At 39.8% G+C, this 54,169-nt stretch overlaps 2 protein-coding genes across 3 annotated transcripts; one reads left to right on the forward strand and one right to left on the reverse strand.

Annotated features, from left to right (window-relative positions):
- Positions 1 to 878: 878 nt before the first annotated feature.
- Positions 879 to 45,136, reverse strand: GKN1 (gastrokine-1). Of its 2 annotated transcripts, none has more exons than XM_063595071.1 (6): positions 45,041 to 45,136; positions 4,356 to 4,409; positions 4,130 to 4,267; positions 2,878 to 2,988; positions 1,799 to 1,946; positions 879 to 1,126 (listed from the first exon to the last, which is right to left on the reverse strand). In XM_063595071.1, exons 1-6 carry the CDS (start codon positions 45,044 to 45,046, stop codon positions 1,032 to 1,034), a joined length of 552 nt encoding a protein of 183 aa, XP_063451141.1. In that variant the 5' UTR covers positions 45,047 to 45,136; the 3' UTR covers positions 879 to 1,031. The 2 variants fall into 2 exon arrangements, with proteins under 2 accessions (XP_063451141.1, XP_003830972.1); XM_003830924.6 differs by lacking the exon at positions 45,041 to 45,136 and adding an exon at positions 7,204 to 7,257 and having other exon boundaries at positions 993 to 1,126.
- GKN2 (gastrokine 2) lies at positions 28,930 to 36,583 on the forward strand. Its single transcript, XM_057301370.1, has 6 exons — positions 28,930 to 28,973; positions 31,068 to 31,121; positions 31,560 to 31,697; positions 34,558 to 34,668; positions 35,355 to 35,511; positions 36,365 to 36,583. The coding sequence occupies exons 1-6, from the start codon at positions 28,962 to 28,964 to the stop codon at positions 36,445 to 36,447; spliced, it is 555 nt and encodes a 184-aa protein (XP_057157353.1). The 5' UTR covers positions 28,930 to 28,961; the 3' UTR covers positions 36,448 to 36,583.
- Positions 45,137 to 54,169: the final 9,033 nt, after the last annotated feature.

Here is a 54,169-nt window from a genome sequence, read left to right on the forward strand (position 1 = left end):
ATTAGCATTTTTCCAAATGGTGAGAATCAATGTCTTTAGTTTTATTTGTTAGGATTATTTGTGGCTATTTCACCTGAAGACATGGGAATGGATTAGATATTCCCCTATGGCACTGGGGATTAAAAAAAGATGTATGGGAGCAACTTTTAAAAATTAACAGTTTTATATTGTAATACACAATATTTAGAGTCTCTATTTTCTCTGAGACCTTTCACTTTCCTGGCCATCAGTGAATGGAAGTTGCTAACTTTGAGCCAAACAGGATCAAGGAAAATGGAATCAGGATTCAATATGAATTATTACCTCTTGAACTGGAAAGACATGTAAACACGAGAGATGAGGCTGAAAATTTGGTTCAGCCATTCTGTGCCATGAGCACAAAAAAATCCATCTGCAATATGCGAAAAAGAGGGAAGTAAAATTTAGAGAAGAAGAGAGAAGAGGTAACGCGTGGCTTCAGGGAGAGAAGCAGACTTGGGTCTTGGTGTCAGCAGAGTTCCTGGATGTAGTTTTTTTGATAACCAGCTGCTTTTCTTGCCCTCAGATTTTTTGAGATATTCTTATATCCTTGCAATAAACCACCCTTTCTTGCTTATGCGACTCTGAGTAAATTTCTGTCCTTGCTGATCTGAAACGTTACTGTGCACAACAACTATAGAGCAGCCTTCAGAGCAGTTGGAGAGTCTTGGAACCATTCCCAGGGTTGTGGTTAGTGGTGTCTGAAGCACCTGAAGGGGTTCTTTACAGGAGACAGGTCTTGAATATAGGCTAGCAGTTGAGTCTAATGCACTTCAACAACTTGCCACCACCACATTGCACTTTTGATCCTGTGCATTCCAAGTCATAAGAAATTGTAAGAAATGTGAGTATACACTGAATTCAATGCTAAATGATTTTATTGAAACTTAAAGAAAGCAAACATAACTAGTAGAGAAAAATTTCAGAATGACATGGTAAAAACCACTAGAGCCCATATTTTTTCTGCACAGCATATTCAGATGACTAAATCCATAGTGGCTTTAAAAAATTGTTTAGTTCTCCACCGTGTCTCCACAGAAGGAAATGTCCACAATCCATAGTATACTGGTCGTGTAGCATGTTCCTGAGTAAAAAAACAGGCTTGCCTCTAATAAAGAGAAAAGAAGAAGCCTATATTAATGTCTATTTAAGGACTCTTTTCTTGGAGGGGATTGGGGGAGTAGGGGTTTCCAAACTAGCTATGTGCTAATGTCAAGGTTTATCTACTTGTTGTGATGAAATCAATCAATTCAGAGATCTGGAAAATTGCCATTAAGTTAGGTCCCTAGGTAGACACTTTGTTTGTGTGCAGCTGTTCTTTGAATGTCCAGAAATTAAGTGATTGTCTGAGCTATAGATAGTTAATAGATTCTATTAGCATTCTTCTTTCATTTAGCCATTCATGCATTCTTTTGAATATGACTCGAGTCTACTCTTGATTCACACTTAAAAGGCAGTGTTCCATCACATTTAAGAGCACAGAATCCACAGCCAAAATGCTTGGAATTGACCCAGGCAAGGATTTTGTGACCTCTCTGTACCTCAGTTTCCTCATCCATAAAGTAGGATTAAAATAGAACCTATAAGATTGCTGTGAAGAACCAACTGAGTTAACGCACTTAAAGCACATAGAACAGTACCTGGCACAGAGCAAGCACTGCACAAATGTTGGCCTTGATGACCATCCCTGCATCACTGGTGCCCACTATGGACACGCGCGAGGATAGTCTGACAATCCTACCAGCACTAACTTGGGGTGCACAGTAGGGATGCTACTCACCTTGCATCTCCTCAGCCATGTATGTTGGAATCCCACGACACATGTTTGCAATGTTTTTTCCGAACTTGCTCAGGTCATCGACTTTGTTTGGGTTGACTGAGTACATCAGGCCCTTGGGAGGTGGTCCTCCTGGTCCCTTACCCTGAAGCTGAGTGTGGAAAAGAGAGGTAGAAAGGAAGAATGGGAGAGAATGAATGCCAAGCCCAGTGGTTTGTTGACCTGAGGGGTATACGAGGCCAACAGTGAGTGTTGCTCAGCTAAATTTTTCCATAATCAAGATGAAGAAGAGCCATTTCTAGCTTATTCTGTATATCTTAGCATTTCTAAGTGTCCTAAGGGATTTAGCTGGTTTGAAACCTCAGCTTCTCATAAACACAGAAGTCTGAGGCTTAATTTATTCTGCAACTTGGACCTCATTTGGTCATCATAGATTCCTTGGATTAGACTATGTAATAATCATCTTCTGAGAATGCAGTTTATTTATTTTCTCTACCTTGTCAATGAAAGGTACCCATTTATCAGTTATAGGAATATGAACTCAGGCAAATATTTTAAAACATTATGGATCTCTTCTTTCCACTCACCTGGATTAGTATGGCCAGACAAAATATACAATACCCAGTTACATTTGAATTTCAGATAAACAATGGATCTTTTTTTAGTATATCCCAAATATTGCATAGGATATATTATACTAAAAAGACCTGCTGCTTACCTAAAATTCAAACCTAACTGGATATCTTCTATTTTCATTTGCTAAATCTAATAACCCTAACTAACTCTTGCAGAAAAATGTCCTTGGCAAAGTACTGAGGCTCCTATTGGTGTGACCAGAGCTTTGCTCCTCTAACAGTCAAGGTTTCAAGTGCTTTGCTCAGTGGTTGTAGAGGTAGGTGTGAGCCACAGCATTTGATGTGGCAGTAGTTGCCTTCCCTCAGGCAATCACCAATAACTTCCCCCTTTGTGCTGCACACTACAAGATACTGTAGTCAAGAGGGAATGACTGTGATCTTCTCGTTATTTACTGAAGGACGTAAAACCTCTCCCCTCACCAAAAATAAAAAGCCTTTTATTTTTACCTTCTTTTCCTTGACCAGTGCATCAAGGGATTGAATGGAGGGCATGACTTCCTTGTTCATTTTGTGCACAATGCATGTCTTCTTTTGAAAGAGTCTGGTTGCAGCAAAGCCCTGTTAAAGTAGAAGGCAAATAGTGAGGCATGTGTTCTCCAAGGAGCTATTCTTATCAGAAGTCAGTTCCACCTGCAGAGAGAAATGGGAACTCCAAGATCGTGATGAGCTGGGATAAGAGCACTGGATGGGGCACTGCTTGGCAATCATATCTATTGCTGACATTTGTGAGGACAGACTGCAATTCTTCGAGGGCAGAGACTGAGCATCTAACTGGTTTGCTTTATTTTCAGGTTCCAGCATGATAAAAACCCCTCTATATAAGTCTGTTTTACTGAAATAGACTTTAAAAGCTATCATGTTTTAGTCTCCTTTGATCCTCACATTTCAAGAAGACAGATAAGACAAAAATTATTTTTCCAATTGACCAGATAAAATTGAAACAATAAAGAGTTTGCTATTTAAAAGTATAACGTTTGTTAAATATATAGCTGATAATTCCAGAGTTGGGTCTCCTAACTAGTGCTAAGTGTTCCTTTCTTTGCTCCTCTCTTTCTTTGCTCCTCTCTTTCTTTGCTTCTCTTTTCCTTTCCTTCTCTCTTTCTTTCCTTCTCTCTTTCTCTCTCTTTCTTTTTTCTTTCTTTCTTTCTTCTTTCTTTCTTTCTTTCTTTCCTTCCTTCCTTCCTTCCTTCCTTCCTTCCTTCCTTCCTTCCTTCTTTCTTTCCTTCCTTCTTTCTTTCTTTCTTCTTTCCTCTCTTACCAATTAATATTGTCATTTACATTTCCCGAGTTTTAGGTGAAATGTCAATTTCAATCTCTTTAGAAGGTCGTAAAACCTCCTTTGAAAACAAAGTGAGATAGTCTAAGCTTTGGAAGCAGTAATGTTGTATAAGTCTTTCAGCATTATTGAGGGTATCTGCAGGCAAGGCAAAAGGATGTTCATATTTGTTGTATATACCCACAATCCCTTGAACATAGTGTTTGTTGGTTTGAATTTTAACTGATCATGCAACACTTATTAACAGTAGTTATCTCTAGGGAACAAAATTGGATGAGCAAAATGGGCACCTTTACTTATAACTGTATGCTATGTGTAATTAGAATTTATTTTTAATTTATTTATGGTTAACATGCACATTTTTTGTTAAAAAGAAATCGTATTTTTAAACAATAAGGTGAAAATTGCACGTTGGCTACCTACATTTCCATAATCCCAGATGGAATTCCAGGAGTCCCAACCGTTGTTATTGTCAACATTGGCCACATTGTGTTCATTGTTGATACTCACTGACTGCTGCCCACTTCCAGCATTGTTGTTGTCATCATTGACGTTGATATTCTGAAGTTTATAAGAGATTGAGAGTGATTTAATACCACATTTCCTTGCAAATGCATCTTGGTAGCAAACTTGAAAAGGTGAGACTTACATAGTTAGCAAGGGCAGGAGCTAGAAAGACTCCAAGAAGTCCAGCAAAGACAATCTGAAATCACAAATAACATTGGTCTCCTGTTACATGGCAAAATGATGTCTTCTTTCTTCCTCTATCCAAGCTTATAAAAAGTATTCACTAATTTTACCAATGTGTTCAGTTCTAGTTCAATGTGTTTTTTTCTTCTCTTACCTTGCATTTTTTAACCATAAAGGTTTTAACGATAATGTGAAATTGCTGATTAATTATAAGTAATTATATTAATGTGATATATAGTTTTAGAATTTTTAGTGTAGGCCTTATGAAACGCTGGAAAAATTGATGAAGAAGGGAAGTTGAGAGCCAGGAAAGCTGCTTTCATCTCATTGCCATCCAGTACTGAGGAAGAAAATGTAATTTTCAAGTAGTGATAAATCAAATCCCTTTTAAAGTAAAACCCAGAATGTACCATCTTGTTTCTCTTCAGTTTAATAAGTGGTATCATAAAGATGACTTTGCTAAGATAATACTTCTGGAAATGTCAGAATAGAGTTTAAAATGTTTTAAGATTTGTCAAAATATTAACTTTATAATAAAACATATACTTGGCAAATGAATTTCCTATAAATTATCATTGGTCAGAATGCTGTTTTGTTGAATTATATTATGTAATATAAACCATAGGTGTTATTAGAAAGTAGAGAACTGCCTTTCTTATTTAGAGCTTTCAAGGACTTGCTATAAATGATTATTTTTTAAATGCTTTATAAATCTTCATGATTTTTCTATTTTGGATAAACTCAGCTATAGTTAATGACAGAGCATCCTACCTTGAGTAGATATTTGGATTACTTAAATCTAGTAAAAGAAGAAAGTTATACTTCTTCGAGCATTAAGAGACAGGAGTAAAGATTCACTTTTAAGTTATTGAAAATATGTGTATCCTCCTAAATATTAACAAAAATGATTTGGGATAACTGACATGGCTTGGTTATTCAGCTTAAATTTGTACTGTGGCTTATGTTACACAGGTTGTTGATGTTCACCTCTCACTCACTTGTTTCTAATTGTTTTATAAGGTTTAAAATTCTCTCTTTAGAGAAATTCAGAAAATTCACCTGGCATGTATTTTGACCTCCTAGGTAACATATTTGTATCAGTATTGAATTTTGGTCAGTGCTCCAATATAAGAAAGTTACTGTTTTAAAATAAAGCAAACTATCTTATTTTCCTTGGAAAAAAAAAGAAGTTTTACAATAAATAGCATAGTATAAATGAATACTATGGTTTGAAATGGCCATAAGTGCTAAAAATCACATCTGAAAATGATTTCAGTTAATTTTCCTATTTAACTTGGGATGTTTTCTTCCTAATAGAAATAATCTTTTTATTAAAAAAAACTTTCCAAAGCAATGGATTAGTAGGCAGTTTGGATGCCAATGATGAGAAAGCAAGGATAGAGTGTCTGGCTGGCAAGAGTGATCAGCAGAGGCGATGTCACTAGCAGTGTCCCAGGATACTTGGTTTAATTATTTATCACAGGGTCCCTGACATTGGTTTTCAGAGCACAGAGCTTTATGCAGGGTGCCTCATTCTGGGTACCTAGTCTCATTTCCTTTGCCTGGGACAAAATAGTTTTGAGAACTGCTCTAGAGATTCAAGGTAACTTTAAAAAAAAAATTAAATTTTTCTCCCAATAGCTTAAAAAGGAGTTAAAAATTAGTCTCCTAAAAAGTCAGAGGTAGAAGAAATTTTAGAGAACACCTAGTACAATGCAATCATTTTACAGATAAGGTAACTGAGCTTCAGGGGTTAAGTGAGTTGGCCAAACTTATACCTCTTGTTTACAGCAGAACTAGGAGAGAAATCAAATCTAACCTGTGTCTGGAGCTCCCTCTGACCCTTTTAAACTTTGCTGCTATTAAGAGGACCTAGTTCTAGGTAATCATTTTACATTTGCAGCCCCATTATAAAGTAGAGTCTGCCGTAACGTTTTCCAGTGTGTAGTATGTCGAAACATGAAAATAGTCATCTGATTCTAGCCTGTTTGCATCGTGTTGTGAGAAACCCGGCACTACTAGTTACTTTGGCAGGGTTTCTCGGTCCACCTCCTCCTAGACTCTCAGGCTTCTGTCTGGAACCACAGGAGAGATGCTGTGGTGGCTTCATCTTTCAGATGCTTTCTTAAATAAATGGCCATGCTAGAGCCCAAGGCAAATCTTTCTTTCTTGGAGACCCATTTTACTGTAACAAATGTGATAAGAAGTCTATCTCAGCCACTTATTTTGATAATAAGCTTTTCATCTTTCCTGAACATGCTCAGGAATTTTGGTAAATAAAAGGAGGAATTCAAGAATGAGGGATGATCGGCACTTTCTAGGGCGTAGGAACTGCTTACCCTGCATGGAGACCGGAATCAGGTGATGTGGAAAGTCATTTTGTTAAAAATAGGTCAGTGTGAGGTGCTCAGACAGCTGTCTAATCTCAGCACAATTATCCTTCTCTATAGAGATGCTTATAAATGCCATGATTATATAAATAGAAAAAAGATTTTTTTTCATTATTTCTTCTTCTAAAAAAAAGGGATACATGTGCAGAACGTGCAGGTTTGTTACACAGGTATATGTGTGCTATGGTGGTTTGCTGCCCCTATTGACCTGTCCTCTAAGTTCCCTCCCCTCACTCTCCACCCCCCAACAGGACCTGGTGTGTGTTGTTCCCCTCTCTGTGTCCATGTGTTTGAAGAGAGAATTTTTTTAAAACAAATTTTCCATGATGGGGCCATAAGAAGCAGACCTCCTAAATCTCAGAATATTGACAGTCTCCAACCATTTGGTGGTAAATTCAAAAGGAAAAATCTACTCACTGTGAACTTCATCTTGTCTTCACGAAAGCAGTGGACAGAGGAGTAGGCAAGCATGGACCTGAATGAGAAGACTTCTCATATTTGTACTTAACCAGGTTGACTCAAACTAGGTGTTATCAGGTGGGGTCAAAGACTTACCTTCCTCAATTTCTCCTGTCTGTGCCATGAGCCAGTGTACCAGGAAACCTTTCAGAATATCTGCGTGCTTAGCAAGGAACTTTCACATGGAGTTGACCTGACTCATCACTTGTTGAAGCTGAAGGTATCACAACAAACTCAATATGATTTATGATAACTTCTCACCCAGTCAAAGCTGTGGGTGTGAGTATTTTACACGCTAACATTGCTCAGATTCAGAAAAAGAATAATCCCTAAAATCAAACAAAATCACAGCTGAAAAGCCACGTGTATACTAGGCCTTCCAGATAGCAGCTCCTATAGGAATGTAGGAATGGTTTCCACTTCTTAACTTTTATCTGAGCCCATGGCAATGGTTTTGCTTAGACTAAACATGTTTTGTGAGCAACTCCCACCAAACCTATCCCTTTTCTGCAATGTTGAGCTCACTTAATGATAGCACCATATATCTGGTACAGCCCTTTCTTCTCAGTCTCACATCCAGTTAGTTACTGTCATTTTATCTCTGAAATGCCTCTCAACTCTGACCTTGCCCACAGCTCCCCTCACCTGGACTTTCACAACAGTCATGCAATTGATCACTCTGGTCACCAGTTTCTTATATTCCAATGCATTTTCTTCATTAACCCTGAGGTTGTCTTTCTGAAGTGCATAGATAGACATGACTCTATCATGCTTGGAAATTTCACTGGCAGCCTACAGAAAATGCAAAGTCATTGGAATGGCATCCAGGGTCCTACGTAATAAGATTTCCAAAGGCTTCCCATCTGCCACTTTATGCTATGTACCTACATTCTAGCTCCACCAGCGTTCCCACCATTCCTGGAAAAGTCAAGATGAGTATGTCTCCATGCCTTTGTACATGCTGTTGTTTTATCTTGGAGGGCCACCCGCTAGCCTCTCGCTTGGTAGACTCCTGTTCATTGTTCAAGGCTCAGCTCAAATATCACTGCCTCCATCACGTCTCCCCCATCTGCTAGATAGAACTTTCCTAGTGTTTGTTTTTTCCTTCTGGGAACTATAAAAGCAATATCTTTTCATTTGCTTCTAGATAATTTAGTTTTCAGAAGTTACATTAAAATAATAAAAAATACTTTCATCAAAAGCAGAGAGTAGAAACTATCAATTAGGCAGATAAGTAAAAGCTCAAAACAGGTTTGGAGGTGAGTTGGTTTTAATTTTTTTCCTGCTTTTTCCTATACAGTGAAGCTAGTAAATTAAATTTGCCAAAGAGGAAAACTGTATTTCATTAACTACCAATCTATAAATTTTCCCTTTGGAAACTTCGTGCCCACAATTTTCCTCCTGTGCATGGATTGAAATCATAAGATGGGATCACATGGTTATAAAGCTTGATTTGCTATCAACATCTCTTCAAAACTGTTGGTAGGAGTGGATTAGAACAGCTGCAGTATTACTGGATATTTTTTAATGTGTCCACTGATTTCTTTCAAACTCACTCTTTATCCACAGAAGGTAATAAGCCTGGAGTAAGGGGCAGACATGTGTGAAGAGGCCTTCATCTGCTTTAGGAAACTTCATGTCACTGAGAAGTCAATGAGTGGGTAGCATGGTCTCTACGTTTCAACTCAGCCACCAGTAGTCATCTTGGTACACAGGTGCAGTGCCAAGCACATATTTTGCATGTCATACCAAGGACAAGGGCCTGAGGTTCTGCAGTGGACCTGTGAAATGCTGGTCTGGAAGATGTTCCACGACAGACAGACAGACAGACAGACAGACAGATAGATACATACATACATACGTACATTCATACACACATATACACACATAGATACACACACATACATAGATACATAGGTAGAGTTCAGGGTCCAATAATCCCCCCTTTAGAGACTGACAATTCACATTCACACATGAAATGGGCTAAGAAATTTATAGGGGAAACATCTCTGTTTCATCCAGGTTCTTCTCATCTTAGTTGACTACAGAACCTGATCGTTTTCCCTTTTTCTTTTATTTATTTGTCCTAACATCTCATAACAACTCTGGGGACCCCTGCCTTAGTGAAAAAATTGTGCCACCTCTGAGGATGCGCTGTGGATTTGAAAACCCATTTGGGGAGCTACTGGATGAAGCTGGGAGCCAGGAGACCTAGATTCTATTTTCCCATCTTTCAATGAGTCATTTGTTTTTTTGCTTTAGGCCTTAGGTTTCTTGTGGGTAAAAGAGAAGAAATTCCTCCTTTATACAATATTTGTTACTTCAATGGCTCTACAACCAGAAAAACCTCTTTTTCTGTACTTTCTGTGGTGTGGGAGGTTGGGGGAGAGGGAGTGTGGGGGTCAAGGTGGGGATCAACCCTCACCTCAATCCTGGTCTCATCCAAGGCCAAAAGTCCTAATGAAGCACGAGCAAGACTTTTGCCCCGAGAACTGTGTTTTATGTTTCATTCTTCCCTTGAAGAAGAATGTCTTCCCAGGAAGACAGAACATACCAATGTTTTTGGTCACCTCCATAGAATCTAAAATATGCAGACACGTATATGGTGCTCAGTAGGCCCCTTGTAAAAATTTTACTTGCGTAAAGGAGATGTTAAGCTACAGGATAAAAAGTGCGTTATATTTAGTCATTTCTGGTTTTGGTGCCAGCCTGAGAGGGGCTGCCCTACACTGGCTGTGATGACACATTGAGGGAGTCTCAGTTGATGGTGTGACCTCTGTGGCTTGGGGTTAGTGTGGAACAAATCAGCCCATGGGTAAATAGAGCCTGCCCTGCCTACAGAGATTGATGCTGGGCCATGCCAAGAAACAAGCCTCTATCGTCATCTTATCTCACAATGCACACACACCCAAGGCTTCATTCTACTCCACACCCTGTGTTGTGCTCAGTGGAAACTCCCTCCGTGTGGAGCAGACGGGATGCATCCCATGTGCAATATGCTCCTGTGTGCAACTGGAGGGAGGCCTGCGAAGGACTAAACTGCTCATTTAAAGATGTCAATCAGATCCCAAATGGTTGGAACCAAAGTGCTTTCCCACAGAAATCAGACTTTTCACATTCCTTCTTGTTCTCTGAGTGGAAGGGAATGTTTGCCTATAGGGTACATTTTAATCATTGAATATTCTCATTCAAGATTCCGTCTCTGTACAGACCTGTTAATGGGCTGACCTAGTGGTTATTAATACCTATGAAGCCCTTAGTAACCTTGGCTTCCTTTTCATTCTTGCTCTCCATTTTCTGATAGTTAGGACTCAACTGGCCTTAGTCCATTTGCCTGCAAATGATAATTTATTTGTTTGAGTGTGGAAGTCCCTTCATGCAGACTTTATTTCAGTCTCCTTGCCTTTACTTTTGTCTTTCTGAGCAAACTGCACACCAGTCTGATGGTCCTTTTGATGGTCCCCAGTCAAGTGGTTCGTTATGAGGTCTGAATACATACACTTCGCTGTGGAGAAATTTCTGCCCCTCTCTGGTCTTGATTTCCCAGCCTGTAGCTAAGACTCTCATGATGGTTCCGGTGACTACAGCCTTGGTGCTTGCAGCAGTGACACACCCTTATCAAAGCCTCCATATGTACTTATGGCTAGGAATGACATGTCTAAAAAATAGCGATAGAAACATGTAAAATAACGTTTTAATAGTTATTGCTAGAGGAGCTTCAAGTTCCAGAAAATCCAAACTTAATACATAATTATTTTTATATAGGGGAGAAATTCTTTTCGAGTTACAGCAGAGTGGAGGGAGCACTTTGCATTACTGAGCAGATATTTTTGTTGTTTCCTCTGGGACCGTTGCCTTCCAAAATACATATAACTCTGGCTTTCTCTGGCTATTTGTATGTCTGTTCAATTGCGTTTGCCAAACCTTCTGGATCCCCTCAGGGGCAGGCAGTGATATATTATGCCTAAGATTAGTTGTTACCTTGAGTGATAGAGTAATATAAATGGGGTTTGGAAAAATCTTGCTAAAAGAAGATCTCCTGAGTAATTGCATCATGTGTATGAAATATATGAAAGTAGAAGTAGAGACAACGCTGACCAATAACTTCATGTTTATCATCGTGAAGGACAATCAAGCCTGGTTAAACAATTCGTTCTGAAAAAGATTTAAAGAAAGTATGCCCATATGAGGAATAGAAATCATAAAGTGATAGCAACATGTTGCTTTATAATTACGTCCTGGCTAATCCAGAAATAATAACACTATACTTTGTTCAGTGTTCATATTGAAGCGGTTTAGAGATAATGTTGTAAAAGCACTCATACTGATGGTGTGTTCATTAAATAACAGCAATCAGGCTGGGAAATGACTAAACTGCTTATTAAAAGATGAGAATAAGATCCCAAATGGTTGGAACCAAAGTGCTAGCGCTGGCAGAGCAGTGCCTAGAGCCAGGGCCTTGCGAGGACCCCAGGCCGCCACACCATGGCTTCCCTGGCAGAAGAGGCCAAAGTAAAGGACTTGCCCTAAGGCCAGTGAACAATGAAGCACAGTTTTGTAAATCATCAAGTTTTCTGTAGGGTGACTGGTCAGAATTGGTTTCCTTTTCTACGTCTTACATAGAACACAATACACACATATGCAATCTTTTCACTTCTGAAAGAACACATCTTCAGATGGTGACATTGGATCCTCAAGGGTGCCTCAGGGAATTTTGAGTTTCCATGTTTATTCAATTATGCTCTCTCCCTACCTACATTCCTAGTCTGTAATTCCTGGAAATGCTTAATAAAACGTATCCATCAGGATTCATTCTGGAGTGCGCTTTTCCTTCAGAGGTCCCACTGGATTTGAATAAAAACCTCTCATCCATGCCAGGAAAGTTCTATCATTTGCTTGCTCAGAAATGGGTCACTGGGCCTACAACCCCCTACTCATTTTCTCTTATTGAAAAATAGCCCGTTAATAGCAATGCATCATGCTGCAGCCAATGCCATGCCCCAATTAAGCACAAGTGCTACAGAAGATTTAAAGATGTAAAACAAACAATGTTCACACTCCAAGATCCTGAAATCTATACGAGAGGCAGGGCTGGCTTTATAGATGTGTGACTAGTGCAGTCGCAGAAGGCCCACACTTGGGTTTAGTGCTTTGCAGTTGCCACCTTGAAAATCCTCATACTTTTATTTTTGAATTTTTGTTTTCTAAGTGGAGTGAATGGGACAACGGAGCATTCCTTTCATCCTTTGCATTCTTCCTGCTTGGAGCTTTGGTTCACACGTCATCCTGCTATGCCCACCTCCCTGGATGGGCTCTTGATCACCACTCCTCTACTTCTCTCTACTGGTAGTACACGGCTAGAGGTACAGGAAGAGTTGAGGTCAGACACATATACCCAGATGCTGAGTTGCAGGGGCCACTTATGTTGCAAAAATCCCTATGCCCAAGGGAGTGTGTGACAATAAATAGCAAATCAAAAACACCATCACAAGTTGAGAGACAGAGATAACCTATGGATGAAAGGAAAAAGCTTTTTTTCCCTGCTATCTGAACAAGGAGTCCCACATTTTCATTTTGCATTGGGCATTGCAAATTGCATAGCTAGTCCTGATGGGAGGCAAGACACACACGTAGTATAGACACACCAAAGCAAGATGAGAGGAGGGTGAGGTTCTGAGAGGCTTTGACCTGTCCAAGGTTACATGGCAGGTAAGAATGGAGTGATTGCAGTCACATAACCCTGGAGCCTGTGCTCTTGCCTTTATGCCAAATAAGCAGTAGAGACAGACATTCAAAAGAATGTGCCATCTCTCAGCTGGAGTGGTTACAGAGGCTTCATGCAGCATATGGGCTTTTGCTGAGTCCTGTGGGATAGACTGACATAGACAAAGAGAGAGAGAGGGTCAGGCCACTCCAGCCTAGAGGAGCAGCAGAGCCAGGTGGTGTGAACTGGAGGTTCAGTAGTTGTGAGGAGACTGTTTTATGGCATTCTTAACACGCTCAGATTTGCTTTTAGGGTTGCTAAATATCTCATTTAATCACAGTAGATAGAGAAGAATTGACTCAGGATTATCTAACTTATCAAAAACCTACAATTTACTACACACTGAGATCAAGATATTACAGGGATTTAATCTTCACCAACTGACACTTGAAACTTCCCTTTCTCTTTGGCCCAGTACTTCCCTGCATGTCTGAAGGTTCTTTTCTCTTTTCCACACCCACACTTTTCAACAGCCTTGAGCTCCTCCCAGTAAATTAATATTTTAGGTAGCGGCCATGGGTGTTTCCCTAAAAACGTAGTCACTTAACTTTTTCATAATTGACACACCTTTCAATTTGATTTAGCTTTTTCATAAAGGACCATCAAGCACATATAAAGGAAAGTATATAAATAAGTATATACCTTTTAGAAATGTAAATACACTTTATTATTTAGAATTTCATGACTCACCTTGAAATAGAATGTGTATAGAGATGATATATGATGGAATCGCTGGATATCTATTAGGCTGTGATTTTCCTTCCTTCTTTCCCTCCTTCCTTCCTTCCTTCCTTCCTCTTTCTCTCTTTCTCTCTTTCTTTCGACAGAGTTTCACTCTTGTTGCCCAGGCTGGAGTGCAATGGCGCGATCTCGGCTCACTGCAACCTCGGCTTCCCGGGTTTAAACGATTCTCCTGCCTCAGCCTCCTGAGTAGCTGGGATAACAGGTGCCCACCGCAATGCCTGGCTAATTTTTTTGTATTTTTAGTAGAGACAGGGTTTCACCGTGTTGGCCAGGCTGGTCTCGAAATCCTGACCTCAGATGATCCACCCACCTTGGCCTCTCAGAGTGCTGGGCTGTGTAGTTTCTTGAGACAGAAACTGTTTTTCTGTCTCAAGAAACTCACACTACTTGTGTCCAGCACACTTCCTGCCCTCAAATGAAATTCTGATACAAAAAAGGTTGTACTAATGTTTGCCACTTTTCTCAAATCTGGAAGAGGCCAATTTCCCAGAAAACCCCTTTCTCTCTTCTTGGGTGGAAGCCAATATAGAAAAGAATTTAAACTTAAAACTGATTCCTCTTGGACCTATCATAGCATCAGTGGAGCTCAGCTTTTGTGACTTATCGCCAGCTTCTTCCCTCTTCCCTTCAGTGGCTGTTCAAATCCTTGCCAGATTATCCAAGTCCTCTCTATCACTCCGATCTTCAAGCTAACAGCCTATTGCATGGAGAAACTCAAAGGTATCAGGCTTCTTGAACTGTCATCCCTCCATCTTCCATCTTTGTCTTCACCCAAACTTCATTCCCTCTCATCTTGGAGGAATATGTTCTTAATACATCATTTCTAAGACCAACAGTTCTATCTCTGATTTTCATCTTTCTCCATCAAATAGCTGTCCTTTTTCTCAAACTTCAGTCTCTTCCTTTTTGATTTGCTCCCTCTTTTTGATTTGTATGGCCAAATTTTCTCAGTAGTAACAAAATAAAACAAAACATAAAAACTTTCCCTCAAGTCTATTTTCCTCACAAATGGAGACCTTATATCTCCCCTCCTCTTTAAATCCCTTAAAAGAATCACATACATTTTCTGATCCTATTTCCCCGCCTACCATCATGGCTCAACCCACGGCAATTGGGCTCCAGTATTCATGACACAAAAGTGAGGAAGACAAAGAGCCTAACTTCAAAATTGCTGACATGCCGCTATTTTTTCAGTACTTATCTAACTTCTTTGTACTTTTCGATCCTGCAATTCCTTTATTTTAAAAAATTATCTCCTTTCTTTACTTCTGTGACATTGCTTTCTCCCATTTGCACTTCAACTGCTCCTTCTACCATCTCAACATTTGCTTTCTTCTCTTTCATCTTTCCCTTCAATGTTGGCATTGGAGTCCATCCTTGGTCTTTTTTTCATCCTTCGCATTCTTCCTGTGTGACCTCCTCTATTCTAAATACTTGAGCCTCCCATATGAGATGGAAAAACAGGTCCAACCCTACTGAGCCTCAGGCTTTAGTTTGTTGCATACATTAGATGTATTTAATAATCATTTTTCAAAATCAGATAGACTCCAAACCAAATTATTTTCGTTACTTCTCAAACATGCTGTTTTTCTGTTATTTCTATTTATTTTAATGGCACTTTAATCTCTGAATCAATCAAAATAGATACCTCAGCTACTGTCAAATTGATTAACAATGGATAACTAGAGCCTTTAAATTCTTTTAAATATCTATTTTAAAAAACCATCTAAAACTCTTTTCTGAGCATAAAAGTAACTCATAAGAAATTGTGGAAAACATAAAAATAATCAAAGAATAATTCACACATATCATTCTACTACGCAGAAATAATCACTGTTAACTTTTTATCATATTTTAACAAAACTTATCTTGTGACTTCTTTGATTCATTTATTATTAGAAACGTGCTGTTCAGTCTTCAAATTTGGGAGGATTTTTCAATTATCTTCCTGTTATTGATTTGTAATATAAATTCATCATGATCTGAGAACACACTTTGTATGGTTTATATTCTTTTAAATTTGTTAATGTGGGTTTTGTGGCCTAGCATGTGATCTATCTCGGTAAGTGTTCCATGGAAGCTTGAGAAAAATGTATATTCTGCTGTTATTCAATGAAGTATTCTATAAATGTTGATTAGATACAATTTATTGATGATACTGTTTAGTTTAACAATACCCTTACTGCTTTTCTGCCTACTTGATTTATTAGTGCTTGGAAGAGGGGTATTGAAGTCTCCAGCTATAACAGTGGTTTGTCTATTTCTCTTTGCAGTTTTATCAGTTTTTAAAAAATAGACTTTAATTTTTAGAGCCATTTTAGGTTTATAGCAAAATTGATTGGAAGGTACAAAGATTTTCCAGCTCTATTAGTTTTCATCTCACGTATTTTGATGCTCTAGTGTTAGGTGCATACCCGTTAAGGATTGTTATATCTTCTGGGAGAACTAAATCCTTTATAATTATGTGATGCCTCTCTTTATCCCTGATAATTTTCTTTATTTTGAAGTTCACTTTGTCTAAAATTAATACAGGTGCTTCAGTTTTCTTTTGATTAGTGTTAGATGGTGTGTTTTCTCCGCTCATTTACTTTTAACCTCTCTGTGTCTTTATATTTAAAGTGAATTTCTTATAGACAACATATAGTTCGGTGTTATTTTTTATTTTATTATTATTATTTTTGAGATGGAGTTTTGCTCTTGTTGCCCAAGCTGGAGTGCAATGGCACGATCTTGGCTCACTGCAACCTCTGCCTCCTGGTTACAGACATGTGCCACCATGCCCAGCTAATTTTGTATTTTTTGTATTTTTAGTAGAGACAGGGTTGCTCCATGTTGGTGAGGCTGGTGCCGAACTCCTGACCTCAGGTGATCCACCCGCCTCGGCCTCCCAAAGTACTGGGATTACAGGCATGAGCCAGATTAACTCTGTCGCTTTCTATCTTTTACTTGGTGTATTTAGATCATTCACATCTAAAGTGATTCTTGATACAGTTGGATTACTATCTATCATGGCTGTAACTTCTCTGTTCATTCCATTTGTTTTTTGTTTCTGTTTTTCTTCCTCTCTTTTTTGCCTTCTCTGGTTTTAGCTAAGGATTTTATATGATTCCATTTTCTCTCCTCAATTATACCTTTTAAGAAGTTTCTTAGTGGTTGCTGATTTTGCAATGTGCATTCACAACTAATCTAGATCTACTTTCAAACATCACTATACTGCTTCATGGGTAGTACAGGTACCTTTTAACAGAGTACTTACAATTCCTCCCTCTTATCCTTTATAACATGCTGCCATTCATTTTACTTATTCATATGCTATAATCTCAAAATACAGTTACTGTTATTACTTTGAATAAATATTGATCAATTAGGAATAATAAAAATGAAAGATTTTATTTTACCTTCATGTATTTCTCCTCTGATGCTTTTTTTTCTTTATGCAGATCTGAGTTTCTTACCTATATCCTTTTCCTTCTGCCTAAAAAACTTCTTTTGATATTTCCTTAGAGGGCTGGTTTGCTGATGATAAATTTCTTCACTTTTTGCTTGTCTAAGAAAGTCTTTGTTTCTCCTTCATTTTTTTTTTTGCTGAATGTAAATTTTGCTGAATCAATCAGTGATTTTTTTCTTTTACCACTTTAAATATCTCACTCTAATGTCTCTGTGCTTGCATGATTTCTGAGACACATCCACTGTAATTTTATCCTTTTTCCTTTATTGGTATGGTGTTTTTTTGTTTTGTTTTTTGTTTTTGTTTTTGTTTTTTTCCTGGCTTCTTTCAAGATTCCTTTTTTGTCTTTGGGTTTTTTTTTTCCAGTTTGAATATGGTATGCCCAGGTGTAGATTTTTTTTAGTATTTATTCTGCTTAGTTTCATTAAACTTCCAGGATCTGTGGTTTGGTGTCTGTCATTGTATTTGGAATGTTCTTGGCTATTGTTAGTTAAATGGTTTCTTCTGCTCCTTTTTCTCTTTATTTCCCTTCTGCTATTTCAGTTATATATATTGTACACCTTTACAAAATGTCCCATAATTCTTAAATAACTGTTCATTTTTAAAATTTTTTCTTCTCTTTGTATTTCAATTTGAGAAGTTTCTATTGGCATACCTTCCAGTTCACTTATTCTTTCATCCTCCATGTCCAATCTATCAATGAACTCATCAAAGGCATTGTTCATTTCTGTTCCAGTGTTTTTGATTTCTGTTTTTTCCTTTGATTCTTTCTTAGAGTTGCCATCTCTCTGCTTACATTACCCATGTCCTCTTGCATGTTGTCTACTTTTTCCGTTCGTGCTCTTAGCATTGTAGTCATAGTTATTTTAAATTCCCTATTTGATAATTTCAACATCCTGCCATATATAAGTCTGGTTCTGTTGCTTGCTTTGTCTCTTCAGACAGTTTTTAAATTTTTTTGGCTTTTAGCATGACCTGTAATTTTTTATTGAAAGTTGGATATGACCTATCGGGTGATAGAAACTGAGGTGAATAGGCATTTTGCATGAGGTTTTATGTTAGTCTTGCTAGGAGTTGGATTGTGCTTACCATTGTGTATAGGTGACAAGAGCGTCACTCAGCATAATGCACTGAGATTCGTATGTGTCATGGCACATTTTAAAAATTGAGTTATTCCTTTTTTATTGTTAAGTAGTATCCTAATGTATAAATGTACCACAGTTCATTTGAAAGGCATTCGTGTTGTTTCCAGTTTTGGGTAATTACAGGGAAAGCCACTGAAAATATTCATGTACAGGCTCTAATGGGCCCATATATTTTCATTTCTCTTTGGTAAATACCTAAAAGTGGGATCGCTGGGTCATATGATAATTATATTTAATTTTATGATGAATTACCAAATTGTTTTCCAAAGTGGTTTACCATCTTGCATCCCCACCAGCAATGCATGATTATTCTAGTTGCTCTGCTCTTTGACAATGCTTGGACTTTTCAATTTTGTTTTGTTTTGTTTGCTTATTTGTTGTTTTAGTCATTCTAATTGGTGTATAGTGGCATCACATCATGGTTTTAGTTTGCATTTCCCTAATTACCAGTGATGCTGAGCATCTTTTTACGCACCTATTTCCCATCTGTATATCTTCTTTGGTAAACCATCTTTTCAAATCTTTGGCCTGTTTTTAAAATTGGAATGTATGTTTTCTTGTTATTGAATTTGGGAGTTACATATATATTCTAGATATAAATTCTTCATCAGATGTACATATCAGATATGTATTTTACAAGTATTTTTTTCCCAGTCTGCCTCTCATTTTTATATTTTTGACGGTCTTTGGAAGAGCAAACATTTTTACTTTACTGAGCTCCAATTTATTAATTTTCTATTTGTGAATTTTTAAGGATGATATTAACTCAAGGTATTTCATAGGTGTTCTTTCTTAGAGTGAGGACATTCCTTTCTACTTCTAGTTTTCTGAGAGTTATTATCACGAGCATATGTTGAATTTTGTCAAATGATTTGCTGCACCTATCAAGACGAACACATGGTTTTTCATTTTAATATACAATATATTAGATTATAGTAAGTCCTCACTTAACATCGTGAATAGGTTCGTGGAAACTGCAAGTTTAAGTGAAATGATGTATAAAAAAATCAGGCTGGGCACGGTGGCTCATGCCTGTAGTCCCAGCACTTTGAGAGGCTGAGGCAGGCGGATCACAAGGTCAGGAGAACGAGACCACCCTGGCTAACATGGTGAAACCCCGTCTCTACTAAAAATACAAAAAATTACCCAGGTGTGGTGGCACTTGCCTGTGGTCCCAGCTACTCAGGAGGCTGAGGCAGGGGAACTGCTTGAACCCAGGAGGTGGAGGTTGCAGTGAGCCAAGATCGTGCCATTGCACTCCAGCCTGGGCAACAAGAGCGTAACTCCATCTCAAAAAAAAAAAATCAATTTTACTATAGGATAATTGATATAAATGAGAGTTAAGTTCCTGAGGCCTATTTCTGGTCATAAAAACATCATCAAACTTCTAAATAAAGACCCAAAACATTTTTTATATTAAACATTGAAATAAATATGAGCTATACACACATTTAAGAAACATTCATAAAAACAAGTAAGATAATTGTTTTCCCAGGTTCTGGTGCATCAGCAAGTGAAGCTGGTGTAGTAGTAGTGGGTTAAATCAAGGAAGAGATTTTGCTAAGAGAAAATTATATAGAGTGCTTCTTGCCACCATACAGTATAAAACAAACAATAACAAATATAGTGGGATCACTGAGCACTGTTTATTGATATGCATTTATATGACTGGCATATACTTTATGAGTTTTTATTTGACAAACATTTGTATTCATTCCTTCATTTTCCAGCTGCTATTCTGGTTCAGGGTGGTAGGCATCTGGAGCCTATCCTGGAAGCTCAGAACATAAGGTAGGAACCCACCCTGGACAGGATGTCATCCCATTGCAAGGCACACTCACGCACACACTCACCCTCACTCATGTTGGGACCATGTAGACATGCCTATTCACTGAATGGGCACATGTCTGGGATGTGGGAGGAAACTGGAGTGCCTGGAAAAAACCCATACAGGCATGGGGAGGACATGCAAACTCCACACAGACAGTGAGTGACCTTGGCTGGAAATCGATTTTTTTCTCATCAGCATTATAATGAAACACTTTGAACTAAACAATGTTATTTGATAACCTGCTGTGTATTGATTGATTTTCAAATGTTAAACAAACCTTACAGTCCCAGGAAAATCTTCACTTATGTATTATTATTATTAATTTTATATACTGCTGTATTCAATATACTAATATTTTTTTATTTTTTTCAGGAGGAATACTGATCTGTAATTTCTTTTTTTATATTATTTTTGTCTATTTTTGGTGTCAAAGTAATATTGGTCTCATAGAATGAGTTGGGAAGTATGCTCTCCTCTTGTATTTTCCAGAATAATTCGTATAGAATTCAGATTATTTCTTCCTTAAATGTTTGGTAGAGTTCACCTGTGAAGTCACCTGGGCCTGGAGCTTCCTCTGTGGAAAGGTTTCTAACTACAAATTCAATTTCTTCATTGATATAGGGCCATTCGGGTTATTTATTTCTTCTTGAGTCATCTTTGGTGTTTGTGTCTTGCAAGAAGTTTTCAATTTCTTCTAAGTTGTTGAATTTGTGGATATAAAATTGTTTGTAATATTTCCTTGTTATTCTTTTAACAGGTATAAGATCAGTATTGATGTCCCCTTTTTAATATTGATATGAATAATGTACGTCTTCTTTTTTTTTTTCTTGAACAGTCTGGTGAGAGATTTATCAATTTGATTGATTATTTAAATAAGCCATTGGCGTTTTTCATTGATTTACTTTTGTTTTTCTATTTTCAATTTCGTTGATTCCTGCTCTTATCTTTATTACTTCTTGCTTTGTGCTTGATTTAGGTTTAATTTGATATTTATTTTCAAATTTAAGGTAGATGCCTCGATAATTTATTTAAGATCTTTTTCTAATATAAGTATTTAATGCTATAAATTTCTCTGTAAGTACTGCTTAAGCTGCATCTCATAAATATTCATATATTGTATTTTCCCTTCCATTGAATTAAAAATATTTTTTAAATTTCCCTGTGACTTCCTGTTTAGTCTATGCCTTATTTAGAAGTGATTACAAAACAATAATTAGGGATTTTTTGGATGTCATAGTTCCATTTTAATTTAATACTGCTGTTTAAATGTATAATTCCCTAATAGTTTATGAGGTTTGGTATGTTTTACTTATAATAAATATTGATAATATTATTAGATAAATTTATTGAGAGCTTACTCTATGTGAGCAATTATTCTAAATATTTTATATATGTGAACTTTTCAATGTTCATAATGATGCTTTGAGGAGGTATTTTGTTATTCTTTCTTTCCAAATGAGGTTACTGAGGCACACAGTGAGAGATAGGGAACATGGAATTCAAATCCAGGTAGGATGTTTCTGAGGCCTCAACTCTTTACCACCTCCTGTGATTGCTCCTCTCCTTCGAATCAGGTCATTTGCCCATTAAAAAAAAAAACAAAAACAACCCTGGCCAGGCACGGTGGCTCAGGCCTGCAATCCTAGCACTTTGGGAGGCCGAGGTGGGTGGATTACCTGAGGTCAGGAGTTAGAGACCAGCCAGGCTAACATGGTAAAACCCCATCTCTACTAAAAATACAAAAATTAGATGGGCGTGGTGGTGCGTGCCCGTAGTCCCAGCAACTCAGGAGGCTGAGTCAGGAGAATTGCTTCAACCCGGGAGGTAGAGGTTGTGGTGAGCTGAGATCTTGCCACTGCACTCCAACCTGGGCAACAGAGCAAGACTCTGTCTCAAAAAAAAAAAAAATCCTATGTGTCTATTTTCTTGTGGATTTATTGAAACTATTGGTAAGTTGAAGATACCCTACTCGTTGTCTCCCTCATACATTAGAAGTATTTTAATTCATTACTGTGTCATTTTCTGCCATACCCCAAGCAGGGGCTCAAAAACTACTATTGGGGAGAAAAAGACTCTGCTTTAAATAGCCTTGGGATGAGGGTTTAGTTATTTGGGAAAAGCTGATGTATAATAGATCCGACCATAAACAAAAATTAATTCCAAATTAATTTTAAAAATAAATGTAAACAATATATATGATATGAAATAATCCATAAAAAACTGGAAGAAAATATACGTAAACTTTAATCTGATTTTGGCAATGCAAAGGATTTTCTAAGCCTAAAAATATTGAAATAAATCATATGAAAAAGACATACAAGCCTAACTGCATGAAATGCAAAAGATCATTAATTGCTTTTTTTAAAAGCAAAATTTAAAAGCAGGTGTGACTTCTCCATGTTGTCCGTCTGAACCTCCATCTGCCAGCTGAGTGATGCCAGGAAAAACATGAAGCCATGTGGGAAGATGGTGGCCACATAAGAAGGAAGCTAGAATCCACAAATCATTCCTTGGAGGAGAATTACCCACCCTGAGCATCATCTGCTTTGAACTATATGTGAGTGAGAAATAGAAGTTTATTTTGTGAAAGCACTGAGACTTAGGCATTGCTTGTTGGAGTAGTTAGTGCCAATATTCTGACTAATGAAAGTCACTGTGATAGGGACACTGTGCAGTAATAAGAATGTGCAATAGAGCTTGGGCTGACGGATTGGAAAAAAGATATAAATGAGAGAGGCATTACAGAGGAAAACTGGCAGAAGAATCAAGGAAGACTTCAAGGGTAGCCCAAAGACCTAGATAAATTGTCAACAGAAATAACAATGTTCAGAAAAAAGAATAGCTTTGGGAAAGGAGTGCAACAATTTTTATTTTAGACATGGTGAGCTTGAGATAGTATATGCTGCCTGGAAAATAAGAAAAGAGTTGCAGAAGGAGAGAGCGAGAGAGAGAGCGCGAGATCATGAGTGTGCTTCAGAGAAATATTGTAAAAATAGAGGATTTAAGTTTTGTAATTTAAAAAGTAATAGTTACAATGGGTCTAAATAGGTCTAATCTTCAAGAAAGGCAACTAACCAAATCAATAGTTAGAGCAGATTTTACTGTTTGGTTTGAACAGGAGAATAGTGAGAAAAAGACATCTGTAAAGATGTCTAAGATACTTAAAGATATAAATGAAGGTATTACATATATAAGGAAGAATAAAATTAGTAAATAAAACAGGCTGAAATAAAACAGCATATTACTGTGAAAAAAAAAAAACAAATTAGAAACATTACATTACACTGGGAGCAGGTTTCACAGAAGCAATAATAAGTGCCAGAAGGCAATCTAGTAATATCTTCACAATGCTACAAAGAAAATAACTGTCAACGTATAACTACTATCCAAAAGTAAGAGGCAAATACTTATTTAAACATAGGAAAACAAGAGAACTTAACATCAATAGTCTTGCAATAAAAAATCTATTGAGATATATTCAAGCAAAAAGAAAATGGAGTATTCAAGCTATAAGAAATAATTAGCATAAGATTGATAAAGTATTTTAGTAAATTTAATTATCCGTTGACGGTACACTTAACTATTTTGAGGTTTTGTGTTTTCTTTGTTTTTTTTTGGTTTGTTTGTTTTGTTTTTGTTTTGAGACAGTCTCACTCTGTTGCCCAGCCTGAAGTGCAGTGGCGTGATCTCAGCTCACTGCAAACTCTGCCTTCCTGGTTCAAGCAATTCTCCTGCCTCAGCCTCCCAAGTAGCTGGGATTACAGGCACGCACCACTATGCCCAGCTAATTTTTGTATTTTAATACAGACAGAGTTTCACCATGTTGGTCAGGCTGGTTTCAAACTCCTGACCTCAAGTGATCTGCTGGCCTTGGCCTTCCAAAGTGCTGGGATTATAGGCATGAGCCACTGCTCCTGGCCTGTGTGATATTTTTAAAGGTGAAAATAAACCACATAATTATAACACTCTTGGGATAGAAAGCATGCTCATAAAAGTACTGAGTTTCTATGTCTTTGGGGAAGAACAAAATATAGGATGCTTTTTGGATTCGTAGGAAATATGGATAATTAAGTATATTTGTTAAAATTTCAAAGGAAGCCCTAAATAATAAAAATTTACATATTTCAAAAAGATAACAGGTAAAGACTATACAATCTTTATCAGTACAAAGAAGGCAAAAAATAAAGGAATGAATGCTAAGAAAGACAGCAATAAGTATACAATAAAATAAGACTAGAAAGAAGTCTAAATTGTATTAGTAATCACAATATAGGAAACGGATGACATTCACATATTAAAGGAGTTTTTCAGACTGTAGAATAAATAAAACTTGGTAAAATACTATAAGCTAGAGAAACATCTAAGGTAATGCCACACAGAAAAGTTAAAAATAAAATGAGCAAAGAAGTCTACTACCCAGATAGTACTAAAAAAAAGGCAAACCAAAGGCAAAAAGAAATGAACATAAATAGAGGCACAGTGGGACATATTACATAAGAATGAAAGACAGTTCTCCAGGACGATATACTGAAGATGAATTTGCATTTTCCAAAGAGCATTGCTGTGAATGTCATCAAACAAAAACTTATAAATATTACATAGAAACAGACAAAAGTACAGTCCTAAGAAAGGTTTTTAACATGACTCTAGTAGAATTAGTTAGATCTGGTAGATAAAAAATTAGGAATAATGTAGAATATTTGAAAAGTAAAATTAACAAGCTTGATCTAATGGAAATATCCATTTTAAATGTAACCAGATGATATAAAATATACATTTATTTCAAAGATTGGAGTTTTTATAGACGATGAAAGAGAAAGAGAGAGGGAAAAGAGAGGAAAAGGTGAAGAAAGAGCAAGAGAAAGGAGAAAAATCTTTACTTAAGACACTGAAAAATATTCTCAACAACTTGTGGATTGAAGAGAAGATCACAGTGGAAATTAAGAAATACTAAGAACTGATCAAAATAGTTGTGAGATGCAAATAAAAAGTACTTAGAGGTAAATATTTATTGCTGAATGCTATCCTTTAAAAATAGCAAGAGATTTAATAGAAATGGGTGGGTTTCAGCTCAAGAAGTTAGATAAATAACAACAGAATAGTTAAGAAGGAAGTGAAAATAAAGAAAAACTAATAAAGGTAGAAATCAATGAAATGAAAAACAACTAAGCAATACAGAAAATTCACAAAAATAGCCAAGATGGTTTTTAAAAATAGCAAGGCTGGAAGATTTCCTCTGCCAGATATTAAAACTTACTTATAAAGACAGTGAAATTAAGACTGGGAGGCATTGTCATTTGGATGGACAAATAGAACAATAAAATAGAGAGACAATTAATAGACTAACACATACATGGAAACTATATGACATTATAAATTAGTGAAAAAAGCCTGAATTATTCAATAATGGATGCTGGGACAACTGGATATCAAAATGAAGAAAAAAATTAGATTGCACCCTAATACTATATTCAAACATAACAGTAAAATTAAATGTAAAACGCTAGACTTTAAGAAAATGTAGGAAAATACATTAAAGACCTTGGAAGCATTTCTTAAGCAAGACTAAAAAGCACAAATTAGAGAAGCAAATATTGCTCATTTCAACAACATCAAAATGTAAATAAAACTTCTGTATAGCAAAGGACACCATAAACAAAGTTAAATGATGAGCTATATGGACTAGGAGATTATTAGAGAATTCTTATTCAGAATATGAAAAGAACTCCTACATAACAATAAAAAATGGACAAGAATTAGAAAAAGGGGAAAGGATATGAACTAGCAAATAGTTGACTCTGCACACTCCTGTGACCCAAGCAAGCTGTACACTACAGGACGATTGTGAACAGGTATGAAAACATCTGTGTCAGCACCGATTGTATCAGCAAAGCAAAGGACCATATAGAAGAGTGAATAAATGGGCATTTGGGTTGGTTCCGAGTCTTTGCTATTGTGAAAGACTGGATAGAGAAAACGTGGTACATATATACGATGGAATACTATGCAGCCATAAAAAAGGATGAGTTCATCTCCTTTGCAGGGACATGGATGAAGCTGGAAATCATCATTCTCAGCAAACTAACACAAGAACAGAAAACTAAACACCGCATGTTCTCACTCATAAGTGGGAGCTGAACAGTGAGAACACATGGACACAGGGAGGGGAACATCACACACTGGCACCTGTTGGGGAGTGGGGGGCTAGAGGAGGGATAGCATTAGGAGAAATACCTAATGTAGATGACGGGTTGATGGGTGCAACAAACAATCATGGCATGTGTATAGCTATGTAACAAACCTACACGTTCTGCACATGTATCCCAGAACTTAAAGTATGATAATAATTTTTTTAAAAAGAGTGGATAAATAAACATTAATACCTTCATTCACTGAAGTATTATTTTAAACGTTTTGGTGCTTTACCAACTAAAGAATATTGGACTTAATGTCAGAAGGCCTGAGGGAGAGTTATTTTTGCCAGAAACTATATACTAACTATATACGATCCTAGGCAAATTCCTTAACCTGTTTGGCTCTTAGTTTCCTTGTAAGAGGTTTAGATGAGACTTGAAACAGCGTTCAATCTGAATAACCCACGGAAGTTTTAGAAGTCCACATGCCTGCGCCCCTTCTCAGACCTACTACGTCAGGGTATCCAAAGGTGGGCACCGTCAGCACCAGGCCCTTCCAGGTCAGCAATTTCACTCCCTCGGCGGGGAGCTGGGAGTGAAGACAGGAATTTCATTCATAACAACGTTTACAAGCACCACTTCTCATTTTAGTTTTCACTCCTAAGTTGTGGGTAGGCCTGACAATTTCCAAGTCTATCTTTCAGTTAGGGAGCATTCTGGAAGCAGAAGCCTCCTTGCTAATGCTCCTGTCTCAGCAAGGCAAGGAGAGGCTGTATCATTTTCAGAATTAAGAGTGTGGACTCTGGAGTTAAATTGGGCTCAGATCCGAAACACTGCCTTTCGAAGCTGTGTGATCTCAGAGAGTTACTTAACTTCCCTGCACCTTGGTTTTCCTATCTGTAAAATGGAACAGGATAGAAGGTAACTTCTAGAGTTGATATGAGAATCAGATGAATCAATATATCCGAAGTGTTTGGAAAGTGTTGAAACATATTGAGTGCTCTACAAACACTAGCAACAATCATTATTAGACTATAGACCCAGAACTCCTGAGGACAGGAGGGGGACATGGTAGAGGATAGCATGTGATACTTTCATTAGCCCTAATGTCTACGGGCATTGCTGGTTTGCTTTTTTGAGTCTCTGAAGCCAGATATGAGAGAAAATTTGCAGGTGCCTTACAAAACTGTAATCCTTTCTGCAGCTACTGTCTCAGAAAGATTTAATAAAGCTGTGTGTTTTACATCCACCCCCACTGAACAGCCAGGGTAGGGAGATTCCAGTGAACTAGGTAACCCTTAACTTGCCCAGATGTCTACTTTTTGAGGACCCCATTTTTGTTTAAAGCTGCTAGTTAGAAAGTTGTTTCAGCTGTAAAACAAGGCCATTATTTATGTTATCTCTTTGTTTACTGTGGTGATTCTCAGTATTTTACAATTTTGCAATTTACTGGGTTTTTTGTTTTTGTTTTGGGATGGAATCTTGCTCTATCACCCAGGCTGGAGTGCAGTGGCATGATCTCGGCTCACTGCAACCGCTGCCTCCTGGGTTCAAGCAATTCTCCTGCCTCAGCCTCCTGAGTAGCTGGGACTACAGGCGAGCACCATCACGCCTGGCTAATTTTTTTTGTATTTTTAGTAGAGACGGGGTTTCACCATAGTAGAGACGGGGTTTCACCATGTTGTCCAGGCTGGTCTCAAACTTCTGACCTCAGGTGATCTGCCCGCCTTGGCCTCCCAAATTGCCAGGGTTACAGGCATGAGCCACTGCGCCCAGCCGAAGTTTATTGTTTTTGTTGTTGTTGTTGTTTGTTTTGTTTTTAAATTTCCCTTCCTGAGTTCATGATTATACCCTGACACTAACTAGCCATTTCTAATTGTCATGTTAAAAAAATTACACAAATTAAACTTTATTCTCTTTCTCTCTTTTTTTTTTCAATCTGAGAATTTCTTAACACTCTGCAAGATAACTAGAGGTCTCTAACTTACAGTTTTGTGCAGTTTTGGACGAAGCTTAATGTAAAAATTTGGTTAACCCTGGTAATTGGGGAGAATGCTTTCTGAGTCTTGTTCCTCATTAATTTCTGGAAATTGACACCAAATCTAAAGGGAAGAATGAAGAAAGTCCTAGGCTGTTTGTTCTCCAAGCAGGCCTCCCCAGCCACTGTCTTGGCACCCAGTCTCATATCCGTTCCCTCTGTGGAAGAATTCAGCCAGCAGAACAGTGGTGAAAAGACATTGAGTTGGGGCCCAACTCAGGCCTTAAGGAAGCACTCTTTCTTTAGGAGGAGATGTTAGAAGTTTGTCCTTGTAGAGCTATAAAATGTATGCATAGAACAAGCATCATGCAATATTTTTAAAGGGTGGAAATTAAAATGTCAAGTGCAGCATAGTACAAATAGCAGGGAATATTTACAGAGTGACCAAGTGGTGAATTTTCATTACTGACTAATGAACTTCATTGATATCAGGTATGTGGTTGGATCTCAATTCTGATAAAGGAGTTTGCTAGGGTGTGTCAGAGATATAGACATGGTCTTTTCCAAAGTGATCATTTGAAAAAGAGATATCCACATCTTCAAGCCCATATAAAGGATAGAAGCTGCACAGGGCAGCTTTACTTACTGCAGCACCTTCCTCTCCCAGGCAAAATGAAAATATTTGTGAGTATTTGTTTCTGCTTCTTGATACTCTTGTGGTGACTGCTTGCAGACAATGCTCATATCTAATATGCCATGGATTTTGGGAGTCTTAGACAGATACTGTGCATGCTTCTAAGCTTCTGTGATTGAATTAATGACATCTTTGGCAGAAATAGTGTTGAATAAGTCTGACTTTTTTTGTCCTTTTCCTGTTTTGAGATATTTACTTAAAAGAAAATACAAAAATACAAAGAAATCTCTAGATAATTTTGATTTTGAGGGTGTTTAATAATAATCCTTTATTATGAGCTTCATAGGGAATTTGGGCTATTTAAAACAACTACATTTGCTATCTAAGAGAGAAGTTGTAATTTAAAAATAATATCAGTAATAGTAACAATAGTACCTCTTATTTCTCAAATGCATACTAAGCCTTAGACTAAGCATATCACATGAATAATTTCATCTATTCATTGCAACAACCCTATGAGTTGAGTAGTATTCTCCCCATTTTACAGATAAGGAGACTGAGAGGCAGAGGAATGTGATTTTCCCAAGCCCGTAAATGTGGGATTTAGAATGTAATTTATCCATCTGAATCCCCACTTGCAGGTGCAATCATGGCAAATTTAAGCAGCCAGAGTGTCTTCAATGGCCTCTCATTATGACTAAATTCTCCCTTAGGACAAAACGTTCCTTCTATGGCCACTCCACCCCTCCATCTGATCCCAGCCTCCGTAGTTCCACATTGCAGTGCCCCATGGACAGTGGGCTATGTTCTGACCTAGAATGGAATTCGCTCCCCTAGTCTCTGTCCTTTATTCTCATTCAGCTGCTAAGGGAGAAAGCAAAATGTTAAGTACCTCTTTCTAAAGTGTTAAAGACTGTCAGCTTAAAGAGCTCCCTCTCTCAGGGCTGTCTTGATTTTCCAAATTGAGACCTAACCCTGAAGCACAAAATTATTATATAACCATGGTGTATTAACCACAGTGTTGGAAGGGAGATCATTTTGGGGCAGAGGACACTCCCCAAGCTCTCTCTAATCATACCATTAAAGTGGTTTAGTCCTTCGACTACTTGTTCAAACCACTATTTTAGACTCATTAAATAGAATATACGGGAGTATCATATGTTGCTGGAGCTGGTCTGTGGTAAGAGAAGATGTATCCCTATGGAAGGTTGAATATCAGCACACAGGTCTTTGTTAGATGCTCTACTCCCAGTCCCCAGAAGAGAAATATTAAGGGTGGGATGGAAAGGGAAGTAGGAAAGTCCCACTGACAGTTCTTAAAAATATCCCCCTTCCCCAAGACTCCTTTCATCAGCAGTTTTCAAATGACAGTGCAGTCAACTATGTACTGATGTAGTTTTCAGTGATAGTACAGTTCACTGATGTTCAGAAGAGAGGGTACAAAACCTGGGTTAGCATGTTGGAACAGACTCTTACAGAACTACAGCAAAATATCAGAACTGCTTCAATGTCAGCTCACGACCTGTGGGCCCAGCACTTGTATGATAGTATCACTAAGGCATAGGAGAATATGGGGGTTTTACTTGATGTCAGCCTCAAAAGTTAATTGTGCTCCCAAGCATTCTATTTTCATAGTTTCCCTTAGGAACCTGTCAGGTCTTTATCACCCATGATTCATTTTAAATCTGTATTACCCTCTCAGTCTTAAGGGATTAAAGTTTTTTAAAATTAATTAATTAATTAATTATTTTTTTAGAGGACACAATTTGACCACTGTTATCCAAAGCTAGTGTGAATCATACCAGAGTATTTCCATAGTGAAATGAATCCTTCACTGCTCATCTGCCCCGGGTTTCTCCTACTATCTACATGGTTATAATGCTAGAAAGAGTTGGGAATTAGGTGGCAATTGTAGAACCCTGTGTCTGGCAAATAGAATGAACTCAACAAATGCCTGTTAAATGAGCCAATGTGTGAGCCAATCAACGTGTGCATGGAAAGGGAGTGCTGACCATCTGTGGCCACTCAGTGTCTCTAGGTGTACATTTTCTGAGATATCTGTGCCTTTCCTGTCCAGTGTTTCCTCCTGTCCCACACTCAATGACTACCCTATAAAGAATGGATGTGGTGGGTCTGTTTTTCAGGTGGCATTGCTGGTGGTGCTGACCATCTTTGGGATACAATCTCATGGATACGAGGTGAGTTGGTTCCTTATGGACTTTATCTCTTAGAGATGTTGGGAGAGGAAAGGGAAAGTACAAGAGAGCCTGAAGACAGTAGAGAGGCCATATGCCTTATTTGGGATGGAATCTCAGAAATAACCAATAATGGAAATAATGAGCTTGGCTATTCCTCTCCAACCACAATACCTTTGCAAATGTAAGCCATTGCTTTAAAATGTGGTCAGTCTCATTTCTCTTGTGATATCACTGCTTCTCCCATATATAATATAGTAAACTCTAAGGAAAAGCTTTGCCTTCTTATGGCATCATAAGGTTTTGGACTGGGACCCCAGTGGACAGTTTTAGTTTTTAATCCCTTGTTCATAGCAGGCAGCTGCTTTATTTTGTTGGAAGAGTTGCCTTTCAAATATATAAGATTTATGGAAAAACATTTTGTCTTTCTTTTCAATCTAGGTTTTTAACATCATCAGCCCAAGCAACAATGGTGGCAATGTTCAGGAGACAGTGACAATTGATAATGAAAAAAGTACCGCCATCGTTAACATCCATGCAGGATCATGCTCTTCTACCACAATTTTTGACTATAAACATGTAAGCAGCAAATGAATTTTCATATTAATCAGGACTAGTTTGCTAAAGAGCAGAGGGATCTATATATATATGGGGCATATATACTTGAATTCTTAGACTTAACCTTGCAATTCTTTAAGAATTCCTCACTTTCACTTTTCTCTTTAAATAATCAAGCAATTGGTTAAAAAAACAAAACCATTTTGAAGAAAAACATATGACAGGAAACATATGCATTTGCTTGACCTTTTCAGGTAGAAATTGGAAGAGTGATGCTATTATCCTACTACAGGCTCAGAAAGTGCAAAGAAGAGTAACCAAAGTCCAAAGCAAAGCCTGGCACGCAGACACTCAAACTCATTTGTTGAGTGAATAAATGAATGAATAGGGCTTCTAACACAGAACATCATGCAGAAAAAGAACAATTGGTCAGGCACAGTGGCTCATGCCTGTAATCCCAGCACTTTGGGAGTCTGAGGCGGGAGGATCTCTTGAGCCCAGGAGTTGGAGACTGGCCTGGGCAACATGGCAAAATCCGATCTCTACCAAAAATACAAAAATTAGCTGGGTGTGGTGGTGCGGGCCTGTGGCCCCACCTACTTGGGAGGCTGAGGTAGGAGGATTGCTGGAGCCCAGGAAGTCAAGGCTGCAGTGAGCTGAGACTGCACCACTGCACTCCAGCCTGGGTGACAGAACGAGATCCTGTCTCAAAAAAATAAATAAATAAAAAATTAAAAAATATAAAATAATAAAAAGAACAATCACAAAGCAATCACAACATAGCAGAAATCCAGAGCAACTATACACATTTAATTATGTACATAGGGTAGGCAAAAAATCATACTTTTTCTGTAAGAAAGAAAGTCTGCTAACTAAAAGCACTAAACTATTTTCAAGTGTTAGATACTGGCATTAACAATAAGTCACAGAAACCTGCTCAGAAAACGTATCCTTCATCAGTTATTTATTCATTTGTTTTCCATTTCTTCCACCAACGAATTATGAACCTGCTTCTACCTAGGTTCCAAGCTATGCACTATGGATGTAAGTAGGTTCCTGCTCATCTCACTAGACTTTTGAACATGCTTTTCTGTCCCTTTTCTTCTAGAAATGTCTTCACGTTCCTCTTTCCCATTGGTGTTGGCAGTTCAATCACACATTTGAAAGTATAGAGTCATTAGAAAATGTGGTTTCAAAGGAAGTGGCACTGAAATTGTTTTTAAGCAACTGTCATGGAAATCCCAAAACTGTCTTTAAAAAAAAATGGAGAAGTGAGGATTTGCTTTAAGCTTCTTCCATTATCACCAGGCTCAGCCTCTGTCTATTTTTTGAATTTTAGGAACTGACAATTTGTGAGAATTGAAAAATAGGAACCAGAAAGATTTCTATTAGATACAGCTTTCTAGGGTATATCATTATTTGGAACTCTGTAGAGACAATTTTCACTCCAGGTGAAGACTCAGTGGCCTTAGGTCCCATCTGGCCCCAGGGTCTTCACCCTCCATTGCTCTTTCAATCCCACCTTATTGCAACCCATCCCTCTCCAGCCAGCTTGGGTTTGAGATGGAGAAGGGATGGGGAAAACTGGAGAGGAAGAAAAGATGGCAAATGAGGGGAGGATAGATGAGACGTGTATGAGCGTGCATGAGTGTGGGTAAGGGTATGCTTATGAGAGCTCCTAAAGCAGCACTGTCTAACAGAACTTTCTGCAGCGGTGGAAGTGTTCTAGATTTGAATTTCCAATAGGGAAGCCCCCAGCCCCCTGTGGTTATTGAGTACTCAAAATTTGTAACAGAAGTGCATTTTAAATTTTACCGAATTTGAATTTAAATTTAGATAGCGGCATATAGCTAATAACTATCATATTGGACAGCACAGTTTTTTTTTTTTTTTTTTGACGGAGTCTCGCTCTGTCACCCAGGCTGGAGTCCAGTGGTGCGATCTTGGCTCACTGCAAGCTCCACCTCCCGGGTTCATGCCATTCTCCTGCCTCAGCCTCCCGAGTAGCTGGGACTACAGGTGCCCACCACCACGCCCGGCTAAATTTTTTGTATTTTTAGTAGAGACGGGGTTTCACCATGTTAGCCAGGATGGTGTCGATCTCCTGACCTTGTGATCTGCCTGCCTCGGCCTCCCAAAGTGCTGGGATTACAGGCGTGAGCCACTGCACCTGGCCAGGACAGCACAGTTCTAAAAAGTATTCTATTTACCCCAAACTGGGGAGGAAGCAGAATAAAATTAATGGAAAGAAGCCAGATGCAGTAGCTTACACCTCTAATCTCAGCACTTTGGGAGCTCAAGGTGGGTGGATCACTTGAGATCAGGAGTTTGAGACCAGCCTGGCTAATATGGTGAAACTCCATCTCTACTAAACATAAAAAATTAGCTGTTTGTGGTGGTGCACACCTGTAGTCCCAGCTACTCTGGAAGCTGAGGCAAGAGAGTTGCTTGAACCAGGGAGGTGGAGGCTTCAGTGAGCTGAGATTGCACCACTGCACTCCAGCCTGGGCAACAGAGTGAGAGTCTGTCTCAAAAAAAAATAATAATGGTAATAATAATAATGAAATAATGGAAAGAGACAGAGAAGTGCTTCTTCTCAATCTTTCAAACCTCAAACTGCAGACCCTGGTTCCATGACATGAAAAGCAGAATATAGTCATGGGTTTGCACAGTTTCCAAGGGGTAGAAATGACAAGTGAAAAAATGAAAATGTTATGTAAAATAAGTCAAGTGGATAAAGTTGATTGCAGATTGGAGAGCAATCCCACCATATATTCACTGTGCATGTTCAAGTCTTTCTTCCGAGGTTCAGGCATCATCTTCACCAAGTTCAGATTCAGGGAACTAGGGAGGAACAGTAACTGTACTCTTGCTGCCTCAGGGCTACATTGCATCCAGGGTGCTCTCCCGAAGAGCCTGCTTTATCCTGAAGATGGACCATCAGAACATCCCTCCTCTGAACAATCTCCAACGGTACATCTATGAGAAACAGGTAATTCTGGGGCACTCTTGAGTATTCTCTGTTCTTAAGCCAGGCAATACTGGTATTTATGGAGAAATGAAGAGTGTGAGGGAGAAGATCATACTATCATGCCTTACCATAAATATGATACTCAACTTATTAAAGTTATTAAAGTGTTTTTACTTTTATTTTATTATTTTTTAAGAGCAGGAGCAAATCTTAGCTTGATTTCCACAATATAGTCCTAAATACAAGAATTTATAATAAATTCCAGTGACATTATAGCAAGGACTGATCAGCTTCTCTTCTCAGAGCAGGGCTATGAGAAATGGTGACTGGAACAGTAATAAGAGAAGTTCTAATATTCAATGACCCAAAGATGCAAAGAAATAATACAGTTGAGTGAACATATACAAACAGTGCACTGCGGCTAGAGACCCAAGGTTTAAGTCTCCCTCCACAACTTCTTATAGGTGCTACCTTTGACATGGGACTTACTTTCTTTGGGCTTCATTGCCACCAGAGGTAAAATAACACTGGTAATAACTAATGAGGCTACTTCACAGATACAGTGTTCAAAAAGAGATGATGTCTTGAGATCCCTAAGTTCTTTCTGTTTAATAATCTGAAAGAGAAAAATTGTCACAATTTAGAATAAGGTACACCAATTTTTGTCAATTTATTTTATGTTGTTCTTTTCTGTTATACCGATCTAGGCTCTGGACAACATGTTCTCCAACAAATACACCTGGGTCAAGTACAACCCTCTGGAGTCTCTGATCAAAGACGTGGATTGGTTCCTGCTTGGGTCACCCATTGAGAAACTCTGCAAACATATCCCCTTGTATAAGGGGGAAGTGGTTGAAAACACACGTGAGTACCAATAAGTCATTCACTCACCAAATATTTTCTGAAAGCTACTATGTGCCAGGTGCTCTGTTGGGTGCCAAGTGAAATGCAAATAAATGGGAACAGTACTCAGTTCAGTTTGCTTTGGGAATTAATTACATGCCATGTGTGTAAATTGTGCTAAATTTTAGGAATACAGAAATGAATTAAACATCTCCAGGGAACACATAGTCTAGTGAAGAAGCTGACAAGTGAAAAGAGAGGATGGAGTAAAGGATTTCTGGGTGCCAATGAAAAACTACTCGATTCTTGTATACTTTCATATGTAAGAATTTCAAGTAGCAAAAAGTCATCTGGGCCCTTAGAATAGCATCTTTTGAAGATAATAAGAAGGAAGTCACTAAGAAATGCTCTCAGGATCTAGAATAGAATTGGTATAGGAAAGAGGAGGCCAAGTGGACTTACAGACAGGGAGTAAAAACCCTGATTCATCTGGGTAACATATGCCACTGCAGATATTACTGTCATTTTTATACAAAGTTTCTAAACGTGGCAGAGCAACCAGAGTGAAAGAGGTCGGGCCAACTGATGATGAACACAACAAAGGAAATTTCTCAGAGTACTGGAAGGTAGATAAAGAAGAGTTTATGTTTAGTATATATCTACTGCCCAGAAAAACATTTTAAGTACTCATTCATAAAGTAAATAAAGGCACATAGGTATGCCATTGACACAGAATGGCATAATATCACTGGGATTGAGCCAACCAGCACTTCCAAAAGTTGTCAGTTTTATTTAAGCTAATGTATTATTATTCTAATAATTCCAATAATATATTTTTTAATGCTCTTTCTCTGAAAAATTTTCCTTTTTCCAGATAATGTCGGTGCTGGAGGCTGTGCAAAGGCTGGGCTCCTGGGCATCTTGGGAATTTCAATCTGTGCAGACATTCATGTTTAGGATGATTAGCCCTCTTGTTTTATCTTTTCAAAGAAATACATCCTTGGTTTACACTGAAAAGTCAAATTAAATTCTTTCCCAATGCCCCAACTAATTTTGAGATTCAGTCAGAAAATATAAATGCTGTATTTATAGATTTTTTGGTGTTTGTTGTTTTTTGTAAGCAGCAAAGGGAATCCAAGCAATGTCTTTGTCACTATATAGAAGAAAAAAAATTGCCAGAATTTTAAATAAGGTGCATAATGTGTGAAAATTCCCAGATAATACCACTGGGTCACATGTGGACTAGTCAGCTGGGGTCGAATTTCCATTTCTTCGTCTGCCCTCTGGACCAGCTTCTCATCTAACCATCCAAATATATGGGAGCAACCTGGGTAGAGAAGAGGCTCACATGGTGGTGGCCTTGACCTGGCCAGGGGAGGGACATAGCGTATGCTTATCAAACAAGTTGAATGCTCAGGTGAAGGCTTTTAGGGCCATTCATATGAGTTAAAATGTCCTTTAACTCACCAAAGCAGTAGACTCAACCTGAATAAACATTATAATAATATGTGTTGCCCTGGAGTGAGAAGGGAGAAAGGGAGAGAGGAAGGAGCACCTAACATCCAGGAAAAGATGCACCATACTGAAGATCATAACAGGAGTGAAAGACTAGAAATGCCAAGTCAATACATAGCAGAAAAGCAACTTTAATATTTCAAATAAATTGCACATTGCGTACAAATCTCAGATCGTGAAGCTGGGTCACACGTGAACGTTCGGCTGAATGCAAATTCAGAGCAAAGAGGAATTACTTTAACAACAATTTATTCTCTTGCCGTAGACCTCTGGGATCCTAGCTGCAGAGGACCCCCGGCCTCCGCGTTTGAGCTGACATGAGACTCTCACTAGAGACTAGATGGAGAAAGGGCTTCAGCAGGCACGGAGCTGGAAGCTTTGTCTGTGAGACAGCTCCGCGGGAGCACTCATCCCCCAGGGCTCTCTGTCTCCCTCTGAGAGGCTCTGGCCCCATATAACCACCAGAATGGGAGAAGAAGGGCTTACCCGTGGGATTAGGGCACATCTGTCCCGCAGGCCCACCTGCCTGCCAGTCCCTCCCAGGATTCCTGCCTGGCCACCCCACAGGAGTGTGTACACAGTGCAGCCTCAGCTGCTCAGCTTTGCTCCACTTGAGTGCATTCCGGCAGCGTGGGAGCTGTTTGAATCCCCCAGTGCACACAGATCCCAACCCCAAGGGTCCAGGGGAGGGAGCTGTGAGCAGATCCGGACGTCCCAGGGCTGTGGCTCCGGAGTGCGGAACTGGGCCCAGTGCTTCAGCAGAAGAGGAGCCCATACTCTCAGAAAACTCTCAGAGAGGGGTGAGTCGCACAGGTTCCTGGGCTGGTGTGGAACCTAGGCGTGCCTCCCTCCACAGAGCTGGTCCAGTAAGTGTGGGGCCTGTCTCCCTGCTGGACCTCTGCCTGAAGGAGCCCAACGACCTGGAACACCTAACAACAACAGAAAGTCACGGCCACAGTGCCAGTGATCAGGGGTCCCTCCCCCCAAGACCGAGGAGGAGACCTGGTGAGGGGTCACCCCTCTCCCCCTTGCACCACAGAGCACGGCTTCAAAGGCCCGGATACACAAAGGAGCCAGGTGGCAGAATATTAGTCTAGCTATCTCCCATTGCTCTCACGCGCCATCTACTGGATTTCATCCCAAACTACAACACGAAAAACTGCTAATTTTCCTGCCTGCCAGGCCGAGGACTAGAATTCAACAGACTGTTTAGAGCTTTAGCCCTCTGAAAACTTCCAGAAATGAAGCCAACTGACTATATTCAGTTTACACCAGAGTTAAAGGAACACCAACCCTCCCAGATGAGAAAGAATCAGTGCAAGAACTGTAGCAATTTAAAAAACCAGAGCGTCCCCTTACCTCCAAATGAGCCCACTAGCTCCACAGCAATTGTTCTTAACCAATCTGAAATGACGAGCATGGAATTCAGAATCTGAATGTCAATGAAGCTTATAGATATCCAGGAGAAAGTTGAAATGCAATCCAAGGAAACCAAGCAATCCAGTGAAATGGTTTAAGTGCTGAAAGATAAAATAGCAATTTTACAAAAGACCCAAACTGAGCTTATTGAGTTCAAAAAAGAATTTCATAATACAATCAGAAGTATTAATAGCAGAATAGACCAAGCTGAGGAAAGAATCCCAGAGCTTGACCCCTGGTTCTTTGAATCAACTTAGACAAAAATAAAGAAAAAAGAGTTTTAAGAAATGAACACAATCTCCCAGAAATATGAGATTATGTAAAGAGACCAAATCTATGACTCATTGCCATCCCTGAGAGAGAAGGAGAGAGAATAAGCAACTTGGAAAATATATTTGGGGACATAGCCCACAAAAATTTCCCTAATCTCTCTAGAGAGGTTGACATGTAAATTCAAGAAATACAGAAGACCTTGGCCAGATAATATACAAGATGACCATCCCCAAGGCACATAGTCATCAGATTCACCATGGTCAATGCAAAAGAAAAAAATCTTAAAGACAGCTACGGAGAAGGGTCGAGTCACATGCAGAAGGACTCTCATTAGGCTGGCAGTGGACCTCTCAGCAGAAACCTGACAAGCCAGAAGAGATGCAGGGAGAGGGGTCTATTTTTGTCATCCTTAAAGAAAAAAAATTCCAACCAAGAGTCTCATACACTGCCAAACTAAGCTTCCTAAGTGAAGGAGAAATAAAAACCTTCTCAGACAAGCAAATGCTGAAGGAATTCAACTAGACCAGCCTAATAAGAGGTCCTAAGGGAGTGCTGAATATGGACTCAAAAGAATAACACCTGCTACCACAAACACTCACTTAAGCACACAGCCCACAGACACTATAGGCAATTTCACAGTAAGTCTACATAACAACACAATGACAGGATCAACATCTCACACATCAATACTAACCCCGAGTGTAAAGGGGCTAAATGCCCCACGTAAAAGACATAGAGTGTCAAGCTTGATAAAAATACAAGACCCAATCATCCACTATTTTCAAGAGCTCTATGTTACGTGTAATGACACCCACAGACTCAAAGTAAAGAGTTGGAGAAAGATTTATCACGCAATATCAGAAAACAAAAAAGAGCAGGAGTCACTAGTTTTATATCAAACAAAACAGACTTTAAACCCTTAATAATTAAGAAAGACAAAGAAGGGTATTGCCTGGACCACAGAAGGCTTATTGGAAAAAAGGAAGGGTATTACATAATGACAAAGGGTACAATCCAACAAGAAGTTTTAACTATTCTAAATATATACACACCCAACATTGGAGCACCCAGATTTATAAAACAAGTACTTCTTGATCTACAAGAAGACTTAGACAGCCACACAATAATAGTGGGGATTTTCACATCCTACTTACAGATCATTGAGACAGAAAACTAACAAAAGAACTCTGGACTTAAACTTGTTACTTGACCAATTGGACCTAATAGATATCCACAGAAAACTTCACCCAACAAAGACAGAATATACATTCTTCTTATCTACACATGGAACACATTCCAAGATCAATCACATGCTAGGTAAGAAAGCAAGTATCAATAAATTAAAAAAAATTGAAATCATACAAACCTTAATATCAGACCACAATGTAATTAAAAAGAAATCAATATCAAGAAGATCTCCCAAAACTACATAAATACATGAAAATTAAACAACTTACTCCTGAATAACTCTTGCATGAACATCAAAATTCAGGAAGAAATAAAAAATTATTTGAAATTACTAAAAATAGAGACATACCTTACCAAAATCTCTGGGGTACAGCTAAAGCAGTGTTAAGGGGAAAGTTTATAGCACTAAATGCCTTAATCAAGAAGTTAGGAAGATCTCAAATTAGCAGTCTAACTTTGCACCTAAAAGAACTAGACAGAAAAGAACAAACCAACCCCAAAGCTAGCAGAATAAAAGAAGTCACTAAAGTTAGAGAAGAACGGAATGAAATTGAGATGCAAAATCCATACAAAAGATCAAATGAAACCAGTAGTTGTTTCTTTGAAAGAATAAATAAAATTGATAGACCCACCTAGCTAGATGAACAAAAAAGAAAGAGAAGATCCAAATAAACACAATCAGAAATGACAAAGGTGATGTTACAATTGATCCACAGAAATACTTGTCCTCAGAGACTGCTATGAACGTACACAAATTAGAAAATCTAGAGGAAATGGATAAATTCCTGAAAGCAAAAAGTCTCCCAAGATTGAATAGATGTGAAAATTCTCAACAAAATATTAACAAACCAAATCCAGCAACACATCAAAAAGTTAATATATCATGATCAAGTAGGCATCATTCCAGGAATGCAAGCCTGCTTCAACATAGGCAAATCAATAAATATGATTCGCCACATAAACAGAATTGAAAGCAAAACCTACATAGTCATCTCAATAGAGGCAGAAAAAGCTATCAATAAAAATTCAACATCTATCAAAGGAACATACCTCAAAATAATAAGAACCATCTATGACAAATCCACATCCAACATCATACTGAATGGGCAAAAGCTTTAGCCATTCCTCTTAAGAACAGGAAGAAGGCAAGGATACCTACTCTCACCACTCCTATTCAAGGTAGTACTGTAAATACTAGTCAGAGAAATTAGGCAAGAGAAAGAAATAAAAAGCATCCAAATAGGAAAAGAAGTCAAACTATCTCTCTTTGCTGATGATATATTTGTATACCAAGAAAACCCTAAAGACTCTGTCAAAAGACTCCTAAAACTGATGAATCATTTTAGTAAAGTTTCAGGATACAAAATCCATATACAAAAAGTGGTAGCATTTCTATATACCAACAGTGTCCAGGCTGAGAGTAAAATCAAGAACACAAACTCACTTAAATAGCCACAAAGAAAATGATATATCTAGGAATACAGCTTTCACTAATGAGGTGAAAGATCTTTACAAAGCTTAAAGAAATCATAGGTGACACAAACAAATGGAAAAAAATCCATGACCATGGATTGGAAAAATTAATATTGTTAAAATGGCCATACTGCCCAAAGCAATATACAGATTCAATGCTATTCTTATAAAACTGCCAATGTAATTCTTCACAGAATTAGAAAAAAACTATTCTAAAATTCATATGGAACAAAAAAGAGCCCAAACAGCCAAAGCAATCCTAAGCAAACAAAACAAAACAAATGAACAAACAAAAAACAAAGCTGAAGACATCACACTACCAGACTTCAAACTACACTACAAAGCTACAGTAACCAAAACAGCATGGTACTGGTACAAAAACAGACACATAGACCAATGGAACAGGTTACAGAACCCAGAAATTAAGCCACACACCTACAACCATCTGATCTCCAACAAGGCTGACAAAAACAAGCAATGGGGTAAGGATTCCCTATTCAATAAATGGTGCTGGGATAACTGGCTAGGCATATGCAGAAGATTGAAGCTGGAACCTACCTCTCACCATATACAAAAATTAACTCAAAATGGATCAAAGACCTCAAACTGTAAAAATCCTAGAAGATAACCTAGGAAATACAACATTAACCTTGGCAACATTAGCCTTGGTAAAGAAGTTGGATCTAATTAAAGAGTTCCTGTGCAGCAAATGAAACTATTAACACAGTAAACAGACAACCTACAGAATAAGAGAAGATATTCTCAAACTATGGATCTGACGAAGGCAAAATATCTGTCCAGAACCTATAGAGACCTTAAACAAATCAACAAGTGACAAACAAATAACACCATTAAAAATAGGCAAAGGAGATTAACTGATACTTCTTAAAAGTGGCCAACAAACATATGAAAAATTAGCATCACTAATAATCAGAGAAATACCAATAAAACCACTAAGAGATACCATCTCACACCAGTCAGAATGGCTATTATCAAAAAGTAAAAAAATCCACAGGTGTTGGTGAGGCTGTGGAGAAAGAGGAACACTTATACACTGTTGGTGGGAATGTAAATTAGTTCAGCCCCTGGAAATCAGTCTGGAGATTTCTCAAAGAACTTAAAACACAGATACCATTTGACCCAGCAATTTCATTACTGAGTATATACTCAATGCAAAATAAATCATTCTACCAAAAAGACACATGCACTCATATGTTCATTGCTGCATTATATACAATAATAAAGATAAAAATCAACCCAGCTGCCCATCAATGGTAGATTGGATAAAGAAAATGTGGTACATATATACCACGGAATACTACACAGCCATGAAAAGGAATGAAATCATGTCCTTTGCAGCAGCATGGATGAAGTTGGAGGCCATAATCCTAAGCAAATTAATGCAGGAAGAGAAAACCAGATACTACGTGTTCTCACTTATAAGGGGGAGCTAAACATTGAGTACACGTGGACATAAACATGGGAACAATAGACACTGCAGACTATTAGAGGAAGGAGGGAGAGAGGAAGGTTCAGGTTGTAAAATTACCTATCTGGTACTATGCTCAGTACCTGGGTGATGGGATGTGTATACTTAACATCAACATCACACAGTATTCCCATGTAAGAAACCCGCATGTATACTCCCTGCACATAAAATAAACACTGATTTTTTTTTAAATGCAACAACAAATAGGTTTTTCCAATTCTCCTTATCAATTGTCACTTTGGAAACTCAAATACAGTTGAAAACTAGCCAGGAAAGTTTTGGGGTTTCTCTGATTGTTTCGTAAAAGGAGTTTAATAACATTTAAAAAATAATTTCTATGTGCCATTTACTACTTTTATTTCTAAAACTGTACATCTACTTCTTAACAGTCATCAATGTACTCAGCACTGGAACAGGTATGCTGGGGGAAGAGGCCCAAGGCAAAGCTACCATAGCTGCCAAAGTTATTTTCTTGTTGGGGAAATAAGCATTAGTATGAAAACATTTGATAACAACAGTAATGAATGCACAATAAAGTGCCAAATGAATGGTAGAGTGTCTGAGCTGGGGCTTTGGTGTTTGCAAGTGATGCAAACCAAATCAAATTTGCTGAGGCCAAGGGGGAATTTACTGTCTCATATAACTAACCATGGAAGAAAAGAGATACTCTGGTCTTGAGTAGTGGAACTAGATGCTTGAAGGTGACCACACACTCTCTTTCCATGTCTCAACTCTCCTCTCTACATTCAACCTCAGTATCTTACACTGGGTTTCTCCATGAGGATAGAGTCAATACCACTGTCAACTACACTATAGTCAACCGCTATTGGTCCTCATCTTCCCACCTTGATCATCAGAGAGAAAAGGACTCCTTTTAGTTCTAATTTCAAATTACTTTTAATTTTAAAAGTATGTGATCCTAATTGGCTCATGTGGGGCACAATCCTGTGGCCAGCATTAGGGATAGGAAGTTGGGGTGCAGGAAGGGGTGTTATGACTGGTAAACTCCTTTGGAATCTACTGCTTAGAGATGTGTTATCCTCATTAATTTTTATAGCATTGCTCCTATTTTTAGCATTTGCTCTCTAACTCTCCTCTTTGCTGTTGTCATGCTGAATACATGTTAGGAGCAGCCAGTGGAGGATAACAGGCACACCCTAAAAGGAATGTGTCTAAATGGAAGCTACGATGCAGCTGGGGCTTTGGTTATATTTTTTCCATAATTAGCCCCCTCTTAAAGGCTGAAAAAAGTAGACATTGACTCCGTTAATTTACTGGATGCTCAAGCCAGAGACCCTCTCTGGGCCATCAGGGAGAAGGAGCAAACCTGGACCGAATACCACAAAGAACCTAGGATGCTGGAAGAGTTGGTCAGGCTACAAAAGCTGGCTTGAGCTGAGTTATGCCTCCCTGCCCAGAGTCTAGTGGGTTCTGGCAGTGCTCTCTCCTCATAGTGGCCCAGCTGAGAACTGATGGTATCCTCCAATGCACAATCAGGCTGGAATGGCCCTGGGGATCCACAATGGGGACTTAGAGGCAAGTTAGTTTGATAGGGAAAAGGCAGAGTTCTAGGTCATCTGTGCCCTGTCTAATTTATGTTCAAGCCAGCTGAGCAATCTAGCTTTCTGCGGGATGGAGGAGCAGGCATCCAGCATTGGAAACCCATGGAGAACGGGGGAGAAAGAGAGAGGAGGACCTTTCGGCTGTGGAAGGCTCTTTGGTGCATGGTTTGTGGGACGGGATTAGTTCTGGTTCAGCCATACTCCCAGCCCTGTAGCAAAACCTCCTCAGGGCTTCCCCTCTCTCCACACCCCTCCCAGTGAGGCTGATGCTTTGAGCTTACTCCTTACACAGTATTAACCATGCCACACTTATAGGCATTGTCATCTTGGTTTCCCCAACCCCCTTTCTCCTGTGACAGGTCCTGTGCTGGCAGTGGACAGGTAAAATCCTTACTCTAGCCTACTTCAGCTCTGTTCCTCATTCCCCGAGGGGTAGGGACTTTTAGAAAGTGGCCCATCCCATGGTACATGGTCTCTTCTTGACCACACTAGGACTCAAGTACAAATTAGCATTTCCCTTTTTATGAATCACTTAAAAAGTGGTACTACCACACTCCACAGGAGATATTGCCACTTTTTAAATGATTTTTAAAAAGGAGAAGGCTAATTTCTTCCCTGCTGGCTTCCCTACCTGCATCTTGTAGATAGCACCACCCGGGGTGCAGGCTGGGGCAGGCTGTGGTGGGAAGGGAAGCAGTGGTGTCCCAGTTCTGGAGAAAGGCTTGCAGACTCTGCCTTTGGCAGCATTTTTCTGCAATTAGCCATCTCCTGGGCAGAATGAAGGGAATTTCCCAGCCTGTTTCCTGCCTGGGCAGGCTCCTCAAATCCAGGGATGAACTATTAATACTTTCTGCAGGGCCAGCCCTCCTTTTGGTTTTATTATGGTACCAATTCCAGGGCTTTGAGGGTTACAGGGAACAAGGCTTTCAGTGGGGTGGGGCGGGGGGAGGTAGACTGCTTCTCATCTACAGTTGGAGAAGATTCCAGAAGGAGAATACTGTCTGGCTTCACTGTTCTCTCTGGGTTGTTTCCTTGGTTCTCTCCCCAGCTCCATGTTGTCTCAGTCTCCTGGATCCCAGTACCCCTCCAGGTCTTCCATGTGGGCCCCTAGACCACACCACCTACCTTCACACTCCCATTCCACAACTGAGTCCAGTGGCCAGCTTGTTGATACTTCCTTAATTCTCAGCCAGAGCTAGCCCTCGGATGGCCCAGCGGGTCTCGCTGCTTCAGATGTGGCCTTGTGGGCATTCCCTGGCACCATTTTCTCTCTGGGTCCTGTAAGCTCCCAAGTGCAGGAGGTTCTGGGGTACACCTGTGTGCTTGGCAACATCCAGCATTGTGTTTGCTGCTTCATCTAGGTGTCCTGATGCTCCCAAGTGCAGGAGGTTCTGGGGTACACCTGCGTGCTTGGCAACATCCAGCATTGTGTTTGCTGCTTCATCTAGGTGTCCTGTTGCTCCCATTTCCTGTCATAGGGCATCAATCCTTCAGCAAAGGGAGACAGCAAATGCAATGCTGCCTGTCTGACCACGGGATATACTGGTTCAGATCTCACTGGTGATAGCCCAGACTTCAACTTGCTTTTCAGGGTATTGGATCCCCAATCCCTTAGTGCCCAGGGATTGAAAGTTTGGAGTAATCACAGCCCTGCCAAACAGTAGGGGTGCTGGTGGGGAGTGTCTGCTGGCTGTTCATGAACCTCTGCTGTCCTGGGTCTCTCTCCACTGGACACAGCAGCATCTCTAAGTTACAGACAACAATGTGCTGCCCTGCATGGTTGAACCGCTTCTGACATCTGCTAGGCATCCCGTCCCATGTGCCCTATGCCCTCTTCGATGCCAGTGAGTCACAATGGTCTATGCTTGTTCACAGCAGTAATACCTAGGGAGTGCCCATGAAGCCCTTTAGTCCTGGTCCCTCGCTCCGCATGGATCTCCTGGGAAGGCATCCGCTGAGTGGATCGGTTCATGAGAACCTGCATTTATGAAGCTCTGGAGTGTGTAGGCATCATCCTCAGTGAAGACAAGTAAGAGGCCCAGCCCTTAGAGGAGCTACAGCAGGGAGAGTACCTTCCACCTTGAGGCCACCCCAGACCTGGAGGAGCTGCAGGCCCTGGCTCTGCAAAAGGACCTTTGAGGTGGGTGAGACTGTCTCCCAAATGGGCAGCTCTTGAAAAGGACACATGACCAGTGTGTGTGCCTACTGCCTGCTCTGAGTCTTCATTGGTCCCTCTGTCTTCCTTTTCATATGTATGCACATAAAATATACTGATGTTTGTGGGTTTTTTTGTTTTTTTTTTTTTTTAAAGCTGGCCTGAAGGAGCAACTGGGCCCAGGATATGAGTGTGCCAATGGAGCTTTTGCAGGAAGCTGGGTGAGGCATGTAGATGAGGTTCTTATTTTTGTTATTTCCCATACAATTGTGTTTCTTACAGTAAATGACATGTCACATGTCATGCAAACTCCTTTGCTCATCTGAGATAGAATTAAATAGGATTTGTTCATTCAGAGCTCCCAGGATTAGAATACATGGACCCAGACAAATACTTTATTATACAAATGTCTGTTTGGATAACTGACTCAATGAATGAATTCAAGCATTTGTTAACTCAAACATAATAAATATAAATTGGTGAATTAATAAAATATTGAGACTTCTAGCTTCTAATAATGATGAAGTAGCTTATATCAGACTAACATTCCTTCCATAACAATTGTAAACCTGGAAAAAAATATAAATAGTAGCCATTTGAAGACAATAAAGTTACCCCAAACAGGCAGAAACTAACGAGGATATGACCTTTAAAAGAAATGCTTATTCATCTATTGCTGGTAAGAGTTGTCTAATACTCTGTGGCAAAACCAGTCCATTGATTACCCAATCCCACAGCTCCAATTTAAGTAGCAACAAAAAAAAAAGCCCTTAATTTTAGAAAATATATTCCTTTAGTTCCAGGGGATTAATCATGATTAGTCTGAATCAGTAGTTTTCAACTGGGGTGTGATTTTTCTCCCCTCCCCTGGAGACGTCTAGTGGTGTTTGAAGATATTTTTGATTGTTACAGCTGGAGGGTACGTTACTGGCATCTAATGGGTAGACACCAGAGATGCTGCTAAATATCCTACAATGCCCAGGGCACCGCCCTACAACAAAGAATGTACTGGCTTCAAATGTTTACAGTGCCAAGGCTGAGAAAGCCCTGGGCTAAATCAGTCTTGGTTTCTTTTAAGACAATAAAGCAGTATCATTTTCCTCAGTCTATGACTGGCCTGTGGGTGGCCATATGATCTCAGTTCCTGCCAATGAGTTATAAGTAGAAATCTGCTAAGTGGGGCTTTCAGGAAAGATTTTTCTTTCCTAATAAGGAGTAACAGACTCAGCTAGCATGTGACTCTGCCCTTTGTGTGTTCCTATCATCCTTCCCTCAATGAGGATATGAGGCTGATGTCAGGAGATGATTGGCCATTTTAGGACCATGAGGCAACAATCCTAGAGAAGGAAGATTCGGGAAAGAAAGAAAGAGCTAGAATGCCTGACTGCATTATTCCAGAGCTGCTCCACCTGGGACTTCCTTCCTGGATCAGTATCTACCTGTTTAGGCCACTGTGACTGAGTTCTCTTTTTTCACAGTTGAAAGCATTCCTTACAGATACACCTGAAAGAGGCTGGATAACTCCAATGAGTACACATGCCTCCAGACCTGGGCCCACCCAGCACTGCTGTCTCCACTTCTTTCACCCCTAAAACCCTTTTGCAAATTCCAGGCTCACCACCTTCCTTTACTCACGCTGCAGAAACCCAATACTGAGGGCTACTCCTAGGATAACTTCAAGCAAATGTCGCTTGAAGCTCACTGCCCAGCTCTGTTTGGCCTGCCATTCCTTCTTATCAGTCCAGACACTGTCCCTAATTCTCCCTTGGCTCTTGGGGAAATGTCTGATGTTGCAGCAACTCTGATGCACAGGGCTCAGCACACATTCAGGAATGGAATTGAGTGCTTCTTGGCGTTTAGGATCTAGGTGTATCCCATTTTAAGGTGGTAAGCCCATTTCCTCAGCATGCTTTTAACCACTAGGGAAGGATTCCCTGGCTGCTGCATGGCCCTTCCAGCTCATGCAGTAGCATATGACCCCAAAAAGGGACACCCCAAGAATTCACCCCTCACTGCCTCTAATGATGCAGCTCACCCCTCAATCTTCCTCTAAAAAGTTACTGTTGCTACACCCATACATGGCCTTAGGTAAACAATGCCTGGTCAATGGAGTTACTGTTGCTACACCCATACATGGCCTTAGGTAAACAATGCCTGGTCAATGGAGTTACATCATCCTGTCCTCTTATTCATGACCTTTGTTAGCTTCTCTTTTCTCCTGTTTGACCCAAACTAATCACAATAGGGAGAATCCTGGGGCTACTCGCCAACCCCTTACCATCTGCAGTTGACCCCCATCTCAAGAGACTTGCCAGAGTATGCTTGATTTTTGCTGAGAACTCCTCAGCACATTCCACTGTGCTAAGGATAAATTAAAGGATAATTCCATTACTATCCCTTTCCACTCCGTTGGGGCCAAGGGCGAGGTTGGCTATTGCCTGGGAGTGGCATGAAAAAGCCTTCTGGGGCATTGGAAATCTTCTACGTCTTCCTCTGGTTGATGGCTACATTGGATGAATATATATAAACATTCATTGAGCTGTGCACTTAAAATCTGCACTTCATTGTATAACTCAATAAAAATGTTCATATATTTTTAAAATTTAAAACACAAAAAGGAGGCCCATCCAGTCTTCAGCAGTCTCAAGATACATACAAGTTGGCCATGGCTAGAGCCCATCAGCACGAAAGGCCCGGGTTCCAGCTGCCTGGAGCCTGGAGCCAGGCCAGAGGACCCAGTGCTGTGGTCTTCCTTCAGGGATGGGGAGGATGTAAGTCCATGGACAGCTACAGCTCTGCCTGCTGTGGACGGCTGGGGTACTGCCTCTGTGTAAAGCATCGCCCAAACTAACTCAGTCCAATGGAGGGGCTCCACACAAATAACTACTGACATATGGGTTAAGTTATGGGGTGGGTCTCTCCGCCCCAAGCAGACAGCAGGACAAGGAGAAGCAGCACATTCCAGGCAGGATAAGGGGCACTGCTCCTGATCTCTTGGAAAGGAAACTGAGAACACAGAGTGAGCAGGTAGCCAGAAAATGAACACTGGGCAGCTGCCTCACGTGGCTGGCGAGCCAGCTCGCCCATACCCACGGTCCTGAGCTTGGACACAGCTGGCTCTTCCCTAGACTGCAGAGAAGCAGGAGTGGCAGGGAGAATTAGAAGTGGCACCATTGGGGGTGGAAAGGACTGGTAAGGAAATTAAGATGTTCCCCCTAAAGGGAAGTCTGTCAATGGAGTGCCTTTCTCGAAACAAGGAGACCAGGAAATTTGACCTCTGTTTTAGATCTCCTCTCACTGGGAAAGGACTCTTGAGCAAGGATGGAATTCTTGCAGGAGAGTTTTATTTATTGCAAGAGAGTTTTGAGTCCCAGCTGGGATTTAGACATTACTTAAAGACTTCTTGGTAATCCTCCAAGTGCCCAAAGATTCTTCCAGGGTAGATCAGCTCAGGAAAGAGGGGGCTGGGACACAGTCCTAATCCAGTAACAAACTCTGGAGAGGGAGGAGCAGTTTAATGACATTGTGATGTTTCAGGCTCAAATTTGTCCCTGGTCCAGTCCCTAGTGAACTCATATTCCAGGTCCCAGGGTGGTGGGTGGGGACTGAGTATAAAAACAACAGTAGCCACAGATGAGAAAAGCCCCCCTTTTTTTTCACTAGTTTCTCTAAGAAACTAGGGTACACATTGCAGGGTGATATGGTTAGGCTCTGTGTCCCCACCCAAATCTCATTTGGAATTGTAATCCCCATAAACCCCATGTGTTGAGGGAGGGACCTGTTGGGAGCTGACTGGATCACAGGGGCGGTTTCCCCCATGCTGTTCTCGTGATAGCGAGTGAGTTCTCACGAGATGTGGTGGTTTCGTACATGTCTGACAGTTCCTCCTTCACACACTCTCTCTTTCACCTCCCACCATGTAAGACATGCCTGCTTCCCCTTCTGCCGTGACTGTAAATTTCCTGAGACCTCCCCAGCCATGCAGAACTGTGAGTCAATTAAACCTCTTTTCTTTATAAATTACCCAGTCTTGGGCAGTTCTTTATAGCAGTGTGAAAACAAACGAATACACAGGGCATACATGAATGATTGAGATGCCAAAGGGTGAGGAGAGACTCATTTTTCTTATTTTTGCATTGGGTCCAGAGGGCTAATGCCCCTTAAGCCCCCTAAGGCTCCCCAGATCAGTGGCAGAGATGGCAGTGTCTCCCCAAAAGGCAGCACTCCACAGAGGGGCAGCAGGTGGAGACAGCTCAGCTGAGGACTCTGGGTGCTGTGGGTTCCCTGGACCCTTCTCTCAGCTGTAAGAGGCAGCACTGACTATGTCAGCCTATGTCAAAGACAGGGGCTGCCCCAAGGGAGGAAGAAAAGAAAGATGATTTCCCTGCTTGGAAGATCACTGGGCTCATTCTTAGCTACTTTTAGGCACTCCCAGGGAGACTCAAAAATTATTTCAATGGACTCAGCAAGAAGCTTAAGTTCTTATTTATTTATTTATTTATATTATACTTTAAGTTCTAGGGTACATGTGCACAACGTGCAGGTTTGTTACATAGGTATACATGTGCCATGTTGGTTTGCTGCACCCATCAACTTGTCATTTACATTAGGTATTTCTGCTAAGGCTATCCCTCCCTCAGCCCCCCACCCCTGGACAGGCCCCAGTGTGTGATGTTCCCTGCCCTGTGTCCAAGTGTTCTCATTGTTCAATTCCCACCTATAAGTGAGAACATGTGGTGTTTGGTTTTCTGTCTTTGTGACAGTTTGCTGAGAATGATGGTTTCCAGCTTCATCCATGTCCCTGCAAAGGACATGAACTCATCCTTTTTTATGCCTGCATAGTATTCTGTGGTGTATATGTGCCACATTTTCTTAATCCATTCTATCATTGATGGATATTTGGGTTGGTTCCAAGTCTTTGCTATTGTGAATAGTGCCGCAATAAATATACATCTGCATGTGTCTTTATAGTAGCATGACTTATAATCCTTTGGGTACGTACCCAGTAATGGGATCTCTGGGTCAAATGGTATTTCTAGTTCTAGATCCTTGAGGAATCACCACACTGTCTTCCACAATGGTTAAACTAATTTACACTCCCACCAACAGTGTAAAAGTGTTCCTATTTCTCCACATCCTCTCCAGCATCTGTTGTTTCCTGACTTTTTAATGATCGCCATTCTAACTGGTGTGAGATGGTATCTCATTGAGGTTTTGATTTGCATTTCTCTGATGACCAGTGATGATGAGCATTTTTTCATGTGTCTGTTGGCTGCATAAATGTCTTCTTTTGAGAAGTGTCTGTTCATATCCTTTGCCCACTTGTTGATGGAGTGGTTTTTTTCTTGTAAATTTGTTTAAGTTCTTTGTAGATTCTGGATATTAGCCCTTTGTCAGATGGGTAGATTGCAGAAATTTTCTCCTGTTCTGTAGGTTGCCTGTTCACTCTGATGGTAGTTTCTTTTGCTGTGCAGAAGCTCTTTAGTTTCATTAGATCCTGTTTGTCTATTTTGGCTTTTGTTGCCATTGCTTTTTGTGTTTTAGTCATGAAGTCCTTTCCCATGCCTATGTCCTGAATGGTATTGCCTAGGTTTTCTTCTAGGGTTTTTATGGTTTTAGGTCTAACATTCAAGTCTTTAATTCATCTTGAATTATTTTTTTATAAGGTGTAAGGAAGGGATCCAGTTTCAGTTTTCTATATATGGCTAGCCAGTTTTCCCAGCACCATTTATTAAATAGGGAATCCTTTCCCCATTTCTTGTTTTTGTCAGGTTTGTCAAAGATCAGATGGTTGTAGATGTGTGGTGTTATTTCTGAGGCCTCTGTTCTGTTCCATTGGTCTATATATCTGTTTTGGCATCAGTACCATGCTGTTATGGTTACTATAGCCTTGTAGTATAGTTTGAAGTCAGGTAGCATGATGCCTTCAGGTATGTTCGTTTTGCTTAGGATTGTCTTGGCTACGTGGGCTCTTTTTTGGTTCCATATGAACTTTCAAGTAGTTTTTTCCAATTCTGTGAAGAAAGTCATTAGTAGCTTGATGGGGATGGCATTGAATCTGTAAATTACCTTGGGCAGTATGGCCGTTTTCACGATCTTGAGTCTTCCTATCCATGAGCATGGAATGTTCTTCCATTTGTTTGTGTCCTCTTTTATTTCATTGAGCAGTGGTTTGTAGTTCTCCTTGAAGAGGTCCAAAGCTTAAGTTCTGTAATCCCAGGTGGAACATACAATCTGTTATTAGTGTTCATATGATCCTCTTTTAAACAGAAGGCTAGGGCCTTAATAAACATGGAATACATTTGGGTCAGGGACACTGATTTGAGATTCAAATATGGTAAATTTCACTGAGTGCTGAATTAGATGTATTCTGAGAATAAATGTTAACAATGGCCATCAGTAGGATGGTAACATCTTGAAAGCTATTTTTGCCATCACCACCCCAACTCCCAAAGGACCCAAATCCTGGTGCATGCATGGAAGATTCTTTATAAGGACCCAAATTTACCTTGACAAGTCCTCTAAGGTCTAGAGGCGTGTGCTGGCTCTTTCTCAGGAGGGAGCTATCACAGCCCAGCCAATGACAGCCAAGTGTGATGATGTACATCGGGAGGGCAGCAGGCCTTGAACCTGGCATTTCTGGAAGGAAACCAGTCCCAGCTGGAAAGCGAGTATCTGCAAGGATGTAACAGATGGAGACAAGCATGGTGGGGGGTCTTGAAGTCTCCTGGAAATAACAAGGATGTTATAATAATTGGATGAAGTCCAGAGGTGAAGGGAAATTCAGGAGCAGCTGAAGCTCAGAAGTCCAGAAGAGGGAGACTGGCATCAGAGTGGTCAGTAGGTAGCAGGCCCCCACCATCACAGAAGGTTCAGGAGTGGGGATCTAGCAACTGTAACAGGGACTTAGGCACATACGACAAGATAGGGACTGGTCCCCAGAGCTCAGGTTGAAGGTGGAGGCTGGGTGTCAGGGATAAGGCACATACAGGATGCACTGACAACCATGGTGATTTGACTCTCGGGATTCACTGGGCTTAGTCTTGGGGGCCAGACCCTGCCTCATGGTGCTCTCAGGGCCTCGGGTTGACCAAGCCTTGGTATATTGCATCTGATATTTACAAGTAGTGTGGCTGTGTACGTATCTGTACTTGCCTTGCCCTCAGCAAGTCATATGTGACCAATTCCAGAGGCTCAGAGCCTCTGGCCTGCCCAACCACATCCTGTGTACACCTTGGTAGAGGTTCATCTTGGGCTTTTCTGGTGCAGTCGGCTTTCATTCCTGGCTATAGGCAGTCAACCACTGCTCTATCTTCTTGGCAGAACTGGCTCCTAGCAGCTCTGTCATCCCCCAGAACCCTCCTGCTCCATGCACACGCACTATGCAACACCCCACCCAGTCCTACTTTATTTTATAGTCCTCCAAACTCCACCGTGACCTTCTGTGGACATCTGCACATGTGTCTCTAACACTCCTTCCCCATTTATTCTTGTTCCTGAGGTGAGAGGAGCCAGGGATGCTCTGGGGTTTGGGTAGGCGTGGCTCAGGCCCTCCCAGCTATAGGAACGGACAGTTAAAATACAAAGCCTATTCGATTTCAACAA

This window comes from Pan paniscus, chromosome 12, assembly GCF_029289425.2.
Source record: "Pan paniscus chromosome 12, NHGRI_mPanPan1-v2.0_pri, whole genome shotgun sequence".
Classification (NCBI taxonomy): Eukaryota; Metazoa; Chordata; class Mammalia; order Primates; family Hominidae; genus Pan; species Pan paniscus.

Excerpts from the sequence above, each read along its gene's own strand:
- GKN1 (XM_003830924.6), bottom strand. The coding sequence starts at position 7,257 with ATGCTTGCCTACTCCTCTGTCCACTGCTTTCGTGAAGACAAGATGAAG. Across the intron at positions 4,410-7,203 it reads AAGACAAGATGAAGTTCACA|ATTGTCTTTGCTGGACTTCT; the intron begins GTGAGTAGATTT and ends TTGTGATTTCAG. Across the intron at positions 4,268-4,355 it reads CTCCTGCCCTTGCTAACTAT|AATATCAACGTCAATGATGA; the intron begins GTAAGTCTCACC and ends TATAAACTTCAG.
- GKN2 (XM_057301370.1), top strand. Across the intron at positions 31,122-31,559 it reads TACAATCTCATGGATACGAG|GTTTTTAACATCATCAGCCC; the intron begins GTGAGTTGGTTC and ends TTTTCAATCTAG. Across the intron at positions 34,669-35,354 it reads GGTACATCTATGAGAAACAG|GCTCTGGACAACATGTTCTC; the intron begins GTAATTCTGGGG and ends ATACCGATCTAG.